Here is a 72,089-nt window from a genome sequence, read left to right on the forward strand (position 1 = left end):
AGGCTATCGCCGCGCTGACGCGTCGCCGAACCGCACGCTGTCTATATAGCGGTCGTTGGGAGAAGCCAGCGGTGGAGCCGCGGTCTCGCGCACCAGATATTTGCGCTCGTATATTAAGCACCGCGGCGCTGCTGACGCTGCAGGCGCGCCCCGCGCAGTCGTGAGAAGGCACGATCGCTATGTCACCGCCTTGATGAGCGAGCGCCGTGATTAATAATGCGCCCAGCCCCAGTGGCGAGTGAAGCGAAACCGGCGAAGGTTGGCGCTGCGTGGCTGTGCCGGTTATGGAACCTTTGAACCTGTATGGGATCGGGGAGAGGGCGGGCGCGAGTGAACGGGGTACACTGATGGCTACGCGTACGAGGCAACCTCGATGCGCGCAGCCGTGCGCTTTATAATAATGACTTGGCGCCTTGCTTTTCTTGTGAGGTCTAAAGTAGGTTCGCGTGACGTAAAATGAGTGAACATACAAGCTGTACGGCCTGCTCCTTTCGGAGGATGTTCGAGGTTGCGTACTTGCGATGGGACGTTTCTCTCTAAATGCCCCCTCCCCCCCTCAAATTTCTTTGTTTCGTTTATCTTTTCTTTTGCCTGTCTGTGGGATTTCAACTGATAGGCTAAAAAAATTAAATCACCAATGATCTGTTTGAAGTTTCCAGCTTGCACTTACGTTAACGAAGCAGAAATTTGACTTACAAAAGATGGCGCAGTCATGGGTTGAATAACAACTATCCGTATTATCTATACCCTAGACTAATTCGCAAATCTTCGGCAGCGTTTCGGGTAACTGCAAATAGTACAGCGCGTAACTATAGCGGTATGCAACTGCATTCTGCATTCTGTCAACTTATTGGTGTATTTTACGAAGACATAAATGCTGCAAGCGGAAGGCGGCTGCTTGAGGAAATGAAAGCTCGCGAATTTCCACTCTCGCGTGGTAGCGGCCGGTCTGCATACAGCGAGCGTCTGCCGCGACATCGGGTGCAGCGGTAGATGGAGACGACGGCCTAGGGAGACCACCGGCAAAACAATTTGCGTACTTCGTTCCTTCTAAGCATTGACCGTGACCGCTCTTGGGCGACGACTCTTGTTCTCCCGCCACTGCGTGCGGGCGATCACGAGCACAATAAGCAGGCCTCGCTACGCAGCACCCGAACATCTCAAATCTCCCTGCGTGAGTCAATACGCCCTGCTTGCCGTCAGCGCGAATGCGTTCGGACGCGGGAGGATCAATGACGCTAATGAAAGGAGCTGGCCCGCGCTCTCGGGGGCAGCAACCCGGGCCGTAAAAGGGGCGCCGCTCCTCCCGTCCTAATGGGGACAGTGGTGCAGCGCGCCCTGATTAGGGGCTCTATTAATAAATACCAGGCGTGGTCCCCCCCCCCCACCCCCCCTCGAGCGGCGCATGCGTGGCAACGGTCCGCCGGTCAGCCTCGGGATAGCTCCCTAATAGGCTGTAATCGGCCCACTGTTTTCCTAATGTGGCAGATGGCACGGCCGCCCATGCCACATCCGCTCCGTGGCCAGTGGACCTTCCCGTCGCGCGCGCCGTCGCCCCGGTCGAGCGGCCGCTGGCCGCGTGTGACACGCGCTCGTGCCTTTGAGCAGCGAACGCATGCTTTCTCCCATAGGATGCCCCGTTATACGCTGCCGCTGCACCTCACTCGCGTGCGGAATTTCTGCAACAGCAACGTCCGTCGATTGCGGTGTGCACCCCCACCCACCTCTACTGCGCCTCGATGGCTGAGGTCATATTGGATAGGCCAGCAGATTCATTTCCATGTCGGTAAAGAAATGGTGCACTGGCTGGCTAATGCGTATAGCTATATAGACCAAATGAACCACTTCATGCTGGGTGCTGTGTATGTCGTTGGTTTCATCGACGTGCCAAATGAGTTTCTGCCTGCAGCGCTGTCTCTCCCTAACAATTAGTTTACGTGATTTATTATTATTATTATTATTATTATCATTATTATTATTATTATTATTATTATTATTATTATTATCAGTAGTAGTAGTAGTAGAAGTAGTAGTAGTAGTAGTAGTAGTAGTAGTAGTAGTAGGAGGAGGAGGAGGAGGAGGAGGAGGAGGACTTTTTTTTTTGCAACAGCGCAGGCTCGGTTCATCCCTGCCTTGTTGTCCCATTGTCACGTGTTTTCTGCGAATCCGAAAACGCCTGCCCGAAACCAGCAGAAAATAATTTCTTGCCGGCAATGCTATAGACTACATCTGTGTGCCAATGTTATAATGCTACTTCAATTTTAAAACGATGTGGCTTTTTTACACGTGACTAAGAAGTGTGGGTGACGTGGCTCAATTTATAGTTGTTTTATTTATTGAATGCGTTTGTTTGCGCATGTGTCCGCGTCGCATAGGAGCAATGCTTGCCATGGCTGCTATCAAAAACACACACGCTCAGGCACAAACATAAAAGAGAAAGAAAAACAAAAAGAAACGCTACGAATTAATTCTGTTACCGCTAGGGCAGAAGTTACCTGGAGTGCTAAAGACGTACTAGTAAACTCAAATATATATTGGGGCCCTAGTTTCGTGATATATTTATACGTTACGCAATGCTGTAGGTGTTCCGCTGCGAATACGCGTAAATTGCCTCGAGCGGCCATTCGCGCGGCAATTTTGCGTGCATTTGCGGGCTTCTTTCACGCTCGGAAGAACACTCTTATGTAGCACTTATTGAGCAATAGAAAGCTGTATCGAGAGTTTTTGATGTCGCACTAGAATTTTCTCATTGACACTTTTCATCTAATTATAATACTTGAGAATTTTATTAAGTAATTCAGACTAATTATCCAATTAGGCGGAATGCAAAAAATAATTTGAGTATCTCCAGGCGACGGCAAACAACGTTACGTTGGTTCTATCCTATGTGGCGTTCGCATATTTTTAAACTCTGGCTAAAGTTAGCTGGCACACCCTGTATACAAAACGCCCACGTATATTTCCCGTGGACGTGACTAAAGGCGTCATCAAACAACGAAGATTCGTCTAGTCCGAGGGCGTACGCCCACGAACTAGACGAATGTTCGTTGACACCTTTAGTCAGCATTTTGTCCGCCTCGTGCTCTATAACTTGACGTTGAGCATGTGAAAAGCGGTACGTACGACGGCATGTGGGAATGGCGTCACCGGTATTTATACGGTGAGTGACTATTGACGACTGGCCTAAGGGACGACCATCAAAATAAAAAAAAAAAAATGTCCCGATGATCATCCAAGATGCCGCGTTTGTCAGCAGCCTGCGTAGAAAGAAGATCCGGTGCGACCATCTTGCTTAGTCCGTCTGGCGCAGGATTGGACTGATCCAACTTGTTTGAGGATGCCCCCACAACTGCATAGCTACGGGGCCGTTGAAGTTGAATCAGACCGGATGCGCAGTCAAAGAGGGCGGAATGAGATGATAAGAAGATTAAGCCTATAGTATAATGTCGCGAGGGCACTGTTTATTTATTCACATTTCCTGCAGCGCTGTGAAGGCATAATTGCAGGGGAGATACAACTTTCAAGATAGTCATACATCATGCGGCATGGGCTCAACCTCTGGTCAAAAAAAAAATGAAAAGGATTTTGTAATGTGAAATCACATCAGTCAATGTAAGGAAATAAGAAAAGCGAAATACGAAGAGTGGGCAACAGTAGCTAAGTGAATTAAGTACTTCTGGGGCCCTATAACGTAAAACTATTCCAATATGTTTTTATTCCAATCTCCTGCCGTCAAATTTGCGTAACCGCCGACGCAAGCATCGGGTGGTGACTCGCAGGGTTGTTTAAAAAGACCAATCAAATGCTTTCCTCGTTTATAGGAGGTCACTTTTGTGTGCTTTAAAAACGAATAACATTGCCTACGCTGAGCGGCTTGTCTGATATAATTGGCTGATAAGAGACGGGGAGCACAGCTCAAGTGGAGAGAGATTCGATGGGGTCGAGCCAGTGCACTGAAAATCGATAACCGGATGAAGAGGGTGGTGCGGCGTCTGCGGTTGGTCCGCTTTCCCTTACTTAGCTTGGGGTGGCTCGTCAAAAATCGCGGCGGCGTGCAACGGAAGGTTAAGAATGCCGCTAAAAAGGATCGCCAGCAAAGAAAAGTTGACTGAGCGAGGTCGTAAACGTGCCCAAAGGGCTCAAAAATGTTACACAGCCACGCAAAAACTATTATTGTACGCAAATAAACCCATGATCTCCGGCAGGTGCGAATAGTCAGTGCCCGAGCGATCGGCGGCAGCCATCTTTTATTCCTTTCGGAACGGGACAGCCTTCGGTTATTCAGGGAAAAATTAAGTTTTGTTCGGCATATTAATGCATCTTTAACGTGTACACGTCACTTTGACGCGGTGAGTTTTCGCGGTTTTGTGACGTCGCGTGACAGGCAGGTGAAGTGGGTGCAGCCCGAAAACTTTTGACCAATAGCCGAGATCTAATGGTGAAAAGGCGTCGAATCAGAAATAACTATTTTTATTTTGTTCTTTGCAGTCATGCATAATCAGTGTGCTCACATCATATCAGATGGGGAGTTACCGCGGTTTTCCGGACGTCGCGTGACAGACAGGCGAAGTGGGGGTGGTTAAAAAGAGTTGTTGGACAATAGCGGAGGGATGATCGCAGAATTGGAATAGAAAAGTTTGGAATAGCTTTACGTTATAGCCCCCCAGATTTCCGGCAGTAGTGCTCGAAACTACCTCAGACTGGAATTCTATTACAGAGCGAGGCAACTTGTTCCGCTCATTGATGGTATGTGGAAAGAAAGATCGTTTGAAGACATCAGTACGACACTTCGTTTGACGGATCTTCCATTCGTGGTCGCATCTTCTTGATACAAAATGTGGTGGGCGCAAATATATTGTAGAGTTAATGGCAGTTTTATTGAAGTAAATCGGGTAGAGAAGTTCTAGCTTAAGCCGCAAACGGCGCTTTTCCAGTGAGTCCCACTTCAGCGCCCGCTTGATGCAGCTACCATGGACATTAAAGCAATATTTGTTTGTGACAAATCGCACTGCGCGATTCTGTATACCCTCGAGCATAGCACAATTGGTTCCGACTTGAGGGTCCCAGACTGCGTAGGCGTACTCCATAATAGGTCTCATGTTTGTGAAATAAAAAATTTTCTTAACCTTCTGAGGAGTATCTCTGAAATTCCTCTTTAAAAAGTTCAACATTCTTGCTGCCGTTGACGATATATATTCGGTGTGTTTTTTCCAAGTCAGGTCAGCAGAAAAATAAACCCCAAGATAGTTATAATCGGTTATTTTGTTTAAAGGTTGGTTGTTTAAAAGGTAGTCAGACGGTGTTTCTGTTGCGAATTTCCTGGCAGTGTTAGAGTACTACTTGTCTTGCACGGTGGTATTATTTGAAGACCAGCTGTTTGTTCAGAAAAAAGGAATTTGCATTGGTTCCTGCGTGGCTCCTATGCTATGTAACAACTTTCTTGCGCAGATGGACAGGTCACTGGCGGATACTTTTGACGAAGCCAAAGTGCTGAAAACTTTTAGATATGTTGACGACTTTTTAATTATTTTAAAGAAACTGGTTTCCTCATCTTACCCACAAATAGTGAAAGAAGTTTTATCTGGTCTTAAACTACTTGGAAAAGGTTTGAACTTCACCCATGAGCTTGCCCAAGGCAACAGATTGCAGTTTTTAGACATTGACATCACCCTTAAAGACCAAAGCTTTTGCTGGATGTATCGCCCTCGCGCACACAAAGAACTAATGCCCTGTGGTTCCTCCCATTCAGAGACAGTAAAGCGCGCCATTGCTCAGATGTGCCTAGAAGCGTCGCTGAAGAAATCTTGTTGCCATAAGGCAGAGGAAAGCTTTCACACCCAGATTCGAAAGTTGGAAAAAGCAGGCTTTTCAACCTCGATCTTAACCGGAGTAGCTGAAGCCTTGCTGCGAAAATTGAAGAAAGAAAGTAGAAAAAATGGCGACCAAGATGAGGTCACCAAAAGCAAAAGTAGACCGGTTGTGATCCCGTACACCCATAAGGTAGCGTACAATTTGAAGCATGTGGCGACAAAATATAAGGTTGCCGTGGTTTTTTCCGCCCCAAAGAAACTGGCTGGCTTGTGGGTTAAAACTGATCCCAATAAGGTAAACAAAACTGAATGTAAAAAGAGACATGCAGCTCCGCTTGTTAAATGCGCCGTGGGAGTCGTATATCAAATAACTCTCACATGCGGAAAGAAGTACATCGGACAGACCGGCCGCTGTATTAACGACCGATTAGCGAAACATAATCGGTATTTACGAAATGGCACTGGTTCTCATCTGCCGCATCATTGTAAAGCCTGCGCAGAAGAAAGGAAGATGAAGTGTGTGGCAACGCTGAAAGAAGCAAAGGTTTCAAGCAGAAGTATAAGGACCAGACAGCCCTTGAACTGTTGGAGGCCTTCTATATTAAAAGAAACTGTAGCGATTGTGTTAGCGCCCCATCTATCTCCATTTATAAGAATGAAACTGCCTTTTTAGATACACGGGAATGAGATGCGTGTGCGCCTCACCTATCTTTTATCTGCTTTTTTTGTAAAAACCCTCGCGCGCATGTGTGGTTCTTGCTACCCATTTTGATTTGTCCTTATATTCATTCGCAAACGCGGTGAATAAACAGTTGGAAGTTGCGCCTGTCCCGTCTCGCTTGCTCTGTGTTGTCTGTTTCGGCTCTACAACCATCGTCTGGAAACATGCACCAACTAGCCCCCCAACAAGTAATACGTAGTCGGACAAAATTGGAGTGCGCCTGCGCGTAAAAGAAACACAGCAACATTTCGCAATATCCAACACATTTCCCAACTCACAAACAAAATGATAAGGTGCCCCGCGATGCTGACGCGAACAGTGCACATTCCGAGTACAGTGGGCGTTCCTCCATCGGCGATGCGTGGGGTTCGCGATGCGGCAGGTGTGAGGACTTTGTTTAGGCGACGGCGCAATCGGGCACTCGTCACAGATAGCTGCGCAACGGCGTCGAACAACGCCGGAATGTTTACGCCGTCAACTATAACGTCGATCAAGGTCTGTCTGGTCGGTAAAGTCAGCAGAAGAGTTTTTAGGTCGAGTCGTCAGTGCAGCATCACCTTCGGGAGATGCAGCAGTTACTTTTCCGGGAAAGAGCTCGGAGGTTCGTTGGGGACGGCGAGTGACGAGCTGGTGGTGAACGGGACTGGTGATGGCGGAATGACGGTGAGGAACTGTTCCATGTAGCAGTAGTGTCGGCGTTAGGCGGTTGCTGGTCAAATGGAGCCTGGAAACGGCGTGGGCTCAGTCCGGAGCGGTAGTAAGCATGGGTCAGTCGTAATCCGGAACGGCAGTAACCAAAATTCCACGGGGCAGAATTAGTGAAGCGTAGGTGTATTTACCAGGTAGCTACAAACTGTATCAACGCTGCATACACAAGGGGGCTGCCTGAACCAGCCGCACGCTCTCCTCGCCAAATAGTCCTTTTTGTTCATAGTCACATCATGCCCAACTGCTCCGTAACAATATATTTTCTACGCCATGTCGGACCGGCAACGTATTAAGAGATAGATGATGATTGCCAAAATCATAACCTTTTAGGGGTCTTGGCTGTTAACATTATAGTTTTCTGCTACGAATACTAGTGGGAAATGTAGTGCTGTATTCGTTCGACAACCGTTAGAGTTTTGAGTAATACAAGGATTTTGCTACGACTTGGCATGGCTCATTTAGCCTCTGCATTGCAGATCAGTTTGTTGTGCTTTCTGGTTTAATTTTATTGCGTGTTAATCCGACAACGTTTCTTCGGAGCAGTTAATAGTTTTACGTTCCAGACTAATTAATTTTATTACGTTATATTAAGTGCATATATAAATCATGACACTTTAGAATATCCGTGTCGCTATGTCAATATGGTGTCCGGTAAGTAATATTCACCGTGTGCATTATCTTTACTTTTAGTATTCTATACTGTTATCTTGGTCTCTAACGATCTGAAAACTGTCAAATTCTAGAAATCGGAGGCTAATTGAGAGTGATTATTATCATAAAACATACTTTCCATGAAAACTGAGCTTCGTGAGTATCAGCAGAAGAATGCAAAAGGTAATTAAAGAGCCAGAAGGACGAAGTTTAGACAAGTCGGTATAATGAGCGCTTTTTGCGCAGGCTGGCTGATCAGCTTAACACGGTAGCTCATGCAGACACTAGCGCCTAATTTCTCTCTTGTGATTCGAGAATGAAACCTTGACTTATAGCAAATTACAATGGCAGATTCGGAGCAATTCCGGAGCAACATTTCCTGCTCTTTTTGCAGCAAGATTGTTCCATCGGTGGATCGGGAGCACCAAATGAGTGGTTCATTGGCAGATTGAGAGCATTCGCGGAGGCAAGATCACTCCGCGGAGCAATCAATAGTGCTCTGCCTAAATAGGCGGAGTAGACCGGAAGTCTCTACCGAAGTGTTTCCTGTTTCTTCCAAGCATGCATGTCTCTAGGCCTCTGTTTACGCCAACATAAACAGATACAATGGCCGCCGCTGTATCGAGCCGCGCACTTTTGCTTGCACTGCTTGAGAGCGACAGCTCTCAATGTGACCGTTCAAGTTGGAACAGTGTAGGGATGAATCTGAGCGCGACGCTGAAGCCACCGCTTAAGAGCAAGCCTCCGAAATCATGTGTTGCCTTCCTGATAAGAGACCAAAAGTAATCGGCTAAATCGAGAACGTCGTTCGCTGCTACTCGCTGGGCAGCTGTACGTGATTTGTAAGGATATGGTGGTTTAAGGAGAGCGGACTGTAAGTACTAGCATGGCATATGATACAAGTTACCCGCCATGATGTCAGGATAGCACGACATACGAGAACCAAACATTACTCACCGCGACTGGCGTGACTGGCCCTGCTCACCATTGACGATATCAGACGACTAACTTCCAGTGTCGGTTGTGTTATATTCATCTCCAGGAGGGTCGTAGAAACGAAGATTGTTGCGATGCAGTCTTGTAGGTCACAACTATTCCAACCATATATAGCGTAACTGCAGCGGCTGAAGCGTAACCTTGGTGACAAGCGATCAGGAAAAATAGCTCCGACTATGGAGCATGCCGTCTCTGCGCGCTTCTATACTGAAATGCCATGTCGGCACCGTGCCAGCCGTACTTTCTGCTTGAGAAAGGATGGTTTCGCTTGGTGCCGACGTTCTACTTCGACAGTGCCCCGTAGCTTTATAGAATCCCGGCACTCGACACTGTGCACAACGGTGCCGTTTCCATATGTGTCCCATTAGCTTCGTCTCCCGTTCACCTTTGGGCATATGTGCTAGCCCCGTACCCTTAGGCGTTTCATTAGGCTTTTAGTGCGTCGTAGGTTCAATTGTCCCTCTACGCGTTATCTTCGAGAGTGCCCCCTTTCTTCACAGACGCCGACAGCCAGGCCGCAGCGTGCCAAGCCACAACAGTCAGCAGTTTTGTAAAAGCTTTATTTTTATTTTTTGTATGCTTTTTATTTGTACGCTTGCTTGTACCCTGCCCTTTAGGAAGTAAATCTTCCAGTGCTGGTTCGAGCTAGTGTTCTCGCCTGTCTCAAAGTCCATGTAGTGTCGTACGCGCTACACAATGCACGCTGGCGGGCGAAGATGCCGAGGAATCGGCACGCAAGGGACAGTGGGTAGCTGTATATCTGGTTGCATAGTACACACGAGCGCCTCCTTGCTTTGACGGCAGGGCTGGTCTTCCAATTGAGCATTTGAAGGCGTTGCTCTACACATTTCGACATTGAGACATGCGCGTATCCAGGGGAGATGTCTGGATGTCCTGACTTCCCCCCTTTCCCCGCCTTTAAAGTTTGTGCGCGTTGTGCGAGCGTACGGCATGTGACACGCTCATGAAGTTCTTCTTCCCCAGCGGTTACTGTTAGTTTGCTCCGGATAGACAAGAAATGTTCCATTATTATTGAAAATAAACCACCAGCACGTAAAAAAATCATAATCATCATCATCATCAATCACCGTCTCGAAGTCAGACGCCCTCTTGACAAAAACTGGATCCACGCATGACTTAGAGGCACAATTGCGGCAGTAGAGCTCTGAGGGACTATATGCTACAATGTTTGCGTCTATTAAGCGGTGACTGAAATATCAGTGAAAAGCTTAATGTTGGCATGGATTTCCAGATTTACTTAGGTGCTTGCACGGAGTATTAAGATCAACCTGACTTTGCAGTGTTACTTTCGGCTATTAACGGTAGGTGGTGCTGAAAACTTTCTGAGGCTTAGAATGCTAAGTATAATAGGATTCTTAGTGTTGTTTTTTTTTACCGTGTTTCCTGTCACAGCGTACGCAGTAGGCTCTGACAGAAAACATTTCATTGTACACTGACGGGAAGCATATTTTTTTTTTTGCTGACCGTTGATTCAGCCTCGTCGGAAACAGGACACTATTAGATCAATAGACACGATACTTGTGTGACGTGGGCATCAGCGGGGCTCAGTCGCTATGGTATTCTGCTGCTGAGCACGAGCTCACGGGTTTGATTCTCGGCTACGGCGGTAGCGTTGCGATGCGCGCGGTATGCGAAAAATTTCGTCTAATTACGGTTAGGTGCACTTTAAAGAACCCTAGCTTGTCGAAATCAATGCGGAGCCCTGCACTATGGCTCTCTCATAGCCCGTGTAGTGCTTTGCACCGTCAAACCTCGTAATTGCGCCACGGTCCTTGATTTCATTTACGAAGACACCCTATCCCGAATACATCTCGACGACCCCCTCCCCCATTCCCCCTTTCCCCGGTGCAAGTGCTATTGGAAAATCGTCCCATCCTCATCACTAGTCGGCACACACCGTAGTGAAGGTACTTTTGCGTTTCTTGAGGACGACTTGCCACAGCGAACGCCTTTGTTTTGGCTGCGTGACGCCGTCCGCACACATGCACACATTTACCGCGTTTTCCTGTCCTTTCTCTAAGCTTGCTTTCCTTGTTCCCCTCCCCCAGCGCAGGATAGCCAACCAGACGCTTTTCTCGTTAACATCTCATGCCTTCGCCCTTGCTTTTCTCTCTCTAGATCTCACATTATGATTTAATGTGACTATTCGGATGTTGCCCGACTTTTAATATATTTCTGTGTTTCACATGCGAAACGGAGTAGCGGCCAACAAATCCACATTCAGTCACGTGAATATATATATAAAAAAGCATGGTATATGCACTTTTAATAATGACCCATGACACGAGTTTGGTTGCATATTTGTCGAAGAAAGCAGCACGTTCGCCCTGCGTATTCAAAAACTTCCCACTGAAAAGCTTAAAGCAGAAGGTGGACAGGAAAAAGACGCATCCTGCGCTGTCTTCCTACATCGCTGACCTGTTATATAAAAACTAAATATCCGTATAGCTGGACTCCAACAGCGTTTCGCGTCGCCACCCGCAGAGGTTGCATACACGGCTGCACACCAGCGAAGCGAAGTCCCGGGGCAGATGAAACGCGGGTGCCATCGCATTTTCTGTATCTCTCTCGCGGCAAGCGAACAGCAGTTTGCGGGATGCGCGAAGTATAAGCCGCATCTGAGGGGGTTAAGGGAGGGTGATTTCCACGAGGGCAGGGAGGCTGCCACAGGAAAGCCCGCAAAGGAGGAGGAGGAGGACGTCAAGAGCGACGGCGACGATGGTCCGCGCGTGCAAGCGCTTCGACAGCGGCGTCGCTTCTCCCCCAGCTGTGTGCTGTGGTGCGTTCCGCGGCAGCCACTAGATAGGAGGCGGCGAGGGGGAGGGGGAAGGGGACGACGCCCAGGGCGGGCTGAGAGCGCTCGGGCGGCGGGCGTTCCCGGAGGAGCACGCCCGCGCGCGCGCGCGACCGCGTGGCCAGCGGCAGTGTAGCCGTGATTAGGCAGCGGCTAGGATGCCCCGGTCCTTTCTGGTGCGCCGCTGCGGCAGCTACGCGCGCTGGCAGGCTGCCGTCCGGGCGCTCGCGTCCTCCGACGAGACGCTCAGCCAGCTGCGGCCGCCCAGCCAGCACGGTGAGTCGGCGGGTCCTGCGTCAGCACGCTTCTCCGCGACGGTTGCACGTGCACTAGCGCGTTGCATGCACGCGCCGGACGGTTGTTTCGGCCTCTTCTTTTGCCAGATGCGCGGAGCAGGAGGCTGCGACGGGTTTCTCATCGACGGCGGTGTCTAGACGCTCGTCGCCGAGAAATCTCAGTCGCCGAACTATGTCCGTCGCTCCCCGAGATGGAGTTCAGTATTGGCCGGGTTGGCACGTGCCAGTCAGTATCGCCCGACCTGTGCAGGATGACTCTAACGACACTCTAGACGACGAGAGTTTCGCCCGACTGCCCGTGGAATCATTTATTTCCCTATGGGATGTGAGCACTGTGCTACACGGCTGGTATATTGCGAAGACCGCTTGTTCACTGATTACAGGAATTATTATTCACGACATTGATGTGCAGCCGCGGTCAATACCTCGCATGTAGCGACGTAAGCGAATAGTGGTTCCGATTATTACCCCTACATTGCTGTGAGGTAGCAATATTGTGATAATCTTTCCGGTGCGACGTATACAGGAAATATGCTGCTATGTGGGAAGCTAGTACTCCCATCGTTAAAGGTTTGGAATTTTCACATTTTTGCTTCCCGTTATTATTTCTTCCCACACCGCAGCACGATTTTCTTGTAATTCTGGTAAATTACTCTGAAATGACTCCTTTCGAGTATTCCTTGCCGTGCTTTTTTAACGGAACAGAGAACTGGAACGTAAAGATATGTTTAAGCTTTGGCCTTACTGTATATGTAGCAGTGGTTACAAGTTATTGCCTCAGACCTGCGGCAATCGCGTGGTGAGAGAGTAACAAAGGTTAGTATCAATGGCGTGAATTCCATGCTACCAACTGCGCACAGATGTAAGACAGAAGATTCTTTTGCTTAGCTGTTAATAATACGTTTTTGATAATTACGTGTGACGTTTCTTAATATTCAGTGTCATCGAAGAGAGGAAGACCTGCCCTAAAATTGAGGACGGTGGGAGGTGCTGTGGCAGCAATCAACAATGGTGGGGTTCTTTTAATGGTCAACCAGTGCGATGACAAAATTTGAACACATCCATGATTATCCAAGCTCGGCAAGCAAACAGGAAAGAGCAGTCTTTCGATGCGATTGGTGTCATCCTCGAGGCGACTGAATATGATAGGCTACTGTGAAAATGATATCAATAATAATTGAAAAATGTATGTCGAAACGGCTCTTTTGTTAACGCCTACTAGCACCTTAATCTGACGACGATGTTGTGCTGCCTGTGGACACGGTGGCTTTTGCGAGCAGTTAGTAGGTTGATCTATTGTGGCCATCAACAACCTCGGTCACGCAGCGGGTCTACCACCCTCTAAAATGTTTATCCAAAGACGCTTGCTGATTTATATACCACAATGTGCTTTGAGCACACACTCTCGATACTTGCCCAACAGCCCTACCTGTCGACTAGGACTGTCGCTTTTTTCCGTCTTGTTTACTAGAGCGCGAATCAGAAAGTCCTTGCCCCCCCCCCCTCCTTTTTTTTTTAAAGCTAAATTACGGCTACAAATTAGAAGTCGACATATCCATTCCTAGTGGTGTTCCTTTCTTGGACCAGCCACTTGGCCTTAACTGCCAGTAGCTCCCCGGCACGACGCTGCTGTCAGGTGTTGAAGATGGCGGTTGAGATTCACTCGTCCACGGATTACGAGCAACGAAATGTGATTCGTTTTCAATGGACCCTGGGATGAACTCCCATTTAAATCTACAGGGAAATGCAGCCCATGTATGGGGGAAGGTGTCTCGCTTTGATAAGTGTTCGGTGGTGGTGTTGTGAGTTCACAAAAGGCTGTGAAGCCAAGAAATGACTCCGATGGTGGTTCCACAGTCAGCCGGACGAATTCTGCCACAGTGGCATCTCAAATTTAGTGCTGCGATGGGACAAATGGCTGAACCGGTAAGAAAAGTGTAAGGTAGGCAGAATAGTACGTAGATTTGTAACCACCTGTATGTGCCTTATTTTGGCTATTAAAAATAGGGGCAAATGCTTTCTGATTCGCCCTCGTACATGCTTCAACTAACAAACTGTATATGAACATGGTTTAGCATTCGTTCCAGATAGCACTTGCGACGCATTGCAGTTTGCTCGCTTGAATATTGATTCAAACTGTGTGCAAATGCATTGCAAATATTTGTTTTATTTCTATTTGCCTTTAGTTGTGCAATTTCTTGCATATAGCTAAGAGAGAACAAATAGTAGGCATTACTCACGTCGCCAATGTTTGTCACACGCAGATTTAATTATGAAATACTGTTAAACACCACAAATAAGGAGCAGGCAGTATTCTTGGGTTGGAAATTAGCGCAGCCGACGCGGAGTCCGATTTGACGCTGAAGACGATACGGATATACGAACAGCTTGTCGAAACATCGTTCAGCTTAATTGTATCGAACACTCCTTCCTAAACAACTTCTCGTGGGGAGGATTTTATCTGAATCTGTTCTTGTATAGAGCCTTTACTTCATCACGCCGAATGGCTATAAAATATTTTCAGAAGAAACTCTGAGAACCAGACCGCATTTTTGCACTTTTTACCGGCGACCAAAGGCTTCTGCCTCCTGTCCGCGATTCAGAACTTCGTCAGAACGAATGATGTTATCGAATGCACCAAGCTAATACATCAGTATAAGATGCAGAGCTAACAGCGGAGCGCTCATGGCAACTGTACACAGGCTGGGTTTACACTATTAAGAATCGCAAATAATCTATAAGGTGTAAGTTTCTCCCGTGACAATGATCGTCATTAATCTCGTTCGCTTTCCCTTTGTCATTGAGCGCTGTCTGACCTCTGCCAGGAGTCATGTGCGTTAAAGCACATCATATTGGCGGAAAATTAGCCCACGGACAGAATTCACAGGAGATGAGACAAAATGACTCCCTAAAGAGTGCGCAGGCTTTAAAACAATACTCGCGCATGCTAGATTCGGAAGCGTGCGAGGCGAGGTGAGAGCGCTAGATTTCTCGCCCTGCAAGGCGTTACTCGGGCGTAGAACATTTCACACCGGTGCTCCTCTATTCTGCCGCTGCCGCGAAACTGTCAATGTGGGAGAGAGTGCGCGGAAGCCTTGGGATCAGGAAGGACGTTCGCGCTTTGATCCGCTATCCGTTCCCGTGCGAACATCGCTCACTGTGCTATAAATGCCACCAAAAATATCAGTGTAACACTTGCAGCATTTGGCATGACGGTGGCGAACATGTTCTATGAACAGCGACTGTCGTCGCTGACGGCGAACGGCAGCGGTAGCGCAAAAAAGAATAAATTTGGAGCATTGTGTGTTGAGCCTTAGAGTGACGTCGTAAGCTCAATTACGCGTTTACCATTGGTTTCTATATATAGGATGCAGTACAGATTCGAGATAGCAGTGATAAATTCAGTAACAGGTTCGATTGGTAACTAGAGTATTTCGTTAATCTTTTAATTGGCACACCGCTCTTTAGATGTACAAATATAATAAAACGAAAACATGTCATTCCCAATGAGAAGCAATCGCTACGTCTGCTTGTCTGATATTCAATAATATTGCAACATAATCAATGACCGGCGCTAAGACCTGTCGCTTACCTTTTTTTAACATTAGGCTTTTTGCACTTTCCGATCTTATTGAACGCATGTACGCAAAGAAACGAGTGCCAAAATAAAATTCTCAGAACTCTGCTGGGCTGGAGCGGCGACAAATTTTGAGCTGGCGCCTTCAGATGGAGCTGCATAGAAGTGACACCGAGTTTTACGTACCGTGCGCCGTCGGAACTTGTACAAAACGCTTACTGCGGGCGCGACGGCATTCTTCCAGCGACGTGAAGTATAGTATGAACACAAAGGTAAAGACGTGAACTCTCGCGTCCTTAGCACAACTAACAAACTCAGTGGCACGTAGCTCAGCCTGCATTGGTAAATATGCAAATTGCGGCGCTCTTGTTTCTGATTTCGCCAACAGTAGTCGTCGGGCACGTTGAAAAGGTAGAGAGCCACTGGTAGTTTTAATATTGAAGTGATAGGAGATGTGGGCGCGCAAATGTGGTATGTATATCTTCTGAGCCATTAACTCCCTATACGGAGGGCGTTAAGCTATCATGCGCAACGCTATAAAAAAAAAAAAAAACGGATCGTTCCATGGGCAATAAGACCATGTACAGCCTGCTCGCAGTCCTGCTCAAACAACCCCATTAAAATTTGAGCCCCTGACATTAATTTAGTTATTAAAAGTAATTAGCAAACTTATTAACTCTTCTTCTTACTATCGATATGTCAATTTGGGAGTTGTAGAGCATGGCAAGGGGGTAAAATGAGATGTATCAAGCGAGGTACCCACGTCACCTGTTTATCTTTCCGGCAAAGAGACAAAGCCCGCGATATATGAAAAATGCCTGCATGGGATATGCACCCGCGCGCCCGGGATAGCAGCGCTGTCAAACATTCTCAGTCGGGAAGCAAGTTCATCACCGGTAAGTGGGTCGAGCTTGGACGATAAGAGTAGGCGTGCTCTTTGCGCGATGCGCCAATAGCTCCCGACATTTAGTGCATATCAACATCAAGAAAAAGCGCTGAGCTGAGTGGCGAGGTGCTATATAGGCGCCCCCACCAGGATATCAATGTACAGGCCTTAACTGTTTCGATTAAACGAAAATGCGAAGCAAGCATCGGTGAAACCGTAGTGGTAAATCATCCTCAAGTAAAAATCACAGCCATGGTGTATCGTCCTAGTAAGGATTGGAACACGCGGTCGGATATCTTTGTTTTGTGCGCGGCTTTCACAGTGTAGAGATAAACCTTGTTTGGTATTGTGCAGACGAGAGAACCACTGATCGCATACTGCAGTGGACGAGTGCAGCCGCAAAACAGGCTCTCGAGTGAAATCATTTTCCGGGCGCGCTTTCCTGAAGGGGTGGACGTAATGCTAAAATCGCTTTCTGATTCGTCGACAACTTTATTTGCTGTAAATCTTCCAAGCGACCAGAACCGCGGGCCAGCGCGTTATCCGACCGCACTAAAGCTCGCACCATCCGCGTGGAGAGAACTATATACCGTTTGCGAGGCGCCATTACACGCTGATGCTCTGAACATCGCTTGCTTCATGAGGAGCAACCGCGTACATTCTGCGCTCAAAGCAACGCTTCTAGGCATATATTCCAAGTAGACTGCCTGTAGGCAAGCCACTGCGCAAGAGGTCACCGCGAGGGAAAATTATTGTAACAGAAATGGCGCGGCAAAGCGCCAAGTTCTCGCTCTATATAGAACTTCCTGGGGAACAAATGTTCTTTATAATTGCACGCTCTTTTTTTCTAGAATGTTCTTTTATGTCCTGCGCTCAGTATACGCCGAATAAGTGCAGAAAGGGGGATAAACAAGGAGGTTTGCCTAGAAATGACCCTAAAAAAAAAAGAGATAAGTGTGGCATAAACAGGGGCTCCCTAATAAAGGAGTAAAAGCATTCCCTCTGATCGTTGAGTGCGATGAAACCCGCGCTATGTCGCGTGCATTAGTGACAAAGGGTAGGACGAAACACAGCCCACCAGCCACAGTATACTTCTTTTTATTTGATTTGTGACTTGTGTGCTGCATAGTAAGGCTCCCTTCCGGATTACGAAAATTAAAAAGAAAAGGTCTGCAGTGAATTTTCGATATCAATTCAACCGGACGTGCTGCGTGCAGCTGATGTATTGCTGTCTCCGCCACTTCCTCAAGAAAATTATAGGCTTATACGCTCAACATTAAAACGAAAAAGCGGAGCATATATATGATAAAGACAAGAACAAACTTATACTTGCGCTAGCTCTTTTGCGAGGAGATGTGAAATGTTCGTTTCAGGCTACTCTTTTGGAAGAGAGAAAGTTCGTCCACCTTTTAACGCTCGTCCCGAAAATTAGCGTGGCACGCACATAAATATATTTGTCTTCGTAATTCAGCTGCACAGCGGCGCAGTAAAGGTTGCGCTGCGTGCAGGGTATTATGGCTGCGAGTTCCAAAACTAGGCATACACGCAATGATGTTGAAAAAGTAAAGACACGGATGGGAAGACAGACGAACCATCCTTTTTTATGAGCTTTTTTTTCGTTCATTTGCTTCATGTTTCTAGTTTTCCCGATACGTTACGCCTGCGCGTGTGGCGCCACGGTTCTGGGAATCTCTGTGCGCGGGAGCTTAACGTTTGGGCAAATCAGCGCTTGGTAAAGAACGAGAAGCACTGGGCTCGCTTGGAACGGAGAGCCAAGCGGTGTCACCCCCACGACGGCCTGTCGGGCACGCTGCACTCTCTGCTACAGCGCGTGTTGCAAGACCAGCGCCCGAGACCACCTGTTCCGTGTCGGCAGATGTCATTACATACGCTGGTGCCGAGTTACAGCTGGAAAGAGGCACCGTAAGAACGAGCTCTCCGATGCGCTACGCGTGAGTTTGCACAGAGCGCCTGTGCACGCAAACTTCTTTTTAGGCTTCATCACTGCAGCACCGTGCCAGTAAAATGGCTGACACGCGTGAAGCGACGCAGAGGCTTGAAACCGTGCGAGGCATAGCGCGAGGTCCATTTGTACATTAGGGAGAGAGAGAGAGAGAGAGAGAGAGACAAAAGGGGAGGAAAGACAGGGAGGTTAGCCAGTGTAAGTACCGGCTGGCTACCCTGTGCTGGGGAAAGGGGTAAAGGGAATAAAAGGAGAAATAAGAAGAAAAAGAAACTGAGAGAAATTCACGCAGTAACGCTGTGCTATGGCATAGGCATAGGCACTAGGAATAGCAGGGGAGGGTTATTACTAGAGTTTGCGGAACAGAATAATATGCGGATAATGAATACCTTCTTCCGCAAGCGGGATAGCCGAAAGTGGACGTGGAGGAGCCCGAACGGCGAGACTAGAAATGAAATAGACCTCATACTCGGCGCTAACCCTGGCATCATACAAGATGTGGACGTGCTCGGCAAGGTGCGCTGCAGTGACCGTAGGATGGTAAGAAGTCGAATTAACCTAGACCTGAGGAGGGAACGGAAGAAACTGGTACATAAGAAGCCGATCAATGAGTTAGCGGTGAGAGGGAAAATAGAGGAATTCCAGATCAAGCTACAGAACAGGTATTCGGCTTTAACTCAGGAAGAGGACCTTAGTGTTCAAGCAATGAACGACAATCTTGTGGGCATCATTAAGGAGTGTGAACTAGAAGTCGGTGGTAACTCCGTTAGACAGGATAACAGTAAGCTATCGCAGGAGACGAAAGATCTGATCAAGAAACGCCAATGTACGAAAGCCTCTAACTCTACAGCTAGAATAGAACTGGCAGAACTTTCGAAGTTATTCAACAAGCGTAAGGCAGCGGACATAAGGAAGTATAATATGGATAGAATTGAACATGCTCTCAGGAACGGAGGAAGCCTAAAAGCAGTGAAGAAGAAACTAGGAATAGGCAAGAATCAGATGTATGCGTTAAGAGACAAAGCCGGCAATATCATTACTAATATGGATGAGATAGTTCAAGTGGCTGAGGAGTTCTGTAGAGATTTATACAGTACCAGTGGTACCCACGACGGTAATGGAAGAGAGAATAGTCTAGAGGAATTCGAAATGCCACAAGTAACGCCGGAAGAAGTAAAGAAAGTCTTGGGAGCTATGCAAAGGGGGAAGGCAGCTGGGGAGGATCAGGTAACAGCAGATTTGTTGAAGGATGGTGGGCAGATTGTTCTAGAGAAACTGGCCACCCTGTATACGGAATGCCTCATGACCTCGAGCGTACCGGAATCTTGGAAGAACGCTAACATAATCCTAATCCATAAGAAATGGGACGCCAAAGACTTGAAAAATTATAGACCAATCAGCTTACTGTCAGTTGCCTAAAAACTATTTACTAAGGTAATCGCAAATAGAATCAGGAACACCTTAGACTTCTGTCAAGCAAAGGACCAGGCAGGATTCCGTAAAGGCTACTCAACAATAGACCATATTCACACTATCAATCAGGTGATAGAGAAATGTGCGGAATATAACCAACCCTTATATATAGCTTTCATCGATTACGAGAAAGCGTTTGATTCTGTCGAAACCTCAGCAGTCATGGAGGCATTACGGAATCAGGGTGTAGACGAGCCGTATGTAAAAATTCTGTAGGATATCTATAGCGGCTCCACAGCCACCATAGTCCTCCATAAAGAAAACAACAAAATCCCAATAAAGAAAGGCGTCAGGCAGGGAGATACGATCTCTCCAATGCTATTCACAGCGTGTTTACAGGAGGTATTCAGAGACCTGGATTGGGAAGAATTGGGGATAAAAGTTAATGGAGAATACCTTAGTAACTTGCGATTCGCTGATGATATTGCCTTGCTTAGTAACTCAGGGGACCAATTGCAATGCATGCTCACTGACCTGGAGAGGCAAAGCAGAAGAGTGGGTCTAAAAATTATTCTGCAGAAAACTAAAGTAATGTTTAACAGCCTCGGAAGAGAACAGCAATTTACAATAGGTAGCGAGGCACTGGAAGTGGTAAGGGAATACATCTACTTAGGGCAGGTAGTGACGGCGGATCCGGATCATGAGACGGAAATAATCAGAAGAATAAGAATGGGCTGGGGTGCGTTTTATTTAGTTATTTATTTATTATCATACCCTCAGGGCCCAATGGGCATTACAGAGGGGGTGGGTACATGGTTTACAAACAAAAAACATTCAAGCGTACAACAGAAGGACAAGATAAACAGACAGTAAGAGCACCAAAATAAAAGGAAAAAAAACCAGCAAAATTCCAGTCATTTTAAAAGATGATCTGTCACAGCGGTCTTGAATGATGACGCATAGGCTAAGGTGGCGATAGAAGAGGGAAGGCGGTTCCGCTCAGAACAGGTTTTCGGCATAAAAGAATGCAGGAACATGTCAGTGCGACAAAGAGGAACAGCTACCTTATTGCTGTGATCGATACGGGAGGATAAGTACACTGGATGCGAAATGAGTTGCCGATTCAATGAATGGTGATGGAACACTTTGTGGAATAAACAAAGGCGCGAGATGTTGCGCCGAGTTTGAAGGTCAGGAAGGGTAAGTGACGATTTCATCTGCGAGACATTAGCGGTACGTGAATAGTTCGACATAATAAACCGTGCTGATCGATTTTGAAGGGATTCTATGGATTGAATGAGTGCGGTGTGCCGGATCCCAAATTGCACACGCGTATTCGAGTTTCGGACGAACGAAAGTTTGATAAAGCATTAATTTTAGACGCTGTGGAGCTTGGAAAAAATTGCGTCGGAAATAACCGAGAGTGCTTTGCATTACCTATGATGTAGTCAATGTGAGTATGCCATGACAAGTCATCAAAAATGCAGACACCGAGATACTTGTAGGCATGCACGCGCTCCAGACCGATGTCATTAATTCTGTATTCTGAAGACATTGAGGCATTAGTGCTTCGCGAAAATGTCATTTGCTTGCATTTACTGATGTTAAGGGTCATTAACCATTTATTGCACCATTCAGATACTTTATTTAGGTCAGATTGAAGGATAAGTGTATCATTAGGGTTATTTATTTCGCGATAGATAACGCAGTCGTCAGCAAATAGCTTTATACTAGAGTTAATGTTATCTGGAAGATCATTTATGTAGATTAGGAATAGTAGTGGACCTAAAACGGAACCTTGAGGGACGCCAGATTCAACAGGACAAGGAGAGGAAGCGTGATTGTTAGCGATAATATATTGGGTTCGGTTAGATAAAAAGCATTCGATCCATTTGAGGATGTTTGGGTCAATTTTCAAAGTGCTGATTTTTAGTAGAAGTAGTTGATGAGGTACTTTGTCGAAAGCCTTAGAAAAGTCAAGAAACACACTATGAAGAAACGAGCCTCGGTCTAGAGCTTCTGCGATGTGATTAGTAAATAACAGAAGCTGTGTTTCACAGGAATAGTTTTTCTGGAATCCATGTTGGCAGGAGCTAAAAAAGTCATTAGATTCAAGATATGAGACTAAATTAGAGTAAATTACATGTTCTAAAAGTTTGCACGGGATACTAGTTAAAGAAATTGGTCGATAATTAAGAGGAGAATGCGTGTTCCCGGATTTAAAAAGTGGCACCACTTTCCCGACCTTCCAATCTGATGGCAGCATAACAGATTCAATGGACTGTGTGAAGAGGTATGACAGGAAAACTGAAGAGTAAACTTTCGTGTTCTTCAGAAACTTTGCATTAATTTCATCGTCACCACATGAAGACGAAAGCTTTAGTTTCTCAATTAATTTAGCTATTCCCTCAAAGTTCACTACAATTGCATCCATGGGAAAGAAATCGCGATTATGCAGCTGCGGCGTGACAACGGCAGGTGACTTTGTAAACACACCCGCGAAGACGTCATTCAGGACAGTACAACATTCCTCATTGCGCAGCACGTGGCATTCTCAGATCATAAACAGCAGGTTGCCATTATCCCTCATGAGAAAAGTGTATAACAGCTGTGTCTTACCAGTACTCACCTACGGGGCAGAAATCTGGAGGCTTACGAAAAGGGTTCTACTTAAATTGAGGATGACGCAACGAGCTATGGAAAGAAGAATGATGGGTGTAACGTTAAGGGATAAGAAAAGGGCAGATTGGGTGAGGGAACAAACGCGCGTTAATGACATCTTAGTTGAAATCAAGAAAAAGAAATGGGCATGGGCAGGACATGTAATGAGGAGGGAAGATAACCGATGGTCATTAAGGGTTACGGACTGGATTCCGAGGGAAGGGAAGCGTAGCAGGGGGCGACAGAAAGTTAGGTGGGCAGATGAGATTAGGAAGTTTGGAGGGTCAACATGGCCACAATTAGTACATGACCGGGGTTGTTGGAGAAGTATGGGAGAGGCCTTTGCCCTGCAGTGGGCGTAATCAGGCTGATGATGATGATGATGACTCTTGGCACTGATAGCGAGCTTGCACAGCGCCGGAAACTCTTTTCGGGGACGCTTTCGGTGACGAGTCACGTGAAATTTCACGAAAGCAATCCTATCTCTGGAAAAGATCACCCAAGAGAACTTGTTTGCTAATTGTGATTTCTTGAATAACGGTCTCATTTCTTCTTCCTTTCATCTCGCGTTACATTCGCGGCTTTGCTTTTTCTATTTCGCTTGATTGGAAAGTTGATATTCCCGTTACAATGGTGTTCTCGTTACATTCGAGTAAATACCGTAATTTATTTTATTACGTAGAATACAGGATTGCTTACTCGTGCCATTTCGTCGGGCAGCCGGCACTTGCTTTCGGTGCCCATATAACCTTCACAGATATAGTCACACATATTTCCGCCGAGATGCCGACCGACCAAGCAGCAGACAGCCGCAGCGACAGTAGCCACACCAAACCCAGGAAAGCAGGCAAAGAAAGCGTGTCTTTAAAAGAAGCTCTCATATTCGTAGAGTTAGAATTACAGTCAAGGACGAATTCTGGCGACGTGACCAGTGTGATTCACTGTTAAAGGGTGCAACAGTGACGAAAACATCCCAATGGAAAACAATTGGAATATAATTGTCTCATCACACTGGCCAGGTGTACTACTGTGTGAGCGTAGAGTACCCTTTTCTTTTTCATTTTTTTTTCTTTTTTTGTCCGCTCTGAGAACTCTGCAAGTGTCAGGCTTTTCAAGATGATACTTATTGACAACGCTGGCCCCTTCGAAGCTACGCACCTGTGCAGTGTAATGAAATATCTTTAGTGATCACTTCCAGCTGCAGAGCTAGCAAAGTGAAAAACGCAATTTGGCGTGTTACCTTTAACAGTGGACCTCACTGTAAGTGTTTGGTGCCTGGTAATACGCATAACTTGCCTTGTCGATACTCTACCTAGCGGTATCTTACAATAGACACATCAAAATAGGCTTAGACTACAATACCGATGCAGCGTAGTCTTGAATGTTGTTGAAGAAAATGAAAGTACTGAGCGTTGAATCAATAATAGCGGTCAAGTGTACATGACCCTCCCTGCTAAACTTGTGGCTGAGATGAGGTGAAATTTCGCACACAGGTATAACTTTCTAGTTAATTTTATTTTAATAGCGCGCATTCGAACATCACTGACTCCCCTCCCCCCTTCTTCAGTTTTGTCCGAATTAAATCCGAAGTGAGTGTCCTCTGCGGCGACGCCATTAAGAACATGTCGATTCCTCTGCAACGGAACGATGGCGCCATTTCTCACGGCTGCAATAAACACCGTGTTTTCACTGTATAGTGACAGATGCCGCTACCGTTATGTTATAGCAGAATGAAAAATATTCTATTGGCGACCATACCCAGGTATTTTAGGCATTGCTCCTGCGGTCATCCGTCGAACTGCACCGCAATGCACCGGCGTAGGTCAGTGGGCAGCATTTTTAAAAATGGTAATTCAAAAGACCACCCCAATTTCAACAACTTTCAGTTCGCAATGTCAAGAGGGTACGCCCTTCTAATGAAAGGCGTACTTACGACACCTAATCCTAACTTCCCCGGTGCGTTATAGCAGTGTTTTGTTGCTGACCGAAACACTGCTATAACACAGCAAGGGCGTTACGACTAAGTGTCATAAAGACGCATGTTAATAAAAGGATTACCCTGTCGACGTTCCAAACTGAAAGTTATTGAAATTCGGGAGCCATTCTGAAATATAATCTCTTTAAAAATGCTGCAATTGTGTTATGTTGGTGCACTGCGATGACGTTCGACATAGCCGATGGGGCAATGTCCGAAATTTCTGGCTGTGTGCCGCTGACGACACGCACTTCGGATTTACCGTAGACGAAAGTGCTCAGTAATGGTCGGAAACGCCGCATTAAAACAAATTTGCGTTGTCAGCCATTCCAATACGGAAGGTTACTCCTAGCCGTAGCCGACAAAGCGAGCCATGTAGCCTTGCATTGGCGGAATCATGGTGGGATGCGAAGGTGGAGCGAGGAGTCCAAAGGGTGCAAATGGTTGTTTTGAAACTTCGCGTGTTGCGCTCGGAGATTGCGAAGTCTCGTGCCAGTAGGCAAAGTACTCTAGCTGCATCTGACCGTAACAGCGGTATCGATTTCTGCGTGCTTGTCTTCAAAAGCTGACCGAGCAGCGCTATCAGCGTGCTCGTTAGGCATGATGCCGCAGTGACATTCGAAAGCGCTGAAATGTAATGGGATGCCGTTTCTCGCTAAATTTATCACTTAGGTCTCCTGATATCAAACGCAGTTGTTCATGTGGTCTGCGCCGCAGGGCTGACAGCAAAGACTGTATCGGTGCCTTCAAATCGCTGAATACGGATTATCTTCGAAGTTCCTCTTGGCTGACGAGACCAACTGTTGCGGCTAGTGAGCGAGCCTACTGGTGCAGCAGGTAATCTGCTTGCCCATTTTTTGTGTCTGACGTTTTGTGGTGAGGAAACGTGAGTAACATGAACAGTCACCAACGAATTGTATAAATTTGGACCGCTAAGGCTTGCCAATCATTGCTCATTTGAGAATGGTATCAGACGAAATATTTTGCTCTAACAGGCAGAAACGTAGAGCTACTTATATGTTATGATGCACGAGAGACAATACGCTCGTACAGCGTGAGCATCTGTACACGCGGCGATAATCGCTTGGGAACGTTGCCAGCAATTTATGTGTGACAGCTCTACCCGCCAGGTCTTTTGCTCTCCCGGCTCTATATCTATAGGTGGAGCGCGTGTTGAGAAGCGTCTTACGCAATATGCCAGCTGTGCACTCTGGCGCTCTTCACTACTCTTTTCGTCGTGCTCTCTTTCGAGTTTTCTTTTTTATTCTCCATCTAATCTCGCTACACAGCGAGCTGGTATCGTGTGTCATAAACGCAAACCGCTACATCACACACTGCGCCTCACTAACACTGTAAAGATGGTCGGGTAAAGAAAATTAGCGCGTTCCCGACACGCACTCACTTGCTCGAACAACTCAATTGTCATCAAACAAAACATTAAGTTCATCATCAACGTGACCGTGAAACAAACCGTATGCTACTGTCTGAAGCAAGTTAAATCAGAATAATTTCAAATTTCTGACTTCACATTTTTTTTTTTTTTTTGCTTCTCTCTCTTTTCGCAGTGATTACGCCAGGACACAGGTTCCCGGACTTCAAGTGGTCGGCTCCTCAGAGTGAGGAAGGTCAGTGCGTCAAAGTAATAACATGTGTAGTGACAACGCTCTGCAAGATGGCTAATTATAGTTACGTTTACAAATCAATGACGTAATCAAATTTTCGCTATAGCTTTAGGCAAATGAACTGGAAACAGGGAGACTTTTGACATGAACGGTGCAAATACCCGCCGCAGTACATTCGTGGATACGGTATTCCTTGCAGAGTAAAAGGTTCGATTCCTGGTAACGGCGCACATGGTATCTTTCTAGGAAGGAAATGAAAAATAAACTAAGCAAAAGACAACAGTGTGCTTAGATTTTGTTGTAACTTAAGATATCCCAAGGTAGTTGCAATTACTCCGGGAACTCTTGATCCTTTATATTACATCCCTCATACGACACGTAAGGCCTTTTTCTGTTTCTTTTGGGCCGTTCTCACCTTTTGGAAGGACGACGACGAAGTTTTTGTGCTCGGTTGCTGGTTTTCTTCTCGTGCTGCAGTTTCTTTCTATTTATATACTTTTCGTGCATCAGTAACAGGCAACGACGTTGTGCTGAACCCTGAAGACTCCTACTCTGCTGGGAGATCCTCCCCGCGGAGCTTGCCATGGAAAATGTGGTCTTGAACTCGTCTGGCGGTCAGCATAGACCGCCCGCGGCTCGGAAGCGGTTCAATTCGGCAGTAGGATCCGGCGCTGCTGATTCTGAGCCTTCTGACAAAAGATCGGAAGATTCGGATGCTTTCATACCTGTCAAGCACCGCCGTCCAAGACAGACGTCTCCGGCATCGTCCTCAAGTGAAGCGACTATCATACACAGCAGCCTCAAGACTACGGCAGTAGCTTTCATGCCCGTCAACGCGATGGCAAGCCTGAATGCTATCTCCCGACAGAAACTTAATGATTTCTTCTACAAACTTGCCCCTGGACTAATCCAAGAGGCTCGCGTGAACCCCTGGAAAAATTTCATTGCCGTTGACACAACTGATGATAAGATGGTGCAAACTCTACTTGGTTTGTCTGAAATCTGTGGGGTCCACACGCGGCCCTACATACCACAGGGTACAAATATAGCAGCTGGTGTCGTGTCTGGTGTCGACTTGGACCTCAAAGACGATGTTTTTTAAGAGCACGATCGTTTGCACGCCACCATGCAAAATAATTAACGTTCGAAGCCTGGGCTCGTCAAAGTGTATGAAGATACATTTTGTCTCTGGAAAGCTGCCTACTCATGTAAAGGCTGGACTTGTGCGCTATCCTGTTTGACCCTTCGTACCATAGCCTTTGCAATGTCATAAGTGTTTTAAGGTTGGTGATGTTCAGGGCTTTTGCACCAGAGATACGGTCTGTGCCAAATGCGGTGGGAATCACCATGTAGATTCCCGTGAAAGTCAGGCATATCGGTGCCCTAACTGTAATGGTTAACATATGGCAACGGATAAAGGATGTCCCTCATTGAAGAATGAACTAAAGGCACTAAAAGTGAAAGCCAAAAAGAAGGCAGCAGGAGATGAAAGCTTCCAGTCGCTGCTCCAGCGACTGGAAAAGCAGTGCGTTCAAAGAATGACAAAGACAACGCATCGGAAAGTAGGGGGGCGGACCTTCTGCCTCTCAGACTCATCATGGCAAGCGCTGCCATCGAAATCGTCAGAACAAGTCTCTACAAAGACTTTGACCACAGTGGAAAGCACTGTAAACACAGTACCTAAACCGGTCTCAGCCGACGACGATGTGCAACTTGTCAATCTTCTGAAGATGCTTGTCAACGTCATCAGATCATCGCCGGTCGTCAGACACCAGCAGCGTCAGCAGCAGAGCAACTTTTGGAGGCCCTCGTTCCAGTCCTCGACGGCCTTCACTAGACGTTTTACCGGAAACAATTTTAACAGTTGTCAGCAGCCTCGCCCCTTTGTGCTGCAATGGAATGTCAGGTCGATGCGACCGCGGCACGCTGATCTAATTCTTCGACTCATCGCTATGAAGACTCCATCAGACGTTATAGCGCTTCAGGAAACTAACGTAAGGAAATACGAATATCGATTGCCAGGCTTCGTGGGTGTCCACAGTAACACTCGATGCGCGAAACCAGCTTGTGGCTCTTTCCAATGTGTGGAAGCGGCGCATACGCGCAATGCTTCAAAAGCATCGGCCTACGTGCGTGATGACTTGGATTTCGCGGTTCTTGACACAGACGGCATCTGTGACGATGAGTTTGAGTGTGCAGATGTTATTGTGAGCCTCAGAGGTGTGCCTACGACGGTGGCAAGCATATACAACAGGCCTACACGTTCTTCCGATACCTCATTGCTTAGTGTCTCGGTGTGGTGCATCGTTTGTGTTATGCGGAGATTTTAATGCCCACCACCCACGATGGTGTAGCCGTCCCTAAGACAATCGTGGGGCTGAGATCACCTACCCATTTGGTTAACACCAACACGTACTGCGTGCCGACAGACTGCTGTGTATACAGTGACAAACTGGGACAAGTTCCTGTCAGCTGATCTCAGAGGCATCATCTCAAGACAGCCTGTTCAAACTGAAGAGTGAGTGTTTATGAGAAGCTACAGTACAACAACGACGGATCCGATACCCCGTCGTCGACTGGCTAGTCCCCAAAAGTTATAGCGGAGACATTTGCAGACATTTTTGTCTCTCCTGCATCCAGTGACACCACAAATGGCGACCTTCCTTCTTTGACAAATCACAGTACCATAACCGCTTCCTGCGGTACAGCCTACCAGATGGATGAGGCAGATTTCCCTCTTGAGGAGCTGTGACACGCGCTGAGCCTCTCCAAACGCCGAACTGCACCAGGTGAAGATGGTGTGACGTATCAAGCATTGCAGAACTTTGATAAGAGTTTTCATGACCGTATATTGGACGAGTATAATGAAGTATGGATAACCGGTGTAATACTTGCTGAATGGAAATCGTCCGTGGTGATACCAATTTCAAAGCCCGGGCGCCCTGCAAGACACAAATGTCATCAAGGTAATGGAGCGAATGGTCTTGTTTCGCTTAGATGTCAGGCCAGAGAAGCTGAATTTTTTCACTGATGTCATGAGTGGCTTTCGTCGCCGTCGTTCAGCTCTGGACAGCATATTAGACCTTGTCTCAGCGCTCCAATATGCTAAAGGAAACAAGAATTCCGCCTACATGCTCTTCCTAGACATACTGCAAGCTTTCGATTCACTTCCGCATAAGGCAGTTATTTTCTCTCTTGCAACCGCAGGAATTTCGGGCCGTCTGCTCCACTTCGTGCATAATTTTCTATTGGAGCGCCGGATGAAAGTGCTAGTCGGAGGAGTAACTAGTGAATACCGAAATGTGAAGTGCGGTGTCCCACAGGGCAGCGTTTTATCACCGCTTTTGTTTAACACCGTACTCGCCGCGCTTCCATGTCGTTTGCCTCGGGACAGCGACTTCCCTTTGAGCATAGCTGTCTACGCAAATTACATTGCACTGTGGATAAGCGGCCCTTCGCACCTTGATCCGCGGCTTCGTGCAAGATTGCAAAGAGCTCTAAACGCTTCTTCTGAGTACTTGGGTGAAGTTGGCCTGCTCATGTCACCTGTTAAGTCGGCTGCAATATCATATCACCCTAAACAACGCGCTCGTCGAACAATGAGCCGACTGTACCTTGACGAAATGCCTATAAACTGGGTGCGACAACACCGTTATTTGGGGTTAATTGTGGATGATCGCATCTTTTGGCGTCCTGCCGTTAAATTTGTACGACGCAAATAGCATTCCCTCCTTAAGTATGTGACCGCCTTGACTGCTAGAGGTGCTGGCTGCGACCAAACAATGGTTCTCCAGGTCTACCAGTCATCTGTACTCTCAGACATGATTTATGCCTTACCAGTCCTGAATATACCACCTAGTTTGATGGCTCAAGGGGAAAGAGATCATCGCGTTGCCCTTCGCCTAATGCTTGGATTACCTCGTGAGGCGCAATCTGTTGCATTACTCACTGAAGCGCATCAGTTACCACTGAGGCTGCAAGCAGAGCAGAGAGCTCTGTATCATATTGAGCCTCTGCATCGCACATCGAATGGTCAATCGCTCCTTGATTGTCTCATTCACCGCCCGTTAACTCGCATGGGAAAAATGACGGCATTATTTATGAATATCACTGACATATCTGAACATGCTGGTTCAGTTACGCCTCCGCTTCCAAAAGATATCACGAAACACATATTCCCCATTCACCTCACAATCCCTGATATACACAAAAAGTCTGATATGCCTGTTTCGGCAATACTCCAATTGGCTCAGTCTCATGTTCGAAAGGTTTCCAGATTATCTTCAAGTATTCACAGATGCATCTGTACACAGCGACGGTCAAGGCGCCTCTGCAGCTTTTTTCTGCCCTTCGACTCAAGTACGGCGTATCTTTCAAATACCTCATCCAACTTCGTCAACAACTGCGGATCTAGCAGCGATTAATGTTACACTGAAATACGTGCAAGAGGAGTTAACTACATCGAAGATTGCCATCTTTACGGACTCCCGCGCTCCCCTTAGCTTGTTACAACGCAGTGAGATTGATTGCCCAGTTGTGCGCAGCATTACTCTGCAAGCAAAATTTCATCACGTAGGAATCACCGGAAATGAAGAGGCTGATCGACTCGCTTCAACTTGCGCTCATAACAACTGTGACTGCCCAGAAATATTGTCCAAGCTTCATGACGCTCGTCTGCTGATTCGTCGCCACCTACTCAAGCAGCATCCAGACCAGCGCGTGGCAAATGGAACGTTCCTGGCTCGTGTTCGCGGTCGAGGCTTGCCTCGCCGTGCTAGAGTGCTAATACTCAAGCTGAGGGTTGGCTGCGTGAAAGTGCACGAACTTTATACAGACAAGGACGTGTGGCCAGTCCATCGTGTACGTCTCGGGGCTGCTGTGAGACTCTTCAGCACCTTATATTTGAGTGTCCCGCTTTCAGTGCGCAGCGCATGTCGCTAGTGAGGGACTATCATCTCCTTGGCCTGCGCTGTACGACACTCGACGAATGTTTGTACCCCAGTGATTGTGCGTCTCAACGTGAACAGGCTCACCGTGCTATACTTACTTTTCTACTTTTCTAGAGTTAACTAACTTAGGTTCACGTTTGTAGCATCGAAACTATTCTTTTCAACATTCTGTAGTAGCGTCACCTTCAGTGGCCGGCCCTACTGTGTGTGATATGTACTGTATGTTCCACTTTATTCTTTAAATTTGTACTGTTGCTCTTCCTTTCCTCTTTCCTCCCCTCCTTACTATCTTCCATTTCTGTGTTGCTGTCACCTCCCTTCTGAAGAGCAGGCAGGCGTTGTGCCCCTTCCGGTGGCAGTTGCCAGCCTGCTCCTCGCTTTCCCTTTCCTGTTAATTGTATGTAAGTGTTCAAAACAAATAATAATAATAATAATAATAATAATAATAATAATAATAATAATAATAATAATAATAATAATAATAATAATATAAGCTAAAATAAATTTTTGCAAACTAAGAATGGTGTAATACATTCAGTGTATTTTAGGTCTAACTAAAAACTTCAAACATCCATATAGTCATACTTTAAGGGTAACACGTGGGACGCATCCTCAAACATAGAACGCGTGTATCTGGGCCCCGAGCGACCAACACGGACGTGGACAAATTATGTTTGGTGGCGGATTGTCAGTGGCGTAAAGAATGTGCCTGGCACCAACTACCAAAAAGACTGCTCTAACATTATGGGAACGAGTAGCCAATCGTTAAAAGCATATCGACGCTGGTAAGAACGCCCGCATACCAATTAATTCTTTGTTGCTCCTACAGGGCACGTCTTGCATGCACATTTGGAGCGACATAGTGACACTATCACGGTCATGAAGCAAGAATTAAACACAGGCAAAGGCCTACTGAAGCCAGTAATTCTAACAGAAGGTCTTGTCAGGAAACCAATGGGACTAGAAGAGGCCGTCGTAGCCAAAAGGGGTAGTCGCGCATTCGTGTATGCGTGTGAAGACCAAAGGACTGTATATATAGGCAGAGGGTATCAGGCAGAGGGCAATCAGTAAGCTCCAAGTAGAATTAGCGGCACTCTGTGGAACTTTTTTCTGCATCGTTCTTGCGAGAATTAGTAGCGGGCTGAAGTGCAGGGTCAGCGTCGCATGGTTGGGGACACGTTACTCGTCATTAGGTGCTGTCGTGTGTTCCAAACGAGCTCAGAAAGAGGAGAGGCAACATGGTCAAGTAAGATATGAAAATGAATTTGTTAAGGCTGTTTTAAATGCGTGTTGAAACACTATACTTCAAGCGCACTGGCATCTTAACGGCAGTCATCCTTTGACATTTTAGATCATTGCAAGACGAAAGCCATAGCAGTCTTTAAAGGGACACTAAAGCGAAACAATAAATCAGTTTAGATTAATTAAGCATTGTTTGAAAACCCTGCAGGCAGGCATTTAAAAAAAAACAGTTTGATTATTAGACGAGAAAATGAAGGTCCAAGTATCAGTATTTGAAATTCGCGCCGAAACCCCAGCGCCAGTACGTCAGCGAGACGTCAGGGATTCCAAAGTATGTTTTCGCATTTGGGCCACGTTGGCTGAATAAAGGTTCCCGAAACTTGCCATGCTTAATACCGTATTTTCGCGATTCTAAGCACCCCCCGATTCTAAGGACCCCCCTCTATTTTCGTGAAACAATAGGGAAAAAAGTTTACATGCGAATCTAAGCACCCCCCCTATTTGTTAGGAAGAGCGCGCAGCCAAGGCCGCCAAGCGAGCTTGCTCGCTCTGTCATCGAGCCGGAGCCGTCGGAGTCCCGAGGTGGAACGGCGTCCGCGGCGCGATCTTGCCGCACAGCTGGACTGCAGATCCGCGCGGACTCGTGAGCGGCAGTGATAGTGACTGAGCATCCGACACAAACTGTTCGCTGTGTTCACTGTGTTCAACGATTTTTCTTTTGGAGTTCAAAACAAATCATTTCTTTTGGATCTTTGCATAATAAAATGTTATTTCTCGCACCCATCTCGTCGTGATGTCGTAGCGAAAAGAGGGAGAGGAGGTCATTCTAGATTTCTCGAATCTAAGCATCCCCCCTCACTTTGGGCATCGCGACCATGAAAAAAATGGGGTGCTTAAAATCGAGTAAATACGGTATTTGGTTCCTTACGTGATGCGGGTTTGATTCCGCCCAAGACCCGATGAGCTTCAAAGGGCTTTCTTCTTCATTTCAGAAGGGTGTAAGGAGGCTAGACAGACCCAAAGTGACTTAAGTAGGCTAATAATGCTATTCTCATTAAACTGTAACAGGAAATCAGCACATATTAGGACAAAGCTCGCTCTGCGACCTCGCTCATTGCGAGAATCTAAATGCGGTTGTCCAACGTCAACACCTGATAACACATTTACCATACCACCGTGACTGTACGGTAAAACCAACGAAAAAAAAGAAAACACATGATTACAGTGCCTCAAATACCGGTACGTAATAATTAATAATTATTTTTGATGTTCTATGACCGAATGCCGTGAATTTGTATAAGGGACGTGTACTGGGAGGCTCCGGATTAATTTTCAATATCTTGGATTTTTTATCGCTCCCTTAAATCAAAATATAGAATTGTTTTTCTTTAGTATAACTTGAATTAGCGGAAATAAGACGAGGATAGGAACCGAGAACAAACACTACTCGATGAGCGCTTCTTTTTTTATTCTCCTTTCATAAATATATGGCCGCCGCTGTAGCAAATTCTAGGCGCGACATTGTGCCCATCCGAAATAGCAATAGCTAGCTATAGGAAATTTGCACTCATGCACAATAGGCAGCTAATCGCAATGCATATTAGAGAGCTTTAACTTGTCCTTAAACATCTCGCCATTTACCATCGACGGCCGTAGCGAAACTGGTAGCGACATCTCATTACGTTTTATGCAACTATACAAAGCACTTGAATAACTTTTTTTTTTTGCATGGCCTGAGCGTTATTGTCAAATGCAAACCATAACGGTACTGCATGTTAGCTATTTTGTCGCTAGGACGATTTACGCCATCAGTTAAACAGAATATAAGTAATAGCTTTCTGTGCCCTCTGATAACGCTATGTGTCACAGGATGGCGCTACGAGCTTTGAAACTACCGTACACCTCTCCGATGACACGGTATTCCGCAAATGGTAATACGTCCACGCATAAGCTATAACTCTCCCTTATTGACAGATTTATTGATTGATCACAAGTCGGAAGTAAAGCTGCCTGGCGTTGTGCTTGCGTCCTTTTCACTGAGCACAAGCACCTCAGAGAGCAAGGCCGCCGCGATAATGTAGCCGTTGTGCCAATTAATGTATAACATAGAGTTCGTTTAAACGTTTGGCTATGCGGGATGCATATAAAAATTCGCCCTCATTAGTTTATTTGTGCGGTACCTAGCTTTTCTGTGTTCCGCCAAAACGGAATGTGTGACGTCATGCGCACTGACGGGTCGTCAACAACAATTCCTCATTCACAGAAGTTTCGAGAAGTCCAAGCGTCACTCCACCTTGCAATGAATCCAGTGGAAGCGTGCCTAACGTGCTCACGGACTACTCCATTCAGACTCTTCTTGGTTTGAAGACGGAAACGACAAGGTACGGAAGCGTAAGACTTTGAACATCCTTCTTCCTTTCTATGTTCTTTTTTTTTCGAGCCGCTTTTATTAACAGAAGACGACCGTTGTTTATGAGAGTCGTCTCGATGTCACGTCAAGCATGTCGATCCCATACATAGCGCGTGGCATCCCGTGGTTGCGCAGAGACATCGTATTCAGTACCGTATAAGTAGGAAGAAGGAAAAAATTGCCACGCGGGTTGATGGGTGGGTGGCGGTAGTCAGGTAACCTAAAATGGCATTAGAGAAAATGAAAGCCTGCAGCGTCCCAGATTTGGTAAATTTAACATTGCAAATATAATTTTCATTAAATTTGTTGCGAAGCGTCGTTTAATATGGTCAAGCCACGGTTACTGAATTCAGCGCCCTACAGGTGGCACTACTGATGTAAGCGGGACATCAAGGATTTCATCGTATTGTCGGGTGTTTCGGCATATATATATATATATATATATATATATATATATATATATATATATATATATATATATATATTGCAGTGAAAAACTACCAGAAAGCTGCTAGCTTAAATGCTCGCACAGTTTCAAATGAAATACGGAGTTTTAGCTTGCCCACGAGCTATATTACCGCCCGCGGAATAAGAGGGGCGCGGAGCACAGGTGGCGCCATGTCGAGCCGGTCAAGTGAATTAATAGAGGCGAAACTAAAATTTAGATGACCAAACTCTACTTAGTTTCTCCTTTAAAAACATCACCAGTAACAGTCGATGGCGTATTATGACTTTTTATAACGACAAGGACGCGCATGCAACACAAGAATGGTCATAACACATTCTGGTTGGGGAAAGATTCGCGAAAAGTCGCTACCTCTCCATCTGCGTTTCCAACATTCCATAAACGGGAATGGTATACGAACAAGCTAGAACTCTTTGTTGTCACTCTTCTTTATTCATAAGCGCTTACATAGCGCCATGCACTCGCTGTCGAAATCGCATCGTGTAGAGCTGCAGTGTGGCGACCTAACATCGCCACGCCCACTTCGTTTATGCGTCATTTCTGACTTACCAAGCCTCCACTCACAGTATCTTTGTTCTTTTTAGCATTGTAGAAGTGCGACATACATGCTAATTTAGCTTGATCTAATATTTATCTTTAGTATACATTTAAGGTGGCCGCGTGCTTAAAGACGGGGATGGATGGAGTGTAAGCGTAAGTGTCACACAAGCCCTGCACAAGTGATTCCTGGGCGTTAAGTGTGCGCGCCACATGTTTATGATGCTGGCTTTAGTGACAGCAGGTGGTCCTGCTGTACTATACGTACAGAACGTAATTAACCTTGCGAAGTAAACGACAAAATGCTGCTGACGGGCGTCTTAAGATGGGCAGTTTGCGGTGACGTAGGTTATAAACAAATTCTGAATCATGCGCTTTTTGCAACTCCTTGACTGAAAGCAAGCACACGTGCCGCAGAAGATTGACGCGCGTACCTTCATTTGCTATTAACATTATTCACCTGCTTCAATCTATATTACTATCGTAAGCAAAAGTTGCCAACCTGTCCTGGTGTTCAGCACTGGGCGCATGAATGAATGAATGAATGAATGAATGAATGAATGAATGAATGAATGAATGAATGAATGAATCTTTATCGAACAACAATGACACTTTCGCATAACTGTTGGGAAAGGGGACAGTAGAAAAAAGGTAGATTTGTCAGTGGTACCGACTCTTCCTCAGATCTAGACGCGGTAGATGACCTCCGTCTCCCTCGCTAAAACCGCGGGAACGCTTCTTTAATGCTGCAGCATGTACAGACATATAGGTACATCACAATATGCGTTCTGTACAAATTGATCTGCTGCGGCAACGTGTTTCCTGGAAATACGTTAACGTGGAACAGACTTGCACGCAACAAATTCATGTAATTAATTACTTGTAATCAATTACATTTTCTTGGAGGTGATCCAGTGTTGTGCGCGGTAATGTTCACTGTAATTCAGTTATTCTATAACTAATTACACGTAACTAGTTATTTTATTGATAAGCTATAACGAACTACGTCATTTTGAGTATTTGGGCCTAAGTATAACGCGTGTGGCTGTGCCATGCAGCAGCCTCGCGGTTGCACATGTTCAAGCAGGCAAGTCCGGGAGCTCAGAATTTGTTTCCCCATCTTGACGACAGGTGACGCGGCCTGCATTGCCGGTACCACATTTATATTTTCCCGTTTTAGTTAAAGTCTGTCACTTCCGACGCTTCTCAGCGTTATTACTCCGCAGAGAGACACAGACGCGAGCATTGCGTAGTCACGATCGGGATCGCATGGTGTTCGCACGTTAAAACAGCGCCGTTGCCTTTAACACGTACACGGATAGAGTTTTCAAAGTCGCTGCTGATGTTTCCAAAAAGAAAAAAAAAAGCGCGAATGAGGATGGCCGACAAAATGTTTCAAGAACTGTTGGAGACTATTATCAACATAAAATGCACTACATAAAATGCACTAAAGGAGGCCAGGCCAACTCACTCTATTTCGTGTACTTGTGCCATATTAATGCTCTGGGTAGAAAGAAAGAGGGGGATATAAGGGAGGGGCAGGCATGTTAACCAGTCAAGAGTCCAGTTGGCTACCCTACGCTGGAGGAAGGGAGAAGGGGAAGAGAAAGAGAAAAGAGAGAGAGGTGGGGGGGGGGGGCTTAGAGACGTGAACGGACAGCGCTACAGAGTCGATCAAAGGCGCTCGAACAAACCAGACGTTTTCAAAAAGCACAAAAGTGTCTTCACTGTCTTTTGAGCCGATGATAGACGGGGGCGGTGTTTTAGTATTCTCTGTTCCCTGAGAGCACGATCATCAAGTTTCCTGAATACGTTGTACGTAGATTACCTTTGTGCTTCAAATGTTCTGGGTAAAGTAACGTAAAAATATTGGATTACTTTTTATTAATTGTTCTGTTACTTTTGTGGAACAATAATTGATCAGATATGAGCCAATCGTGATCTTGGACGTATGATTAGCAATGGTCGCTGGCCAATGGCATATAGCGCTTACGAACCAACAGGTTTGTGAATTCTGCCCCAGATCCGTTTAGATGGTCACAGGTACGGTATCCTGGGGCCCTATAACGTAAAACTATTTAAATCTGTTTTATTCCAATCTCCTGACGTCAAATTTACATAACCACGACCGCAAGCATCGGGCGGTAACCTGCAGCGTTGTTTGACAAGCCCAACGAAACGCGCTTTTTGTTTATAGGATCTCACTTTCTTTTGCTTTCAAAGCGAATAGCATTGCGTACATTGAGCAGTTTTTCTTAACTAATTAGGTGCGATGAGGCGAGGAGCACGCTCAAATGGAGAGAGTTTAGATGGGGCCGAGCCGGCACAGTGAAAGTAGATAACCGGACGAGGAGGGTGGTGCCGGCGTCTGCGGTTGTTCCGCTTCCCCTTACTTAGCTTGCGGTGACTGGTCGAAAACCGCGGTGGCGTGCAACGGAAGGTTAAAAATGCCGCTAAAACGAATCTTCAGCAAATTAGCATTGGCAGAGCAATGTCGTGTACGTGCCGAAAGGTCTCGATAACGTTATACTGCTACGCTAAATCTCCTATTATGCGCAAATAAATTCATGTTCCTCGACAGCTACGAGTAGCCATTGCCACAGCGATCGGCGGGCAGCCATCTTCTATTCCTTTCGGAACAGTGCAGTCTACGTTTATTCAGAAAAATTTTCACGCTTGTTCGGCATAATAATGCGTCTTTAACGCGTACACGTCCCTTTGACGCGATGTGTTTTCGCGGTTTTGTGACGTCGTGTGACAGACAGGTAAAGTGAGCGCAGCCCGAAAAAAGTTTGACCAATAGCAATTGGTTAAACGTCGCATTTCGCGCCTTTGGCGAAAAATGCGTTGAATCAGAAATTATTCTTTTTTTCATTCTGTCTAATCATGCGTAATCATTGTGCACATATCATATCAGAGAGGGTATTTTCACTGTTTTCGTGACGTCGCGTGACAGACAGAGGCAGTGGGTAGTGGCTCGAAAATTTTTTGACCAATCGTGGCGCGCTGGTTGCAGAAGGGGAATAGAAATGTTTGGAACAGCTTTACCTTATATCGTCCCTCGTCTAACAGCGTGTATGATCTCTTTTATGCTGGAAATCTTGTTGCAGGCGAACTTACTCTAAGTGAATACTGCATAATCACTCTGAATGTATGCCGAATGTATTTTCGCGTCTCATTCGTTCACACCTTTCCAGCTCCTCGCGAAGCGTGCCCACCTGCAACGAAAGGTTCCACTCGCCTGAGTCGCTTCCGCCGGTTCGGAGCGCGCTGCTGTTGTCAGCGGGCTACGGTCCTGTATCGAGGCGACTCTGCACGGCGGCGTCTGCACCGGCTGCTGTGTGCGAGCCCCGGGGTAAGGTGCACCGCACGGGACCCAGCCGCATCTTCGAGTGCAAGCAGTGCGGCAAGACGTTCAAGCGCTCCTCGACGCTGTCCACGCACCTGCTCATCCACTCGGACACGCGGCCCTACCCGTGCGAGTACTGCGGCAAGCGCTTCCACCAGAAGTCGGACATGAAGAAGCACACGTACATACACACCGGTGAGTGGCACTGATGTGCGGCGGCTATGACGCACTCTGCCGTCGCTGAAGCTGCAGGTACCGGCTCACGAGCGGCCGTGTAACGCAGCTACAGCTTCGCGCCGTTGACGCATCTGAGAATCTTGGGTCGGATTCTCAAAGATTCTCAAAATACAGGTACAGAAGAAGAGAACGCGGCGACATAACGATAAATATGAGTGGAGGGAAAGAGGACTTCGCTATGGCTTTTTTACCGCTTAGCCTCTGCAGCTTCATTAGGTTCTGCATAACGTGTCTGCTGAAATAACTATTTCTGAACAGATAACTAAGTACTGCGCTGCAGCGGCGTCTGCTAATACACACACACACATATATATATATATATATATATATATATATATATATATATATATATATATATATATACGAGAATAAAGCGGGTTTCCCTTTCTTCTAAAAAATAATTTCCATTAATTTATCATTACTTTATTTCATTCATTAAGCACAAGTAATTTCCCCTGTGTTGTCCTTGGTGTCGGTGTTTGTTGGCTTCTCATGATATGACATATATATATATATATAGAGAGAGAGAGAGAGCGCAGCACTTGAAGTAGTTTGGTATGCAGTATGAAATACAGGGAGTGGGGAACACCTGACAGAATGAAATTCTCTCTAATAGGCCGCTCGAGCATAAAGACTTCGATATTGCCTTCACCGACTTCTGGTGCGATGATGGTACAGATTGGTATTCTAGGATCGTCAGCGAGGACTACTATCCAACCCGTACATATAATAAAAGTATTTTATCTCTCTCTATCTCTACTCCGAATGCGGTCGGTCGTTAAGATCATTACGGGTCAACAAGGTCGCGAGCGACAGCCTGGGCTGCGCCGCAGCGAGGACAGTGGCCAAGAACATGTTCGATAGTTTCCTCGCTGCCGCAATGGTCTCAAACAGCACAATCTGCCATTCCGATGCGGAAGGCAAAGGGTTTAGTGAAAGCGACCCTAAGGCGCAGTTGGTAAATTGTTGTCTGGCATCGGTATAATCCAGATGGAGGACGAAAGCTCCATCTGGTTCAGTTGATGCAGATGTGTGGGCTGTAAACTGGTGTGTTCCACTAGAATTGTGCGTCATCATTCGCAACCACTCGGAGTTTGACTGTAGCGTCTGTTTTCGCCAGCAGCATGGGTTCCTGCACGGCATCTGTATGTGTAGATCGAGCAACTTCATCAGCGCGTTCGTTGCCCATTACGCCACAGTGACTTCGGAGCCACTGGAACGTGACGCCGTGTCCGTGTTCTATTAGGTGATGAAGGCGCGCTTGAGTTTCTACAACTATTTTATTTGTTCATAGGGTTCGCGGCGTATTGTGGAATGCAAATAAGACGAAACTGCCTTGGATTTACTACAAACACTAAATTTTTGGGGTGGTTCTTCACGAATCTCAGGAAGCTAGCTACGAAGTGCAGCAAGCTCTGTGGCTATGTTGTCCCGTGGCATGTCTTCAACTTTTGCTGGCGATCTTGGCAGAAAAATATCACTGATCCCGCACACCCGTAATCGGTGGTTGAACCATCAGTGTGCAGATCGGTGTGGTCGTTGTACGTCTCGTACACCAAGAGCAGAGATAGAGGGCCTTCGTCCGCAAGCCTAACTTGCGGCCGAGCCAGACACAAAGGGGGGAACACTCTCTGGATCTCGCAGGCCATAGTCTCGCCATTAACAGCGCTCCTCGTTGCTGCCAGGAGATGGCGCAACCGCTGCGTCCCATGCTTTGCGTGCGTTCGAAGGTCCCACGAGCTGCACCAGCCACTTACTCAACTATTGACCTCACTGTTTACATCGCTAAGTTTGCTAGAAAGTCGTTCGGAAGTTCGATCCTCTGTCGAAAAAGTTCCCTCGACGCGGTACACCTCGATTTACTTTCGAGAAACTGCTCTGAGTGATGCAGTTCGAATCGTGGGATTTCTTGAGGCACCGTTAACGAATGAAGTTGGCGGCATTGAGCGAGCGCTGAGCGTTTCGCGCCACCTGCCGCACAGAAGCGGAAGCTGTGGCTTTATTTCTCGCAGAAACCTTGTCGAGTCCCGACAGGCGGCGTCCTTTGAACATCAGGGGGCGGGCGAGGAGGCGCGCATTGAGACGGAGGCGGAGAAATACCCCGATCAGGCCCCGTTCGCTCGGCGGGGCGCATCGTGAGCGCATTGTGGGAACCCCACGCAGGAAATGAGGCCAAACTAAGATATGAAAGGCTGACGAGTTAGCACGTTTTCATGCCGGCAGGTTCAGTGCTAAAAGTGACGGAAAGACGAACAGAAAAGGAAAGATACCACCAGCGGTGGCTGCTGATGAGAATAGCCACCATTTGCGACACCGTAACTCACGATTTAGGTGATAGGGTGAAAAAATACTCATGCGTCGATTCGAAGCTACACTCCGTAAAATAGCCGATGACATTGCTCCAACTACAAGGCGATCTTGGAAGAAAAATAAAATCGCAACGATCCCGAACATAAATTTAGCTACATTATAGAATATACATATAATAATTGAATGTAAACAAATGCACAAACTGTAGTAGAGAACGTATTATGCAAAATAGCGTCAGAAAGAACGCGACAAGGAAAAGAATAGGGCACAGGTTCACCCTGTATCTTCCCGGCGCTGTTTTACATACTGCATCCCGTAAGTGCACTCCACCTATGGAAATTGGTCCCATAGATGAGATTTTTGTCTACACTGCATTTAGATGCGATGAAAAATTAACATTGCAACCAGATAAGTGCGTGTGCGCGTGTGCGTGTGTGTGTGTGTGCGTGTGTGTGTGCGCGCGTGTGTGTGTGTGTGTGTGTGTGTGTGTGTGTGTGTGTGTGCGTGTGTGTGTGTGTGTGTGTGTGTGTGTGTGTGCGTGCGTATGTGTGTGTGTGCGTGTGTGTGTGTGTGTGCGTGTGTGTGTGTGTGTGTGCGTGTGTGTGTGTGCGTGTGTGCGTGTGCGTGTGTGTGTGTGTGCGCGCGCGTGTGTGTGTGTGTGTGCGTGCGTGCGTGTGTGTGTGTGAGCGCGCGCGTGTGTGCGTGTGCGTGTGCGTGTGTGTGTGTGTGTGTGTGTGTGTGTGTGTGTGTGTGTGTGTGTGTGTGTGTGTGTGTGTGTGTGTGTGTGTGTGTGTTCAATATGCTTCACCCTTACAGTGAGAATGTATAAATTGAGCTCTGGGTGCTTGAGGCCAACACGTCGAAATTACATGTTTGTTTTTGCTTTTATGCGTGCGCATACACTTACACACACACACACACACACACACACACACACACACATATATATATATATATATATATGCGCCTTGCAATCTCACCGGTTCCAATTCGTTAATTGCAATATGTGCCACAAATTATTCGATGACGACTTAATTAGGGAATATTTGTTCATTAGTAAAATATGCATTTCGATTTCTCGTGCAAGTGCATTAAATTATGCGTTTTTACGTGCCAAATCCGCGATCGGATTATGAGGCACGCCGTAGTGGGGGACTCCGGAAATTTGGACCACCTGGGGTTCTTTAGCGTGCACCTAAATCTAAGTGCACGGGTGTTTTCTCATTTCTCCCCCATCGAAGTACGGCCGCCATGGCCGGGATTCGACCCCACGACCTCGTGCTTAGCAGCTCAATACCCTAGCGCCTAAGCAACCATGGCGGTCATTCTCGTGCAAGTAATGCCTGCCTCTTCCAGTAATCCAGGTCAAGGACTAGAATGGGGCTATTTGCCAAGGGTGATTTCTGAAATAGATTTTTGGTATAGTCTTCGGACAAGTGTGCCGTATAGGTATTAAAGCCTGTCAATGCATGAGAAGTGAGGTGTTCTCGTATACTTAAAGTTATTTAAATAGACAGTAAAACGTATGATAAGCTTCATATTTTTTTTAATAATGGGGAAGGGCTATAAAGTGGAAGAAACTACAACTTTGCCGCCGGAGGGAGCCCTAACCCAGCGCAACCTCTGCATGACGCTTACGATGCCCTACCTGTTCAGCCATTGCAAAGGCTAACCCCCCCCCCCCCCCCCTCCACAGTTTATGATGTACTTGCGTCAACACATTCGCAACTTAGTCCTGGAAGTATTAGCAAGCGCCACTTACGGCCATGGCAGCTGATGCGAAACGCCATATTGCAACTGAGGTGTCACGCAGCACGCTATCTTACGGGCAGGCAATCGGCCAATAAAACCTCGCGTGATACCTCACCTCAGCAAGGATTTCAGAGCTGGGACTCTCGTTATGCGTTGAGTGAAAAGGAATCAAGGAGTACCAGGGACTCTAGTTTACCAAGCATACGAAAGCCAAGGAAAGCATTGCGCACGGGTTCCCTCTCCCACCGCGGCGACCAAGTCCCAGTTTCCTTCATTTTCACTTGACTTTTGTCAGCGTTACAAATATTTTGTGTTATCGGCAAGTGTAGCTAAATTACCTTACAGCTTACCTCGATTCATTGTTTATCTGGTTCTTCTATATGGTTGTTTCATAAGAACCATTTGTAGCCTTAGTGTATATAGTGCAGTTGTTTTCTTTTTATGCAATTCTGCTTCTATAGCTCGAACGCTCAAAGCGGCTAACACAATAAATGCAAGTGCATAATTGGCTAATTAGCAAATTCTCAGCAATTAAGTGTTTAGCCAATCATAATACTGCACCATATTAAAATTTACGAAATGTATCGGCTGAATTTGCAAGGCACGTCCACTTGCAGCGTTTTATGAGGCCAGTTAAGAGACGTGCGTCGTGAACATGTGGAACATGTGGAACAAGTAACTGTTGTTCACTTTATTTTAATACGACACTTGTTTTTAAAAATTGCAGGAGATAAATAAATGCAACATCAATGCATTTAGTCGCACACATTTGGAACAAATATCTCGAAACGGGCGTCACCTTCAAAAATTCGTTCCATGCGAATGCGCCATGCGAACTTGCCGACTGCAATTCGTGAATTACAGAATAAGTTGAAGCAGAGTAGTTACTTAAAAACTCAAGTATCAGAAATTTCTTAAATTAGGCTATTGTGTATTTCGATTTCTCGTGCAGATAAAAAATGTTTACAGTCACTTTTAGCATACGCTAAAGAGGATGAAGGCGAAAGCCTGCGCGGCCCACGAGACATTCATTACATTACCTGACATTTTCATTCGAATGCGCACTTACTTTCGATTACTTACGTTCTCCCACTAAAGTTCGTGGGTTCGAGTGCCTTTATTAACTGTGTCTTAATTAAGTTCGCCGTAATCAACACAAATATCGCGGGTTCGGCGGCCTTAATTAACTATATCATAATTAATTGCGCCTTAATTAACAACAAAGGTAGTGGGTTCGACTCTTCACCTTCACAATGTGAATTGGAATCCTAATTGGGGATATGCCCGGTTCTGCCATAACTCCAAGTCACCAAAGGTCGAGGATTCGGGTGCGTTAACCTCATCTGAATTAAGAGTCTCTTAATTAACTTGGCCTTCACACCACAGGTCATGCTGACGCTTCTTTTTCTTCGCCTCGGCTTCACGCTTTCTTATAACGAAATTGATGGCCTAATTCGCCCTAATTAACACCAATGGTCGTCAATTCGACTCCCACCAAAGGCCGTGGGTTCGACTCCCGATGAATTTTGGTGCCAGAACGACGGACATCAGATTTTTCGACCCATGAGCCATCTAGGATTTTTGACTTAGTAATCACTGCCTCTTCGTTAAATCCAGGCCAAGGAGCAGAATTATGCTATCTGCCACGGGACATAAAAAAAAAATTCTGTTCAGTCTAAACAAACACAAACCCACACTTGGGTGCGTTCCCGTGCACGTAAAGTAAGGTAGCCATGATGAGAGTTCATACTTACTCCTTTCAAAAACCGCACAGCTGTGCCAACGTGAGCCAATGAAGTCTTCAGGATGCCTGGAATTGTGACACAGCGACTTGTGCACCCAAAGTCTTTGTGAGGGCACAACAAACATGAGCTGCAACAACATGCTGGCGTCGGCGGGTCATAATTGCGGTTCGTAATAATTGAGTTTGGGCAACCAATGGAATCAGAGTCTGGCTATGTTGTGCCCTTCTTTATAAACTGCATAGAGGTGCGCCGTTGCGCTTTAGGTTATGCGTCTTAGAAGGCAGCGCAAAACCTTGGACGGAGACAAGAAAGACACCGTGTACGCAAGTGCTGGACGATCGTGCGATGACTTCCTTGTATCCGTCCTTTGTATATCTTTCTCGCTGTTCGCACGTTTTCTTTTATAAGTGCATGCATATGTTCTGTTTTCTCCTACAAGTAAACCGAACAATGATAGCGTTCACTTTCCTTTAGCGAACACCGCGTATCCTGGCGAAACATAGCTGGCGCGTCGGTTTCCAAATTGTCGATAAATGAGGGCAATTGGGAGAGAAAGTGCTGTAGGTCATTCTCAGAAAATTTCACTTCGAAATGTATTGCCTTTAAAGGGCCCTTGAAACGGTTCGGACAAATTTTGTAGACGCGTAGGGTACAGCTTAAGTAGAACATTCTCACCACAATTTAAGTGAAGCGTTACGTATTAATGGAGCTACAAGCGATTATAAGTTACCCTCCTCCCTAGCCATGCTTTTCCTCCTCAACTCGTTAGCCGAGCGATCGGGGCTAAGCTCCTCCTTCACTGGTTCTGCGTCATGATGCGACGTCACATCGTCCACTTCCGGTTGTTTTGGAGCCCGCCCCCGCCCGCGCGAAACGTCTCCACTAGCGGCTTGGCCGTCAACCCCAAGCGAGAGCTATCGAAGCAGCGTGCGTTGCGAGCATTCTGTCGTAGCGTCGAAAGTGTGGTATTCAGGTAATCACGCATTAGCCGAACGTTTCGACGGAGCGGTGGAGGCATAAACCCAATCTGATGAAGGAACTTTAGCATAGATGTACGTGAGCTGCCTCATCGGTCTCCACGGTCCAGCCACCCGTTGGCGCAGAGCTTAACCAGCCAAAGAAAGAGCTAATATTGCTCTAACCAAGTGTAAAACATTTTAAACATTTACAAAACAACGTGTTAACGATTACACTCCTGCGAAAAATTTACACCAACAGCAAAGAAGAATAGTTATTGCTACTGTGTGTGGTTGAGCTCTATGCCACCAAGTGGCTGCACCGTGCAGACCACTCACATTTGCGCTTCTGTTCATCCCCTGAAACGGCACGCAAGGGGACACGGCCAGGCCCTGTCCCCTTGCGCTTGCGTTTACCCTAATACCGGACGCAACGTTACTAGACTAGCTTCAGTTTTCAAACTCGGTGCCGTTGCGCGGAACCGCCACGTGCCCGCGCCTTCGTGGCGCTGTAATCGCGCCCAGCTTCACTTCCTCACTAGCCGGTTACTCTGGCGGGCCGGACTAAGCACGCGGTGCAGCATCGGTGTAATCTGTGGTTCGTTGTTGACGGCAAGTTTTAGCAAACATGTCATCCGCGAAACTATAGCCTTCGCCGAGTTTGTTAAGAATATCAGCAGACGATGCCGATGTGCTGCGCACATGGCTGCATAGGCGGCTATCGGAACGATGTCGACAGTTCGGCGCGCCACTTTTTCTGTGCTCCCAGCAATGCGACGCTTCGCTCGGCGTGGAACAGAGCGATTCCTCTTGCCGACTGGGAACTCTTTGCGAAATCCACGGCACGCCCTCGAGCCACTGCTCCCGCGTTCGTCGTCGTCTTCCACAGTTGGCTGCGTTGCCGCTCATCATTTCAGATTGCAATTTCACTTCTCTTCTGTCGTCGTAATGGGGAGGCCGCGTTTACGGGGATAGGAGCGATTGCTTAAGGGATTATGAGCCGCTCATTGTCTTACGTAGAGGACAAATCTAATTTTGAAGAAATTTAATTTCGAGGAATCACAAGCGGCAAATGGCGGGCGAAGGCTGCTAACCACTCCGCCGAGCAAACTCGAGATATCGAACACAAGCGACAACGGCGGACTGCGAGCATACCATCAGGGTCGTCGTTCTCTCCGTCGCAGCCGATTGTGTGTGTAACGTCATATTTGAGAAATACTTTAATGAACCCTCGGGATTAACGCAGTGATAAACACAGGCGCTGCACGTTTCAGCTTCGCTGGTTAACCATCTTCACGGAGTGGAAGAGTCGATGATTTCTTTCTTTCTTTCTTTTTTTTTTGTGGCTTGTGTGTTCAAAGACTGACCTCATCTTTCTTCTTGTAGCGCTTCTTTGGCGTGGTGAGGAGCTTCGGTGGGGATGAAGATCATCCTACAATTACGCACTTTGGCCAGATCTTTCAAGCTCCTGAGCCTAAACTGCGCGAAACGTTAAGACGACAGGAAGAAACACGACATTTAGAAACGCAGCTTCTGCGCTTCGCTGTATGCGTTTCTTCCTTTCGTGCAGTTTACCCTTCTCTCAGTATGAACCAACTGGCCCAATAAATCTTATTGCTGTAGGTGGATACCGCTATCTCATGATATCACTAATTCGGACAAGGGAGAAGGCCAGCGAAAGTGAAACACGCATAAACTACCCGTACGCACGAGCTCAAGGCTGCGGCGAGGCGTCTGCAGTGGAGCTCGATGGAACGGCGCTGCCATCTGGGGCTGTTACAGAAGTGGCGACAGGGGCTGTAAGCGTGCGGGCGGAGAGTTTTACAACTGAAGCTACTCTAGTAACGTTGTACCGGACGCGCGAAACGCTATTGCGTTAGTAATCTTCCGGTGTAAAGTGACGGCCGCAATCGCGCAAATCCTGGCGTCGATCGGATAGCGGCAGTCCGATGCGCTGCAGCCAGTCCGCTCGTCTACTGGCTTGCAAAGGGACACGATGTCGCAGCTTGACATATTGCCAGTCGCTACGTTTGCAGTCCGCAACGCAACAAAGTCGAATCATAGCGTTCGCGAAAAGACAGACCGAAACTGACGGCGGAGCTCTCGTCAAAGACGGAGCACGTTGTAACACAAGCAGACGACACTTCCTGTGCGCCGGAAGTGCTTAAGTGTCCTGAAAAATTGTTCTTGTGCATTCTCTTTATGTTACTTCTTTTATAAAAACAAATTACCTAGCATTCCAACTATTACGAACATCATTTGTTTACGATAAAGTTGGAAAAATGATCGATTACGTGCCCTGGTCAGTCAATCGAATAGCTCGCCCCACTGACGTCATATGGGTGATTTCCGTCATAAGGGTAGGGGCGGCTTAAAATTGCGCCGAGCAGTGTGCTGCGATCGGCAGCGATGTGCATTTTTAAAACCTTACAATAAATTACACGCTTTACGCCGAGCACTTAGATGTGTCAATTAATGATCAGAAGGACCTACCCTAACGACTCAGTGCCTTTGTAGAAAATCGTGAAAATTATTTCAGGATCCCTTTAAATACCGTTGTGCAAGTTAAGGTGCACAAAATCAAAAAAAGAAAAAAAAGAAGGCACGAAGATCATTAGTCTACAGTTTTGTGTGAAGTTGCGGTAGCTATACACTAGCTATCGATGGCAAAAATAAAGCAAACCCGATGTGTAAAATGTCGGCCCGTGCATTTTGAAGTGTGTAGATCCGACAGCAAGTAGCAACCTTATCGTGCACTAATATAAATTGTCTGGTAAAGTCGTTGTGCGATACGAGCGCCACGAGTCAGCCGAGCGTGCAGATACCTCTGAGTTCTGCACACATGAGCACCGTACACATACTTGAGCGCACGAGCACTGGAACCATTTTTGTCACCAAGAAAGTTAAGAAAAGCTCGATGCATTGTAATTCTTATAAGCCTTCTGCTAACAGTACACCTGCATCGGCGCTCACCTAGTGAGTGTCGTTTCTTTTCGTATTTTGTCAGCGACCTGTCACCGACTGAGTGGATATGCCGCTCACGTTGGTTTCTATACTGTCGTCAGCATTAGCCGTCTGTTTAGGACTAATGAAGCTGGTACATAAGCACCCAGTCTCGCCGCGTTGACGTCGACAAACTGCTGTGGTAAACCTTTCAGACAATATTTTGCCTACGCTCAAGTGTGAAAACAATCCTACGAGGCGACAACGTTGATGTGTACCACATTTGGGCAGTAGGACAGTGCTCAACCACTCCTCTTGCAAGATGGCGAGATTAATAGTCGAAGCAGTAAAGATAGATGAACTGGATGACGCATTTGTAAGCATGGCGTCCCTGACGCTGACTGAAAAAAGATAAAATATTTCATGGCGCATGTGTTTAGAGGATTAAGCAGTTCTCATTAAGCGGCCTACATGGGCACGTGATTGTTGTACTTGTTCCCTTATTTTAGTTTATTATGTGTATGCTATATGTTTCGTACACTTGCGAAAATAAAGGCAGTTGTAAGTCAGCGCCTGTGTGCGTTGCCTTCTCGTCCCGTCCTCGTTGGTTCGCGCTGTTATTCGTTCCCTACGGACAAAGTTGAAGGGCAGTTCTGTGTTTCTTTGCCACAGAGGTGCCCTCCAAGTAAATAATTGCAGTCCCTTCTTTGTTGTTGTTGGTCTCACACTACGGTTGTTGGTAGTTTTAGAAGAAAAAGAAAGTTTGTTTCCTGCGCATGCGTACCGTAGCTGACTCTGCTATACTTCGGTACTCGTTAATTTTTTAAAACTCTCTAATAACTCTCGCAGCTGCTTCAGCAAACGAAGGCGACAACGCATCCACTCCGAGAAGCAGTAAATTCTGCATCCAGACCTGGCATTGTGCAGCCGATTGTCACAAACCTTGTCTTAACCTGCAGATCGATGCAATTGCTCACAGTATTGCTCGTCCATTTCTCGCAGGCGAAAAACCCCACAAGTGCAAGGTGTGCGGCAAGGCATTCAGCCAGTCCTCGAACCTGATCACCCACAGCCGCAAGCACACGGGCTTCAAGCCGTTCGCCTGTGAAGTCTGCGGCCGGGCCTTCCAGAGGAAAGTGGACTTGCGCAGGCACAACGAAACGCAACACACCAGAACTTGATTGCCGATCGCTGACCACGTAAAGGGCCTCATTGTGGAGGGACCATGAGGCGATCTCGACTGTCGCTTACTCTAGTCTTCTGAAAGTGAATCGGTGACCAGCTTTTTTTTGTTCGCATCTTGTATAGTTCAATATCTCCTTTACCACGTGGCTTGTACCTTTTATCAGGCTTACTTCGAAAGAGATGGTAAGCGCACGCTCGAGCTCAGTCAATGTGCAGAGCACGGCATTAAACGCCGGATGAAATAAAACAGTTTTCTTTCAGTGCGAATTAGAGTGCGGGTCTTCGTTCTTTTCCCCAGCCTATAGTCGCGAATTCTCCTAGCTTCGAGTTTTCTTGTGCTGGTAAGTCACAACGATGGCTGCACGTCTGCAGTAGGTGTCCGAAAAAGGTTTATCGACGCTGTCAGTGAGCATATTCTAACGCTTCACGCGAGGCTTATTTCTCTCTGGTTGCGTGCGAAACAACGTACACAACGAATAGCGTATCCCGTGTGAAACAGAGCTTGGCACGATTGATGCCTGTAACGAAGGGGTGCTAAACCATATACGAATAAAAAATTGCGCAGACCACAACAGAACACCATGAAATGAGAATGGGATCTAACCCGTCGAGATAACCAATACACACCTGTGCTTGAACGCGTCTATTCCGTTTCCGTTACCGCGCTATACCAAAATTACGAATACAAGCGCGAGGCCTCCATCCTCGGTAAACCAACAATAAACCTTACACGGCTGCGTCACATCTCAGTTTCCATATCTGCGTGCTAGGAAACCGCACTTCCAGCAAAGAGCATACGCGGGGTACCTTTTAGAGCTAAGTTTTCATTGCGAACGCTCCAGAACACTACTGACCATGGCTGTTGCCGCTGATGCTACCGCCTTGCCCAGTAACTTGCACCAGGAAAGCCCTTAATCGGCGTATGTGTAGCTGGCTCTGCTCTCTGTGGAGTTACGCAGAGAAACCACAAACGGTACCTAGATATCCTCTCGTGAGCAAATATATGCTTCTTCAAGAGCATAATTCGTTTACTATAGAAAGGCTTCATACGCTTTCTTTCTCGGGGTTTGGGGCATCTGCTCAGTCCATTTTTCGCCCACTGAAGTGGGCAAACCCTGGACAATGGCGTAACAATGTGGGCTGATCCAGAAGACAGTGTAATGCGCGTTCACGTTGTGGCGGTCACCGCGCATAGCCAGCCACCTTGCCCCGGCCGGCACGTAATCACTATGCGGCAAAAGGCTGTGGACAATATGAACAGTTGTAGAGCATATTGGGTGTTATTTTCATTTTTGGCTGCAGCAAACGTTAAAAAAAAACGTCTGTGGCAAATAGCACAATTTTAACCCTAGATCTAAATTGCTCGACGTGGCGGCTATCACGGTCACGAGAAATATAAGTCCTTGGTTGAATAGTCAACATAATTATGATAACTAGCTTTTTAATGAATTAGTTTAAGGCACATATTTCAATATTTCAATTTTCAATATTTCAATATTTCATATTTCAATTTTTTTTTTCTACTGCTGTGCGCACTACATCGTGTTACGAGAAGGAGATGCCACCTAACGGCGTTGTAGAAGCGTTATGTCAACTGAAACGCAACACCAAGCCGATACGCAGCACCTCCGCCAAGAAGTCGGTGAGCCGACTTCTACCTTAGGCTATGGCGGCGAGTTACAAATAAACCATACTCTTCGAGAAAAACTCACTGCTCATCGGCAACACTTTTACCGCAGGTATGGAACCAGCACTTACACACATATTGAAAGTTGTAGAAACTGCACTCCATGTTTCGCGCTAGTGAAAGGATGACACTGAGCCTACGCTTATACGATATATTAATTTGATTCTAAAGTTCATCTCTAAATTCCGTCCTGAGGTCTTTTAGCAATAAAGCTAGGTACGACTATGGATGGAAAATTTCAGATAATTTTGAATGGCCTTAAAAAGAATTTCTTTCTTTTTTTTAGAGAGAAAGATTGTAAATAAGCTAGGTTTGACACTGTCCGCTACATATATTTGTAGCAAGGTGATTGTGTGCTCTATACAGGTAAAAAATAAGAACCGACTGTCAGTATCTCTTATTTGTTTGGCTAGATATACAAGATTAAGTGGATCTGCTGCAGCCATCGTGACGTCAAAACATAAATTTTGTAGAAATACGGTGAAGAGGTTTCAAAGCGCAAACAAGTAAGACAACAAGCTAGCGCACTACCAATTATGTGTCTCTATCATGGCCTGCTCTTGAAGACTTATTGGCCCTGTCTGGGCTAGACTTTCTTTAATTTACATTTGTTATTGATCGGCGCTGGAAATTCCGGCCAATTTTCCTGGTCCTCAAGCCCTCCCCCTAAAAAATGAAATTCTTTTTTTCGCAACATTTCACTTTTTTCCCCATAATGCGGATGTCTAGGCATCAACGATGACTTTGTTCATAATATATCGAAGGGAGAATTGCGCGCGCGTCTTCTGGCTGCACTCGCATGTGGAGCATTTGCATTCTGATGTCATGATGTCCCTACGAAACAAAACTGGTTCATGAAAAAAGGCAATATATAACAAATAGGAATCTACATATTGCGAAGCTTCGTGTGAGCGTATAAAAAGTCGAAACAAAACTCTGAACGTCTCTTCCTTATCTCGACTGCCGACCGGTTGATGCTTCCATCCACTTTAAATCCAAGCGCTTCTGGAAGGTGCACATTCCTTACGGGTATCACTGGTTAAATCCCTTCGCATTCCATAAGGATGTTGGACGTAATAGTTCTGCGGAAACCCGCAAGGTGGAGAGAAGTAATGAATAAAGGGGCTTTTGAGGCTTTTTGAGGCTTTTTCTTTCGAGGAACCCGTTTGGGTTTCCTTTGTAGCACTTGCTACGAACGGGTGGATGTCTGATTTTCCCTTTATCCATAAGGATGTATTGAGTAATCTCCGGATATTTGCTGCAGCATACAATTGCCTCATCTTGTTGCGAATACAATCAATACTTCTTTTTGGGCGAGTTGGTTCACCTTGAAACATACGGGTAACAGCGCAAACAGACGACCACAAGAAGGGAGACGCGTACACACAAGCGCCGACTAACAACTGGTTTTAAAAGCCCAGTTTTAATAATCAGTAAGCCGTCTTTTGGCTGCAGGGTTCCCCGTCTCGGTCTTGACTGCCGTTTCAGAAACGCCTCCTTCAAAAATTGATGCGTGGATCGGCAAGTACAACGGCTGAGGATCAACGGAAAGCACTTAAGCCTGAGGTGGTCCCTTACATCCCCAAACTTTCTCACAATCTTAAGTAGGTGGCGAGTAGGCACGGCGTGCCAATTTGTTTCTCCGCCCCAAATAAGCTGGGAAAGTTGTTTCCATGCATCTGCAACGCCAGAAAACGTGGATTCCAGAAGAACCACCACCGGCGGTTTGTTAAATGTTCCACTGGAGTGGTGGCCTTCCTATGTCGCTGGCATTCACATGTCGTGTGGTAAGTTTTACGTCGGCGAAACTGGTCGCATGTGTCAATGACCGTTTAGGGGAACACGCTCAAAAACTGAAAAAAAAAACTAGATGATAAATACGCACATTTAGTTGCGCGCGTTAGCAAGTGCACGGATTGTGCGGCCCGGTTGAAAGAGCGTCACGACGATTCTAGGAAAGAGCAGTGACAAGACCGCGCGCATCAGTTTAGAAGCCTACCACATTAGAAAATTAGGTAGCAAGCGCTTTATTTATTTATTTATTTATTTATTTATTTATTTATTTATTTATTTACCCTCAGGACCTTTCGGCATTAGAGAAGAGAGTGGGTTATACAACAAATAAGGAAGAAATATATTGCGAGGTTATACACAATATTTACTAATTATATAATGTTAGCTGAAAGTATGATAAATACAATAATAGAACATGACATATAAAAGTAACATTAAAAAGAAAACACCAACAGTAGTTCGTACAAATGTTTGCTATTATACAGTGTTAGCTAGTGTTTTTCGAACATTATCATCGTTATTAATGGAAACAATATCAGAGGGAAGTTTATTCCGATCTCTTGACGTACGTGGCAAAAAATGAGTGTAACTAATACGTCGTGTTACATGCACCAATTACAACGTTATGCTGATGATCAGTACGGTGAGATAAGTAATGCGGTCGTGACATGAATTTCGGATGAAGGGTAGGTTGGTTATACAGCTTATGAAAAAATGAAAGGCGGGAAATTCTTAGAAGCGTTGCTAGCAGTTGATGACCCAGATTCGATTTCATTGAAGATACGCTCGCAGCACGGCTGCAATTCCAAAGAATAAAACGAATGGCGTTGTTTTTTATTAGTGCAAGGGACTGTATTAGGTTTTCGTGAAAGGGGTCCCATGTAGCTGCAGCATATTCTAATTCTGGCCGTAACAGGGTTTTATAAAGTAGCAATTTTAAAGGAGAGGGAGCACGAGAAGGGTTACGGCGTAAGTATCCCAGCAAGCGGTTGGCTTGGTTAATTATATATCCGACGTGATGATTCCAGGTTAATTTAGATGTTATATGCAGGCCTAAGTACTTATATGAGCTTGTCGATTCTAAAGCAACGTTATTGAAGTAGTACACAGACAGGTTGTCCTTAGATTGGGATACTCTCATAAATTCACACTTGTTAATGTTGAGTTCCGTTCGCCACAATCGGCACCAATTGCTAAGGTTATTAAGATCGGCCTAAAGCAGGGTGATGTCGTGTTCGTTAGTCATTTCTCTGAATATTACACAGTCGTCTGCAAATAAGTGTACGCCAGAAGTTATTGCTGAAGGTAAGTCATTAATATAGATAAGAAATAATCAAGGTCCTAGGGCGAAGCCTTGTGGCACACCGGACTGAACGTCGCTATAAGGTGAGTCATGACCATTAGCTGTTACGAACGGGGAACGGTTAACGAGAAATGACTCAATCCATTTTAGAACGTTATGATCGAGGTTTAATTTGCTTAGTTTATAAAGTAACAGTTTATGACACAATTTGTCAAAGGCTTTTGAAAAATCTAAAAAGATTCAATTGGCAAGAGAAGAACGGTCAAGCATTTAGTATAGCTCGTGAGTAAATGTTAATAATTGCGATTCACATGAGAATGATTTTCGAAAACGGTGCTGTGATGGCTAAAGAAATGAATTAGACTGAGGAAAATCTGCAAGGTTAGTACAAATAATATGTTCTAGTCGTTTGCAGGAGGTACTGGCTAATGATATCGGGTGATAATTTATAGGCGATGTTTTGCTGCCAGATTTATGCAAAGGAATAAGTTTTCCTATTTTCCATTCTGAAGGAACAGTAGATGTGTTGAGTGATTGTCGAAATATTTTAGTTATACAATGGAACTATAAGAGCAGGTGTTCTTCAGAAATTTAGCACTGGTGTTATCAAAGCCGGGTGACGAATGAGTCGTCAATGAATCTATTAGTCGAATAACCCCGGGAACTTCAACAGTCACTGGAGGCATACTTAAAAAGTTATAGGCATTCAAGACAGGCAGTTCAATTTCAGTAGTGTACGAGAAATTCCTTCCATTGCTCTCTTTGATGCTGAATTTGATTTTATGGATGCGGCTTATAGGGGGGGGGGGGGAGTTCTGATTGCAAAGAAAAAGAAATAATTGTTTGCGTTTTGTTGCGCATGCTTGGCTGTATTGCGCTTGCGTTGTTGACACGCGATCCCCCTTCCCGTGCTTTCCCCCTTCATTTCCCTTGCTTCATCCTGGCATATATATCCTTGCCAATAAAAGCAGTTGTTAGCCAGCGCTTGTGTGTGCGTGTCTCCCTTCTTGTGGTCGTCTGTGGTCGTCGCTGTACCCATATGTTGTGAATATTTTCTGCGGCATTTTTTTGTCCTTAAGCAACCAGCTCGAGCCTCAACTAGCAAGGCACTGCCCTTTGTGCTATGGTGCAGAATTTCCCTGCTAATTTCTTTCTTCCCATTCTTGTAATTTCTTCATTTTTTATTCGAGTATCCTAAAGGCCTATACGGGCATTGCATAGAGGTCTTAAAATAGATCAAGGATAGTTTCAGTTCACGCATTCAAACAGATAATGCATGCTAAAAGTAACGACAATAAGAACACAAGCCAAAAATTCTCAACGGTCTTTTTTTTTTATTCTTTGCATAGAATTCGCTGTCCGTGTTGCTCTCACTTTCTTTATGATGACTCCTGGTTGTATATTTACACTTTCAATTACCCTGCATATGGTTGCCAACTGTCTTGACCTCTGCCTCCATTCTGCGGCCGCGTTCAGGTACAGATACTTGTGTACTTTAGCCACCCATTCATTTCCATCTATGTTCCCGAGTCTATCCTCAAAACTAATTTTGCTCTGCGCTTCTATGACTTCAAAACAGGCCCAACCCGTGTTACCCTGCATAGCCTCATTTGTGGTTTTACCGTGGTTAACTCCAAACCCCGACAAGATATCCGATTTTAACAATAGAATGGCCCATGCGAACGTTAGCAATGGCACCATTACTCCTGTGCAGATTCCACGGACCACCTCATATCTATTGTGGCCACACAGGGATGTATGTTTCTTAATTGCCGCATTCCGCTTCCCCTTTATTTTCATATTATCTTGGTGGGTGCTTGAATAAACCTTTCCTTCGTTTATTTATGCACAGAGGTATTTATATTCCCTGGCTATATGGGTATGACTTGCTGTTGAATTGAGACATGTAATTATTCGTCTCTTCATTAAAGATCCCAATTTCGGATTTCTCTGTGCTAAACATAAGGCCTAGATTTGTCACCGCGTTGCGACAGATTTTGGCAAGTGTCTGTAAATCTCTTTCATTATCCGCTATTAGCACTATGTCTTCCGCATACATCCGTCCGGGGACCTTCTGTTGCACCATTTGTCCATTACGCATAAATTATCATAGAATAAGTTAAACCCTAGTACACTTTTTTCCAGTCGTCTTTCTATGCCCTTAACATAAAGCGTGAATACAATGAATACAGAGGACATTCTTGCTTGAGCCTTTCGTACGCTCGCACTTCAGTCCTTGGTAACTTACACCACTTCATTACATTTTCGACCTTATTTCCAACACAACTTTTACTCGGTTTTCTCTATATGTATCCCTCGGCAACTCCACAACATCGTCATCTATGCCTTCCTGCTTAAGAACATCCCATAACAATTCACCGTATAAGTTGTAGGCTCCTTTAATATCTAGAAATGCTATAGACGTACAAGCTACGACATATCCCCGGTCGTATATGAGTATTTCCAGCCCGTTTCCACTCGTGACAACAACGTCATCCAACCAGACACCATTGCTCGTAGTGACGTATCCATCAACGACATTACCATTAGCGAGGAAGGTGTGTTGAACTTAATATTTAAACTCGATATCAAGAAGTCTGCTGGGCTAGATTTTATTCCGAACTTGTTTTTGGTACGGTACTCATTATGGATCTGTCGCTACCTCACTGTCATATTTCGTAAGTCCCTGGCATCCTCTAAAGTATGCTCATCCTGGAAAATGGCTCAAGTTCTTCCTTTATTTAAGACCGGTGACAAACATGTTTTATCTTATTATAGACCAATTTTTATAACCTCTCATTCGTGTATAATGTTAGAGCACATTATTTACAAACACATTATGGAATACCTTGAGTCACATTAGTTACGAACTAATGTCCAGCACGGCTTCAGACATGGGTTCAGCCCATTAACACAGCTAAGTGAATTTACACATGACATTTGTATTAACCTCAACACGGGCAACCAAATTGTCGCAATTTTCATTGACTTTTCAAACGCATTTGATACAGTGATTCATTCGAAATTGATGTATAAACTTGACGCCATCCTTAATAATCCCCGCCTTCTCAGCTGGATTTCTAGTTTTCTTTTCAATCGATCTCAATTTGTGTTTTTAACAGAGCTAATTCCAGGGTGACAGAGGTGCCCTCAGGATTGCCATAAGGTTCCGTGCTGGGTCCGTCGCTTTTCTTGATCTTTATAAATGATTTGCCTAGTCACATAACTTCAAGTATACGTTTGTATGCTCATGATTGTGTATTATATCATAAAATTTCCTGCTTTCATGACCATTTACAGCTTCAACAATCATTTTCTAATTTTAGCTCTTGGTGCGCTACCTGGAAAATGACAATTAACATCAGTAAAATCGTTGTTATGACTTTCACTAATAAAACGACGCCTTCCGCTTTTACTTACAAAGTTAATAATACTCCAATTCAGGGCGTTAGTGAATACAAATACCTTGGTCTTGTATTCACACCCAGTATGTCTTGGTCGAAGCACATCCGCTTCATATGCCGTAGGTACGATAGGGATTTTTCACCTTATACAGCGCTTTCATCCCTAGGCTTACAACCGCTCTCAGATCGCCGACGCACGGAATCACTGAAATTTTGCATTGCATTATTAACTCCTCTTGACGTATATCTTCAGATAACTATCTAACTCCTGCAAAACCATCTAATACTAGAAGTCACCATCACAAAACATCGCACTTTATTTTGCCCGTACAGACACTTTTAAATACAGCTTATCTCCCTGTGTAATCGAATACCGCAATTCTTTGCCTGGTCCTACTCGTTCTCTTCCTTTAAGCTTATTCTTAGCGGCCATTGAATAGTTTTGGTTTGTATTGATTGGTATTGTTTGTATTGCCTGTATTACTTATTATTTGTCATTACTCTGCGTTTCACACCCACTCCTGCAATAGCCCGATCAGACTGCAGTATGTACAATTAAATAAATAAAATAAAATAAATAAAGGTCTATTCTGAGCTACTGAAATCTCTATGGACCGAGTTAGTACGAACATATTATCCTCTAAGCGTCTGCCTGGTCTGGATCCATTCTGAATTTACCCCCCGATGTCATTTCTCTCCACCAACTTCGACAGTTCTAATTTTAAGCCTTGCATTGCCTGTCTATATATCCCCGACGCTACCATAACTGGCCTGTACGAGCTCGCCTTGTCCTTATCACATTTGCCTTTGTATATGAGGTATAAGGATGCGTGGAGGCGAGCGCTATCTGGTGGTGACGCAAGAAACCCAGCGGTGGTGACGTCGGGCGCGCGCGTCCTCCGCTGTGATTGGTTGGCCTATTCAGCTAGGGAACAGCCACGCCACGGCACCCACAGTCACAAAAACCCGGCGAAGTTCGCAAAGAAAAGCTTCGCTTTTAAAAGTATACTACTAAATTATTTAGACCGCTGTGACGCTTGCTAGTGTTTTTACTAGTGGTTATATTGCTTGGACATCAAGTTCACAGACAGTAAGAAATGTTATTCATTATAGTAAATTCGTGGTCTAGTTGGTGCTATACTTTGCACAAAGGGGAGCACATACATATATGTGTTGCGTTAAAGAAGCAGAGAACTTGACATGAAATACGCCCACCTGCAACTGAGCTTCTTTTTTTTAGCCTTTGTTCTTTTCTTTCCCGCTGTCAGCGCATGCGTAATAGTGCTCGTGGTGGAATGGTTATCCGATAAACTTCATGTTGTAAGTCAGCGTCTTTCCTGCCAACTTCTCTGCTGCCTTTGCGTACTACTTTAGCACTCCCCTTTGCACAAGTAAAAAAAAAAACTAAAAAAAAGCAACGTAAGATTTCATGGCAAACAAAGCTTCCCATTAACAAATAAACACGTAGCGGTTGACTGTATTAAACCTATGTAGCAGCGATATAAGCAATGCCGATAAACAGAACTAAATCTTGCAATTGTGGGCTGCGCCATACCCCCTATAAGCCCTTCGACCATAACGCACTAAAGCGCACATTTACAGTTACATACCAATAAAGGAGTCACATTTAAGCCCGTTGTATTGGGAGACACCGATCGATTACTTAACCATCTTGCAATTAACCGGAATTAACCATGTGAGCGTTCTGCTGATTAGCGGGTGCATGAAAGAAGTGCATGAGATATTCGGCCGTAATTATATGCATTGCCGGTCACTGACTGCACACCGAAACCACAGTTTACACATAAAGTACGGCATGAATAAAACCACAACAGCGCGTTGTACGCAATTAGGAATGACGCTACTGTGACATGCAACCTCTTTGTATATATATTTATCAGCCTTATTTGTCTCCTTCAGTTCAAATGGCATGTTAATTTTGACATCGACGTATGGTAAGGCAAGGCAAAATGCGGCAGAAATGTGCATACAGTGAATACTATTGTTTCATTCAATACCATAAACAAGAAAACAGGAACATTCTTTTGGGTACAAGGTATGCGGTGCATAAACACGGCTATGTTCCCGCTTTTCAATAGTTTAAGAAAAAAAGAAATAAGAAATGTCACAAATGTCTCATTTTGCCCCAACCTGCGGCGCAAAATGAGACCGTCTAAAAAAATTACGTAGTTCAGTTTTTGCAGGAGAAGCACTTGAAATTCACTCCACGAGCCTTCCCATTTTTTCTTCAGTCATCGCAGACTGGATGTTAAATCCTGCTCTTCACAAAGGTCTGCGGACTGCCTCATTCGGTCTGAATTTAACATTTAACTACAAGAAAGGCAGAGAGGGCGGGCAACTAAACGTATTTATTTCTTTCTGTCATCTTTTTAAATGCAGTAGTTTGAACTTAAGCATGCCAAAACATTTAATCGCGAGTCGACATCACTCCTCTAACATCATTGCCAACATGGCCGCCAGAACACGATAGTGTTGGCTGATATTTGCTGCATATTTGCCGTAATAAAGCAACGCATTGTTTTCTTATTCACAAAGTTTTCACCCACTTCTAAATTTTAGTGTACCTAACTGCACTCTGTACGCACCGGCGTAACTTTCCGGTGCCGCATGACGACGCTATGCAGGCCGTCGCTGTACGGCGACATCCGGTTAAATGCGCTCTATTGGGGCTCACGTTTTTCATTGGCTAGGCTAATAATTTCTAATAAAGCACTCAAGTAAAAACTTGAGGAGCTGATTATCTTGTCTAGACGTTCCTCCATGGACTCAGGAAATTTTGCGTCCGCACAAGTTCTACTTACCGCTAGGACGCTTTCCTACGAAGGGGAAACACGTGCAAGCACAGAGACCCGTATAACACAAATTCAAAAATGTTTTGCTTGCTTAAAACAAGAAGTAATTTGATAAAAGCTTCTCAGTTTGTACACAATGAATGTTTCTAATAAGTACACCATTTAGCGTATTTTTCCTCAGACCACTTCAATGCTACATTTACGACTAAACATAGGCTAAAACTAACTTTTTTTGCAATTTTATCGCCAACTGTACAGGCCATCTCACGTTATATTCGTCCCAAATTATTTTTCACTTACAGTAAAACTTGCTGGCAATTCGTTACTATGAAATGTAACTTTTCTGTAAAAGTTATCTTTCTGTGAAAAAATTCCCAATATGCACCAAATTTTGCATATTTAGTGCCGTATAAAAAACTCACGGAAACGTAAAGATCGATAACACCTTTTTTAAGTGAAAGCCTATGTTTATTCTTAAGGAAAAATCGTGTGCTTGCCTAATTTTAGAAGAGAAAATTTTTTACAATGCATTTTACGACTCATATTTTCCAGCTTTCTAAAAAACTTCACAAGTTCCTAGCGGTGCTGAACAAACTTTTCTCGCAGAAATGTTTTGCAGAAAATTACTTGCTTTAGATAGATAGTCCTCAACTTTTTTCAAAGAAATCGCTGACGGTCCAGCGCCAAGGCTGGGACAGTTGGCGTGGAATGACCCATATAAATAAATAAATAAATAAGTAAATAAATAAATAAATAAATATATATATATATATATATATATATATATATATATATATATATATATATATATATATATATATATATATATATAATGTGCGTACAAAAATGATTCGTTTAGTAAGGTATTTATGGCGATTCAACGTCTTTTTGTCTTGTTTTGCCCCTTCAAATACACAAATTTTAAAAAGTTCCACCCATTGAACCACAACACTTACAGAACTAATCTTTTAGCAAAATGTAGCTAGTGGTACAGAGCAACAATATAAATACTTCCGTTGCTGAACTGACGCGGGTGTACCTTCATGCGCGGCTTCGAAAATTTTAGCGAGCAGAATTTCACCGCTTTTTGGCGGGTCACGACCCCACCGACAACAAACATGCATTGTTTCCCGCACAAACTCTTCGAACCAATGCTTCGAACAATCGCGAACTCTTTTATCAAAAGGAATGGACAAGTACCCCCACGTGTCGATAAAATAAATAACCATAAAAAATTGCTTTTTAGTTTTAGGTATAGATGGCCGCAAAGCAAAAAAAAAAAAATTATGGGGTTTTACATGCCAAAACCACTTTCTGGTTATGAGGCACGCCGTAGTGGGGGCTCCGGAAATTTGGACCACCTGGGGTTCTTTAATGTACACCTAAATTTAAGTACACGGGTGTTTTCGCATTTCGCCGCCAAAGAAATGCGGCCGCCATGGCCGGGCAGCCAAAATGTTGTGTTTTGCCCTGTGTCTCATTTTGCCCCGCCTTACCCTAATCTTGGAAAAACAAGACTTTTATTTACTTTACACTAACAGCAACCGCGTGTTTCCTCACTAAACTTATAGAAGTTAGATGAAGAAACTATTTTCAGTCATGTTGGTAATAGTTAACCCATTAGGGCCCAGCGTACTTCTAAATGTACAGTACCATTTCCATTTGCAAATTATTAAAGGCAAAACACAGTGTTCCTTCGTGCGCCATTTTACTAAGAAAGGTCCTGTGAAGACGACCGCGTTGTAGTTGTTTGTCAGCTGCATGATGTGTTTGATCCGTTCATCGCCAAACTTGGAAAAGTGGCGAACATAGCCGGTGCTGCTGTAGATGCCGCTCCTTTATTTTTTTGTGAAGCATAGGATACACTTCTCGGAGCTGAAATTTTCTGGGTAAGTTTTAGAAAAGAAGGGTGTAAACGATGAACGTATGGCATTCCGTATACAATACATATTTATACCTTCGCAAGAAAATGAATGCAGGTGTACTTTGTGAAGCACACTAGGCCTTTGTGTATGCTAGAGGGGTGTGCTTGATCTCGAAGCACACACCATGTTTTTTTTCTTACCTGTATTTCTTCAAAATATTTTTGCTGCCAAAAAGAAGTTCAGCGACTGTTGCAGGAAAGACATGTATTTAGAATTACATCAACATTGATATTATTCCTCCTGGCTCTTTTCTTGCTGCCGACAAAGATGACGATGCTCCTGTTGGACTGCAAAATTTTAGGATTATATTTTTTACTGCCTGGTTGCGCTGCATTTAGAGTGGTTAATGCGTATTTCTCGAACGGAGGCCATTGCACTGGTGACGTGAACTCGCTGCTCCTGGCAGGAGTCTTTAATTCTCTTTATACTTTTTGGGGACTTAAAATGAATGCTTGTGGAAAGAGGTTGTGGAATTGGATGCATGACAACACTTTTCAATAATAATTCAGGTCGAATTACTTTTCTACGTGGGCGATTCTCTTCTTCATTAGACCTGAATTTCTCTTCTGCTCATATGTCTATTTCAACTTGGGACACCTTTGACAATGGAACAAGTAGCGATCACTTACCCATTACTTTTGAAATTTTGCTTTCATGTCAGGCTCCTATTGTATGGCAAAGATGGCTCATTAATCATAAAACTTATAATTAATCATAAAACTTATAAATCTCCTATAAATGCAGGTTTATCATCGCTGACCACTTGTGATGAGCAACGAAAAGCTGACTGACTCTCTGGTATCGCTTTTAAATTCTGCTATTCAGCCCGCTGGGTTTGCGGTTATGTGTGGCAGCTCGCCGTCAATCTCATCTTGGTGGAATGAAGCTTGTACACGGGATTATAGGCGAAGAAAAGCAGCTTGGAAAAGTCCCCAACATAATCATTCCCCGAAAAATTGGATGGACTACAAACTCTATGCAGCTGTGTTCAAAAGAACTGTGGCGATAGCTAAAGTCGAGCAAAAGAATTCGCTACATTCAGCTTTGTTGAATACCAGAAAGAAGATCGTCACTTTTTAGGTTCTTACGAAACAAAAGATCTGTTCAACAGTCCGTATGGTCCCACTCTGCTGCTTTATCCACCTAAGAAGCGGCGGATTCACTAAATGAGATCGCGAAGGGCTTGAAGCACGCGTTTCTTCACACTGTCCCGCACCTAGGAGGTTTAAAAGTTCGGCGTATGAGTTTGTAAAAGTTTCTATGTCAGAATTATCCGACGTCATCTTAACTACACTTCAATCGGCTTCTGGAGCAGACCGTATCACAACTGCTTTGATTAAATTATTGTTTAACTCCTTCCCAAATGAACTCGTGAATATAGTTAACTGTTCCCCACAATATACATGGATCCTGACCTCTAGGAAAATTGCAGAAAATCGTGCTTTTAATGGAAAATCAAAACCTCGGATATATCTTGGACAACATTCGGCCAATTGCCCTTACTTCGAGTCTACTCAAACTTGTAGAAGAAGTAATCCATATCCGACTCAATGAGTTCACTTCTTCTCAGGGTATTCTGAGCTCGATACAAATAGGATTTAGGCCTCAATGTTCAATATAGTCAGCTCATGTTGATTTAGAAAGCCGCATTCGACTCGCAGGACTATCAGGAGATGTATCAGCATTGGTAACTTTAGATATTGCAAAAGCATATGACAGTGTCGAACATGGAATTTTAATTTCTAGATTAGTAAGATGTGCTGTTCCATTCTATCTAGTGGCCTGTATATAACAGTTCCTTTAGGGTAGAGAATTCGTTTGTGTCAAGGATGAGGTGACATAGGGAACCTATAAACAGACGAGAGGCGTACCAGAGGGATTAGTTCTTTCACCACTTTTGTTTAATATTTTCTTATCTTCTATCCAAGTTCATCAGGATGTGCAACTCTAGCTTTATGCTGATGACTTTGCATTTTTCTCCTCATCACGGGATATCAATACGTTATACCAAATTCGCAATCATATTTGTCTGAACTTGAGTCCTGGCTGGACGGACTGTCTTTTACGCTTAGCGTCAAGAAATGATCGTTACTTGTGTTTCCATTGTCAAATCCCGTTTTTATTTCTCTTAAATGGCGAAATGAACCGCTACCTCAAGTTGCAGCTTTGAAGTACTTAGGGATAACTTATGATGGTAAGCTAAACTGGCAGCAACAAATCGAATCAAATGCTAGAAAAGGCGAACGTGCAAGGGCATTGTCGCGCTGGTTCAGTGATAAAAACATAGGGAAGCGTAGTGCTACGTTGCTTATGATTTACAAACTTTACGTCCGCCCCATTTTCGAATTTGGTTGTGTTCTTCTTTCAGGATGTGCAGCGTACAAACTGCGACCTTTAATATTACTAGAAAGGCAAGCGCTACGCCTGTGCCTTGGGCTGCCAAGTTTCGTGGCTAACAATGTACTTTATTATAGAATTATTGCGCTTGAATACAGATTTAAGCAACTTAATGTCCTGACCTTTTTTTAAGCTTTGTGATGCATCCCCCTTCCATTTTAAACCTGTTTTCATCAAGTTTCCCGAATTATTTTTCATAACAGGTTGGCGGCGTTACCAACAGCCACAAGTCGTTTTTGTTCAGGGGCTGTTATCGAAACTTCAAATTCATCTGCCGAACCCGATTTCTCCAAAATATAATTCGTTCAAGGTAAAACAGATCTTTTATTATATTTTTCAAAACAGGCAAAACTTCTTCCTGCGCGCATACTTGAAGGTCTCCTTCAAGATCATCTTAATCAATTTCCATCCACTTGATAATTTCAACGGACGCATCACAAAATTTAGAGAAGGTCGGTGTAATTGTGCGTCTTTTCAATTCAGCTTAACTGGTCTCTTGCTCTCTGTCTCGCCGATTACACTCCGATATTCCTTGTTGAATTCCTGGCGATAATTCTCGCCATGCGAAAATTGGGTCCATAGACATATCTATTTTAATAGTGGTTACAGACACGCTTTTGGTCTGTACACATTTAACTTCCACAAATCGGTGACACCTGTTTAGTGCATTTTCGACTCTTGTCTGAAGTCCGCTTTGTCTGGGTCCCCAGACATAGCGGAATCTTTTTAAATAAATCAGCTGTATCGCTCACATCATCATCGCTAAATGGTCCGGCCTTAAATGTTCTTCCTAATTTCTCTTTTATAACAGGAGCTAGATTCAAACGCTTTTTATTGTTGACTTGTAACGAATCATCCAGGCTTGCCGCAGATGATTTTCAACATCTAAAACTTCAGTGGAACACGAGCAATGTTTTGCACGCCAATGCGAGCTGACGTTAGCAAGTTTCCGCTGTCGAGTTCCCCGCCGAAATTTTTACCTTCGTAAATGTGGTTTATCCATAACTAGCCTGGGCTATTTTTGTAACGAACTAGAAACTATTGACCATTTCTTTCTTTCTTGCTGCCGCTTCTCCTCCTTTCTCAATATCTTCCTCATATTGCAACATAGTAAACTAGGTTTAGCTCTCACAACACAAAACAGTCTGTCTTTTGGTGCCTGTCAATTAGGCACAAGTCATGGTTCGATGATTAGTGCTCTGCACAAGTTCATTAAAGCATCCAGAAGGTTACGCTGCTAGCAGGGGCGTAGCCAGGAGGGGAGGCTTATAGGGCTTGAGCCCCCCCCCTGCCCCTTGAAATGTTTTCGTGCTGCCATGCGCCGCCGACCAAAACAACTCCCGGCGCCGGAAATCAAGCTCGATTTTGTCTAGAATGGCCTTTTTACGCTCGAAAAGACATTTTAGCGCGAACATTGCGCAATCTGGCTGGATTTCGCGGCAACGCCCGTGCACCGGGAGTCACATATTGCTACGCCAAGGAGCTCCATCCGAGCACAAAGTTTCAAAGGCGTTTGGATGGCGAGCGGGCTCGTCGCGGCATCTCGCGGAGGCCGCGGAATCTAAGGAGCGCTTGGATTTCAATTCTGAAACTTTATGAGTATGAAGTTCTCATAAACTTTTGACGCCAAAGCTGCATTGACATTTCCAAAGTCGTGCTTTAGATTTTCAATTCCGGAACATTGTGGGTTTAATGCCGTTATAAACATTTGACGTCAAAGGTGCCTTGACTTTTCTAATGTCGTACATCGGACCATACATCGAGACAAGCCAAATCAACACATTATCACCCAAGTTGACGAAGCACACAGCGAGGCCCGATGAGACAAAGCGTTGTGATGGTTCATTTGTGCCGTCATGTCGCAGAAAAGAATATCAACTTTTTCTTTTTCACCTGCACCAAAGCCTCCATGTCAAGAACTAAAGGCAGCAAAGGTAACTGCGTTCTTAATTATTTTTCTACTTGTGCTTTTATTCGCGAGGACACATTGAGCCTTTTTTTTTTTTGTTCTCCCTACCCGCGGGCTGTCGAACTAGCCAGAGCGCATGCGTTTTTCTCGTGCTGCATCGACCACCGCGCGGCGCACTTCGATGCCCGTTCGTTTTTCTCTGGCCAAGTGGATTTTCGCCTGGTAGAGTTTTGGACGCTTTCTGGCTAGCAAACGAGAAAAAGAAACAATGCATGGTCGCTCGCCGCCATCACTGCGTGGACTCGACGGATTGCAACGCGTTCGCTTGAGCGCAACTTCTCCGGAAAATTTTGTCTCGCCGGTGTAGGATACCGAACAGTATGCGTGTGGTCCTCTGTGGACCAAGCGTCTCACGTCTTCTTCGCTGTTCTTCCGGTAGCCACACTAGGTGCCCAAAGTAGGCATTCTATCGTAACCAACATGCTTTCCTTTGCGTTATTTGATTTCGCCCCCGCCCCCCCTCCCGCCCCACAAAAGAAAAATAACACATTGTTGCGGCGCAGCGAATTGTCGCATGGTGAAAGTTCAATTTTGTTACTTCTTCTTTTGCGGAAAGTAATGGGCCATGGGACGTTTAAGTTGCCGGATACTCTTATTATATTATTGCGATAGCAGCTATATGCAGACTGCGGCCGTATTCCTGCCGTTGCCCTCATGTTCCAGATAAATTCCAAGGGCGATAACATCGTGACCGCGCGCCGCGTGCTGTATGTGCGAGTGAAAGCATAAGGGAGGGTGGGGCGGCACGGGTGAGCCGATGATGGTGGCTCAGTCTTGTGTGCGCAAGGGAGAAAAGCGGGCAAGAAGCGCGCCGCCTTCCGTCGCGTGCGATACATCGCGGGAGTAGAGGGAGGGGTGGCTTTGATCTGGTGAATCTGTGGTTGCGCAACATGTTCATTTTCCTTGTTTGAAGCATCATATATAGTGACTTTTTCTTAGATACGTAGATTTATTGGAGACTTATACGTATATTTAAATATCTTGTTGCGAGGTTTTGTGTATATGTGGAGTGAACTTCGTTTCCAGTGACACCTTTTTGCCCTTTTTCAAGCTGTATCTTCACATTTGTATATTCCATTGTATCATCGCATTTCTAATGTACGAGGGCCAGTCAAATGAAAGTGAGCCAACCCACCCCGCGCAATAATGGTTCGGTTCATGATCTGCGAGGCATGCACGTGACACAGAGGCATCTTTCATTTACAGAAAGTGACACGCAGGTCTGAGGATCAAGGTTCTTTAATGCTCTCATACACTGGGCTGAACATGGCTGCGTGACATAATGGACACTCCAAAAGTTGAACAGCGTGGTGTCGTGAGGTTTTTGACACATGAAGATGTTTCCCAAAAAGAAATGCACATTGCATTTCATTGGCCACTGTGAAGCGTTGGAGCAAACGGCTCTAAGAAGGATGTGAAAGTTGCAAAAAGGATAAAATACCGGGTCAAAGTCATCGTGCAATCACCCCCAACACAATTGCAAAGGCTGATTAGACAAGACCGGAGGATAAGCATCCATGAATTGGCAGGGCGTGTGAACATCAATAACGGTTCGGGTCACTCAATAATTCATAAACATTTTGGTTATCGGCTCTTGTGTGCGCAATGGATGCCCAAGATTTTGAACCACCGCCAGAAGACGGAGAGGTTCGGCGCTGCCCTGACTCATCTAATCCGGTATCACGATGAGGGTGACGACTTTTTGTCTGCAATTGTGACCGGGGAAGAATCATGGTGCCACTACTACAAGCCTGAAACACGACGGCAAATCTTAGAGTGGAAACATTTGAATTCACCACCCCCCAGAAAAGCAAAGGCGGTCATTTCTGCCGGAGAGGTGTTGTTGACTGTTTTCGATCGTCAGGGGCCATTATTGATCGAATTTGCTAAACCTGGAGAGACTATCAATCGTTTCCGATATTGTGAAACGTCGGATCGGCTGCGTGTCGCAATCAAGAACGAGCGACGTAGGAAATTGAGGAATGGGGTCATCTTGCTCCACGAGAATGCCCGTCGCCACGTCACTGATGTGGCTAATACAAAAATGGCAAAGTTCAAGTGGGAAACACTGCAACATCGGCCATACAGCTCCTTTGCGACTTCCACATTTTGGAGCATTTGAATAAACAGCTCGAGGGAACGAGATTCGTGGCAGACGATGACGTGAAAGAGTCAGTTACAGACTTTTTGAAGCAGCAACCCAAGGAGTTTTATGAGACGGGAATCATGCGACTCGCTAGTCAGTGGGACAAATGTCTAAATGCTCCTGGAGACTACTTTTAAATGAATTACCCCGTTTGTCATATATTCGCATTGGCTCACTTTCATTTCACTCGCCCTCGTCTATTTTGCAGAAATCCTGCTTTCTATATGTGCTCTTTGTTCAAATTATAATTTCGGAGCAATTACTCACAATACACGACCGGTGACAGCTGCTCCGGCGCAATACATTCTAACAAAGGACCTCGTCATTGAGATTTTTCCCTGGTGGTTGCATATGTACAAAAATGTAAACAAGGTTCTTGAATGACAGAGAGAGAGAGAGAGAGAGAGAGAGACGTAAATGAGAGAAAGGCAAGGAGGCTAACAAAGTTTCATTCAAATATTTGTCCACAACTTGATCATTTCATGGCCTTTACATTTTTCATATCTCGGCATGCACTGCTTTGCTGGTTTCAAACTGATAGAGTTCTAAAGTTCGTGTGATATTTGCTTTACTTATTAAATATACAGAAAACATGGAAGCGTTGATGTCAGTTATTTCGGGTACGATTTTGAGACATACAAGTATATTCTTTTATAAAAAAATACATATTTGACTTGTCTTGACAGTGCCTAGCGTTCTAGAATTCGTTTGCTGCATCTTTGGCAATGGCAACGCAGTTATTATTAATGTTTAATGTATTCGATCCCTCGATAATTTCTATAACCACTAAACAAAATGCTAAATGCTTTAGTTTTGAATGCCTGTATTCATCGCCAATTATCGCGTCTATATCTGCGTCAATAATATATTTTGGTTGCGCGCGCCCCTGAAAGCAACAGCAAAGCCCATCCTTGTTACTTGATGAAGTCATGTTACACACTTGATAAGTAAAACACCTCCATAACAAACAATATTTATCACTAAAATTGTAATTTTGCTACCAGAAGGTTATGCAGACTTGCGTAAGATTTCGTTTGACTCTTCGCTGCAAGCCTTTTTGTTTTCTGAAGCTCCTAGACATAGCATATACATTTCGCGTCCTACATTAGGTTTCGCTCCCATAAAGGGCTAGCGTACTTTATAAAGTACACTATCGTAGCGTTTCAAAGAATAACGCGCCACTCACAAAACTTTCAGTATGCATTTACAGTGTGAAAAGATCGTCTGACACGAAAAAATCAACAAAACGTAACTGGTAGATTTTTCTTGGGCCTTAATGGGTTAACAGCAAAATGTATCACTCAATGTTCAATACCCCCCCCCCCCCCCCCCCCCCTTTTATTTTCATCTATGGCACTTGTCGTACGCGTGCCCTTATTCTGACAGCCTAACTGCGGCAACAATTACCCGATATCTCACATAACCATAATAATAATGCGCACTCGAATCAACGACTCGGAACAAGATGCAAGCCGAACAGCCGCTGCGTCGTCTGACATCGAACATTAGCCTAGCCACCGCGGCGATGCGGCAAGCACATACTTCGCGTTGTCGTTTAGGGAGCACCGAGAACGGGGCAACGTATGCCGTCCTTAATGCCGTTCTTCTATGAGGAAATCTCACCGCCGCTGTCGCGCTTCGCACTCCAACGACCGAGGAAGTTTATGTCTGAGGGCTGCGTGTCGCTGCCGGCGCCGCACGAAAGCCTCCATCGACGCTCGTGTCGCTCGCCCGTAGGTCAATGGCGTTTGTTTGCGCAGCTACTTATTCAGGGCACGCACTGTTGTGTTCGCACAGATTAGAATGGGGCCTGCAGTTCGTTCGACAAGCGACTGGAGCAAGAGTTGTTGACAGAATGCACGGGTTACTAAAGTTGTAGGCTGATAGCTACATTAAGAACAATGCGGCAGGCCTTTCAGAGAGCTGTTCTGGCCTCTATAGTGTAAACAAAATTTGGTAAAATAAACAGGGCGCCGAGGAACGAAAGCGGGAGAGTTCAGGTGGAATAAAAAAATTGCTCTTAACGTGATGAGCAAAAGACTATATATATATATATATATATATATATATATATATATATATATATATATATATATATATATATATATATAATGTAGTCTTTTGAAAGCGAACAGTTCCAAAACCTTTTTTTTTGAATTCCTTATGGCAGTTAGCACAATTCTGGTCCAGCCTACGCGAAGAGGAGGACATTACTACCCCCCCCCCCCCAAAAAAAAAACAAGCTGAAATCCATAATGCACTAATTACCGAACATTCAAGAATTACGTTTTTAACTAATTACCATATGGCACATATTGCAATTTACAAATTCTAGCGTGTGAGACTGCAAGGTATATCGAATTCAAAACAATTGTGTAGATGACAACGTATATATATATATTTATTTATATATATAAACTTTAATGATAAGGTAGGCACGTTAACCTGAAATTCCTACTCCAGGTGCTGGGTACAG

General features: G+C 45.2%; 1 protein-coding gene across 1 annotated transcript; it reads left to right on the forward strand.

The window, feature by feature from the left end:
• The first annotated feature begins 11,760 nt into the window (after positions 1–11,760).
• LOC126548066 (uncharacterized) lies at positions 11,761–50,442 on the forward strand. The gene is made up of 5 exons (XM_050196151.3): positions 11,761–11,977; positions 26,038–26,097; positions 34,549–34,666; positions 38,896–39,242; positions 49,993–50,442. Exons 1-5 carry the CDS (start codon positions 11,860–11,862, stop codon positions 50,169–50,171), a joined length of 822 nt encoding a protein of 273 aa, XP_050052108.1. The 5' UTR covers positions 11,761–11,859; the 3' UTR covers positions 50,172–50,442.
• Positions 50,443–72,089: the final 21,647 nt, after the last annotated feature.

Source organism: Dermacentor andersoni, chromosome 1 (assembly GCF_023375885.2).
Source record: "Dermacentor andersoni chromosome 1, qqDerAnde1_hic_scaffold, whole genome shotgun sequence".
NCBI classification, from domain to species: domain Eukaryota; kingdom Metazoa; phylum Arthropoda; class Arachnida; order Ixodida; family Ixodidae; genus Dermacentor; species Dermacentor andersoni.

Bases quoted from the DNA above. Each gene is read 5' to 3' on its own strand.
- LOC126548066 (XM_050196151.3), top strand. From the start codon at position 11,860: ATGCCCCGGTCCTTTCTGGTGCGCCGCTGCGGCAGCTACGCGCGCTGG. The intron at 26,098-34,548 runs GTCAGTGCGTCA...CCTCATTCACAG, and splicing joins GGCTCCTCAGAGTGAGGAAG to AAGTTTCGAGAAGTCCAAGC. The intron at 34,667-38,895 runs GTACGGAAGCGT...ACACCTTTCCAG, and splicing joins TTGAAGACGGAAACGACAAG to CTCCTCGCGAAGCGTGCCCA.